General features: G+C 46.0%; 1 protein-coding gene across 1 annotated transcript; it reads right to left on the bottom strand.

Annotated features, from left to right (window-relative positions):
* Positions 1-5,244: 5,244 nt before the first annotated feature.
* On the bottom strand, positions 5,245-46,176 carry LOC146197761 (ubiquitin-conjugating enzyme E2 L3). Its single transcript, XM_084599675.1, has 4 exons — positions 46,027-46,176; positions 39,503-39,598; positions 17,611-17,797; positions 5,245-6,498 (listed from the first exon to the last, which is right to left on the bottom strand). Exons 1-4 carry the CDS (start codon positions 46,051-46,053, stop codon positions 6,344-6,346), a joined length of 465 nt encoding a protein of 154 aa, XP_084455801.1. The 5' UTR covers positions 46,054-46,176; the 3' UTR covers positions 5,245-6,343.
* Between the last annotated feature and the right edge of the window lie 25,913 nt (positions 46,177-72,089).

The raw sequence follows: 72,089 nt of genomic DNA on the forward strand, positions 1-72,089 counted from the left end.
TCGGCGTGGAACTCCTTCACTACACGTGATGGGTATATGATGTCATCACGGTCGAGTGGTGTTGTGGCTGATGCTTGTTTGAGGCCAGAGACATCCTTGAAAAAACTTGAGTTGCGCGTTATTACTCTTTTTCCTCTCGACGCCTTGATTTGTGATCCATGAATGCTTACAATGATATAAGGGTCTGGATCATAGTATGGAGTGAACTTGTCGCGTCTCTCTTGCTTGCACAGGACTCGTTGACCGATAGAGAAGCGATGTGGACGCGTAGAAGGCGTCCAGTGACTCACCAACGTTTTGCTGAGCTTGACGAAATTTATAGATAGCAAATGTGGAGTTCACTCGCGGCGCAAAATATGTATTCAGTTTCGCTCCAGCGGCATCGTATTCTGGTGTCGATGTACTCTGCGTGGTTTGGGTCGTGCTTGTAGCCGTCGCACCTTGCGCTGCACTCTAGGGGAGCGAGCGATATATGTCGTAGACTTCTTCACCGACGTAGTGCAGGAGGAGCGCTTTTTTGCGTGCGTCTGCCGAGATATCGCAAGCTAAAAGAAAGTTTTCGAACATTTCTATCCACTTCGTCCATTCGTGACCAATATTGTTGTCGTCGGTAGCGCGAAGGTCAAAACTTGGGAAGGCAGGGAGCACATGTGCCATGGCTACGATTGCCGGTAGCCGCTTGTTGCTGATGGGTGATTGGACGGACTAACTCTTGATGTAGTGGTACTCACATGAGATAAAATAGCACTTCTGACACCATCTTAGTGTTCCCGGAGACTGTGATGGGGTCCGATTGATTAGATTGGGCGAGACACTGATGAAGCGAGCCTGTTAGTTAAGCCGCCATGTTTTATTCCATAGTGGCCAAAAGAGTGGTAACATTCGGCTAGATGCCGATTACAAACACTACAACCACGTCCGTGTAGATACAAGTGAGCCTGGAAAGTTAAAGGCATCAAATAAAGAAGAGAAAATGCCCGACACAGAGAAGTTAGAGGAGCTATCTGCAGGTTTATTCGTCGCACCTACTTCAGAAGGACTTAACAGGTTGCTGAAAGTCATCAGGTCTGCTTTGATAGCCGACCAAAAAAAGGATCGCAGCCTTGAAAACATTCACCGCAATATAAAAGGTGTCGCAAAAAAAAAAAAATATATCCATTTTGAAGAAAGAAATGGGGTCCTGTACCGGAGGTATCCAGACCGTAGGGGAATGGAGTTCGATCAACTTATCGTGCCTCAATACTATCGCCAGGATCTGTTGCGCTTGTCGCATGGAGGTTCGTGGTCGGCGCATCATCATCAGCCGGACTATGCCCACTGTAGGGCGAATACCTTTCCCATTTTCTTCCTATATTTACCAGGTCCTGTGCTACATGCATCCACTTGACCCCATACAAATTTCTTAATCTCATCCATCCCCTGTTACGTTCCGAGTAGCTGGTGGCTGTGAACACTCGAACTCGTGGACATTGTGCTATGAGCGCGCCACCAGACCCTCCGCGCCACGGGGTGCCAGCGAGGGCGCGGTGCTCTCATTAGGAAGGAAACCGTATTTTTCCAACTCAGTCTGCACGCTTCCTAGCTCTTAACGTTACATCTACCATTATCCGTTCCATGGCCCTCTCCATTGTCCTCAACTTAAGTTGGACCCTTTCGTTAACCTCCATGTTTCAGCCCCATAGGTCAGTACCGGTAGGATTCAACTGTTGCACACTTTCCATTTGAGTGATACCGGTAAGCTGCTAGTCACAATGCTTGAGTGCCTTCCAAATGCGCTCAATCCCAATATTCTCCTAGTTATTTCCCCTTCGTGGTTCGGATCTACCGTCACTACCTGTCCTAAGTAGACATATTCGCCTACCACTTCCAACACTTCGCTACCTATTTTAAACCGCTGTTCCTTTCCCAGGTTGTTCAGCATTACCTTAGTCTTCTGCATATTAATCCTTTAGGCCTACCTTTCTGCTTCTCCTGTCTAGATCATTTATCATTAGTTGCAGTTGGTCCCCTGAGTCACTTAGCAAGACAAAGTCATCAGCGAATCGCAGATTACCGAGATATTCTCCATCGACCCTGACGCCTAACTGCGCCCATTCCATGCCTTTGAATACAATCATTATCACTTTCTTTATGCAGAACTATGGTTGCTGTGCAGCCATTATAGATATCTTCCATGCTTTCACATATGGCTCACCTACACCCTTATCTCGCAATTCCTGCATGACCGCTGAGGTGTTGACCCAATCAAATGCTTTCTCGTAGCCAATGAAAGCTATAGATAGGGGCTGGTTATATTCAGAGCACTTTTCTATCACCTGGTTTATAGTGTGGATATGATCAATGGTAGTGTAAGGACAAAGAACAGACAGCGCCGCGGCATCCCATCACTATCGCTTGTCTCCGGCGCCCATCTCTCGCGCTGAAGCTGTGCCCTGCGGCTGGCAATTCTATCCTGCTGTGCCCGAACTATTGGCAACGCTAGACGTTCTACCAAGCTATTACATACACATTTCACTTGGTGGAGGTGCTGGGTGCAATGAGGTCATGTGTCAGGGTGACCTACACTATAGAGAATATTTCTAGTGACCGGCTCCTTTGTGACGTCCACCCATAACGCATGAAGTATGCCTTTGTTGGCTTGACGCACTTGTTATTGATAAAGAGGCTTTATGACTATGTACCTACCTGGCTGCTTATTTTCACAGCAGAACCATTAGAAAGACCTCGTGTAGTTCTTTGCAGCAGGACAAGCTCCAAATAGCTCTTCGATGTTTGCGGTGCATGCTTCACGCACTGCTCTAATTTCCCTCGCCACCGGTGAATCCAATGCTGAGAGAAAGCAATATTCTATGTGCACAGAACATTTTTAACGCGAAAGCGTTAAGGAGCTCGTGTCGCAGAAAAGCCGGTGTCGTCGGCGTCGTTGGCCGTGAGCGATAAATCCCGGCATGCACTTCATAAATAAAAAGCAACTTCCAAGATGGGCTGGGTGGGAATCGAACCAGGGTCTCCGGAGTGTGAGACGGAGACGCTACCACTCAGCCACGAGTTGTTTATTTTTCTTTATTGCCGACTTGGACATTCAAAACAAGACGATGAACAATAAAACGTGCCAGCACACGAGTTCGATGCTTGAAAGCGGTACAAAAGCGCTTCTAGTGAATGCGGTGTTGCCTTAGAAACGTGCCGTAGAACGTTATACTGCGGTGTATATCGGTAATTATGAGCATGTTACTTACAGAAGTCGCAGTTACACGAGTAGCGAAGTAAGTTTCCGCTATATTTCTTCTGCGCACATGCAGAGCCATCTTGCGGCAGACACAGAAGAACCCCTCCTCGCAATGTGCGGCGCTGCCCCGACACGTGGCGCGCCACTCGCCCCTGACGTTTCGCCGTGCACCCTCACGGGTTGTAGAATCAAGCGTCTTTCCTTTCTTTAGATCACTATCTTCGCTCACCTGCTTCTCCCCTTCGGGCCGCGCTGGTACCAGTGCGAGGATACCCCAATACCCTTGCGTTTAATAAGTTTCGCTATCGCGTTCCACTCTTGAAGGCGAAGCTTAATAGTCCTCCAAATTTTCCTTTTTTTTTTCACAATTCCCTCCAATGCTTGTCGCATCTTAAATTTATTTGCGGACATCAGATTGGGTCACATTTTTTTTGTAGGCAATACCATTGATGGCCCATTATGCCATAAAGGTCGGCAAAATTTGATAGCAAAACGTCGATTAGATGGGCGCGGTTTTGGAGCAGGATAGAGCAGGGAAACCAGTTTGGAGCAGAATGGAGCAAATAGAGCAGCACTTCCACCCCTGCTAGTGCAGAGTAGATAGCCAAATTACGCACCTTGTAGCCAACTGAGTGCTAATATCTAGCAGCAGTTCGTGGAATGTGAACAGTTTTCATTTATCCCCAAGATGTGACAAGGCGTGTCTACCTATATCGCTAATGCGTCAAGTTACAATAATTTATTTCAAGCATAAATGCGACCCAGATAATGGCTTGTATGGTCCCGCAAATTATGACTATAGTTTCAGTGCTCATCACTATTAAATATTTTTTATTTGTGATTCGTTATGAAACTCTCTTTATGGACGTTTTGATCGGTAACAAAGTGCCCATATTAAGCACGAATGTATATCATGAGTATCATGCAATTGCTGCTGTTACCAGAAAACAAAAAAGCCAGATTTTGGAACAAGCAGTGTAGCTTGAAAACTAAGCAGTAGTTTTGTGCCCCTTTTTTCTAAAGTTGATTTGAAGCATGACCAGGACAGCTGGTCTCTGCAGGTTTTTCCTTTGAACGAATAATCAAACAATGTGCACAGTTGCACTAAAGCATCGCATTATTTGTGACATAAAAATCACCAGTGGAGTGTGCCAGTTTGTGCAAAATGGAACATGCAGCAACTGGATAGCAGCAGTAGCAGACGATAACTGCAGCATGAAATAAAGTTTGACTGCTGTGCTCTTGCAGCCATCACTCTCGCCAAACTGGTCAATGGGTGCACAATGGGATTTGTGAAATGTGCACGGTCTAAATGCGTTGGTAGTCACATTGTAAAATTAGTTATGTATTACACCAGTAAGGAAACTACTTGAAATCCACCTTTATGGCAATTTCCACTGGTCGCTTCGGAGCCCGCGTTCTTGTCCCGGGATGACAATTTCGAATTCCACTGGTCGACCACGATAGGTTGCGCGTATTCCGCTGGTCATCTGGAGCAACTCGAGGAACTCCAGCTCGATCCGCCAACAAGATTTAGATCTCTGTGCAATTTCTGGTCTGTAATGTCATCACTTCCGGAATTTTTTGGCTGTTTTTAGCGGTTTCAGAGATATTGGCAGAGGACACTGGGCATCACCGTTTTTTGTGCTAATATGTCGAAGTGCATTTATTGAAAAACGTCTACAGCGTTAAAATTGTGTTAAAGCACGTTGCAGAGGCCCGCACTTCTCCCTATTTATCAAAGGCAAGAATTTTGCTCTGGAATGCGACTTCAACTTCTGGAACAGACTCGGCAAGCATTGCTTCCACAGTGCGCTCTGCACGTTCCGCTGGTCGACCAAGGGTGATTCACTCAGTAGTGGTTTAGGTCGCTCTATTCCGGTTCAGGTGCCCAGCTTCAACTGACCAGTGGAAATCGCCATTAGTTCAAGGTATCTAGAGATCTACATCTTGATTGCTGTGTCCAAGTCATGTCAATGAGGCGCTATGCCAAAAAGCACTCAGGACGAGACAGCCACAGCAAAACAAATCAATGATTTATTCGTGTTTCTCTATTTTGAAATTATAAAAACAAAAATAATAAGCTCAGATTAACCATACGCATCACACAAAATACAAGAGAGGTCTACCTTATCACAACATACAAAACAGAACCTCAATCAAGAAATTATATCGATTTCATCAACATACAACACTACTTAAGAGTGGCTGTGTGGCAGGGGAGGTATGAAACACAGGTTCAATGCCTCGCTTTATCTGCACCTCCGTGTTGCAATTAACGTAAGCTATTTGTGCTGTTGTGTCTCCAAAGGTTTAAGGCCAAGAGTGCTGCACCACAGGCTACCTACCCACTCGGGTATCACGAAAGGCAAGCACAGAGTTTGCGACGTGCCAACACAGCATGAGTGGTGCAAGGAAAACAGAGGTAACGTCATCATTTCTGCATTTTCTTAGGTAAGCTAACAAAAGTTAAGCTAACATTGTAATTGTCTAGACGTGCATGAACCTCCACAGTACCCACTTTTCATATGGGGAAAAGAATTTGGGTGCCAAGAATGCTCGCCCACTTTTTTTTTTCTGTACACAAATAAAAATAAGGCAGAAAAAGAGGATATCAGGACCCACAAATGATTACTCTTGAACTTATTTCAGTTACAAATTCAAAATTGAACAGCTCTAAAATGTAGTGCTTGAGCTAAGCTAAGCATGGCATAATAGCAAAGCTGCTGTAGCGTTGCTTAGAGGAAGATCAAACAAGAGCGCGTCGCCATCAAGACACATGGCAGCATGCTCCACACTTGCAGTAAGTGAGGCTTTAGGAAAACAAAGAAGCAGGCCTATGTCTGGCCTCAAAGCTAGGGAGGCCCCGACAAACAATTCCCAACACAGAGGTGACCAGGTGCGGGAAATCAAAGCATTCGCACTTTCCACATGCACAAGGTGGTTCTTGAGAGATTTAGAATAGAGCAACAAGTACACCGTCGAATGAAACCAATGCTAAGCAATTTTTAAACACCCATGGTTCTTTTTGTGCCCCTGTTTTTCCGCTTCTCTTTCTGGCCATGAGCAGCACATTTTCAAAGGGTGGCTGGCATGCACACTAGGCGGCTGGACTTAGTCAGGTGGCCGCTTCTCGGAGTGCTTCTTGGTGAACTCCTCGGCATTTTTGAGGAACTTCTTCCGATCTTTGCTGTACTCCTCAGCAAGGTCTGCACGGAGCGGGTGCTCTGGTTCGGGGTCGTTGACTAGTGCAATCAGAGCTTGGATCACTGCGCAGAGAAATGTGAAAACAAAAGAAAAAGAATGATTAAGCAAAAGAGAAAAGTGTGCAAATAGCATGCTTTCCAAAGAGTGCATACTCAAAACTATTTGAAACAAGTTAATATTTTTGAATAGTTATGAAGCAACCTTTTGGAAGCTTTTGCCAGACTAAGACAAGTCCACTTGTTGAAACGGCTCGACCTGTGAACTGAGGCTCCCCCCCCCCCCCTCTAACCTTATTCAGTGCTCTTTCATGCTCTTTCCTCTCATTCTAACTATATCATTTAAAGCTTTTAAGCTATTCCAATATTTCCACCATTTAAGCTGTAAATAGTTCCAAGCTTATTCAGAAAACTGGTAGTGGGCGTGGGACAGCTGCGATGATGGTGCTAAAGCCTTTCTACTTGCTTATGCTGTTGCTCGTGATCGACTGCAACTTCCCTGCTTTTTGTCTGGATTTGCCTGGAGGACAACCCTTGCTGCCAAATGCTGCCCGTTTCCACGGACTCTTCTCAGCCAGTTATTGTCTTGCCACTTTGAACTTCGTGCCGTTGGACCACAAAAGCGTGCTGCCACCGCGCTACGACAAGCAAGACACACCGCCACCGCCACCGTCATCAACCAGCGTGCAGTGTATAAATAGTCGACCGATGCATCCGCTCGTCAGTGGGCGTGGGACAGCAGCTATGATGGTGCTAAAGCCTTTCTACTTGCTTACGCAGATCAGCTGCCCACTTTCACTATATTTTAAGCGTACTAGTAATAGCTGTTTACTGCTTGTCCCATGCCCACACACTTTGGGATGCACCGTTGCTGATTGTATTCATGTTGTGAAGTTGCTTTTGTTGTCAGAGGATGTAGAGTCGAACCCTGGTCCCAACAAGCAAGGCCTGAGTAACGAGGATATACAGTCGAACCCGGATATATCGAATTTTGGTTATATCGAACTCACGGAATATCCCCTTGAAAATCCCATGTAAAAGTATAGGAAAGCCGCGTCATATATAGAACTCAATTTCGCCGGTCATTCGATATATCGAACTCCGCACTACGTACTGGAAAGTGTGCCTTCCCCAAAGACATCGCATCACTCTTGGCCGTTTGCCGCGTGACGTTTTCAAGCCACGCGCGGAAGGAATGAGAGGGGACAGTTCTGGACAGCGCCGCGCCCATTCGCCAGAGGCGCGCGCATTTGCAGTTACCGTTTCCCGCGCGCCAACACATGACGTTTGCAAGCCATGTGCGTGGGTGTGCCCATTCTTTTGCCGAGCTCTCTCCTTCAGCACGCGCTACGCATGCGCCAAGCCAGCTCAGCCCGTTTTCAGACAGACGTGGGACGCTTTCTCCAGCGTGTGTTGCGAACCCTCTGCGCACGGCGGCTGACGTGGCTATGGCGGCTGCGGACGTTAAGAAGCGGCAGCCGTTTATCTTTGCATGTATGAATCAAGGGAAAGCACGCTGTCAGCTGCTGCGATCATGACGCCCGCCCCAAGCGCGGCGTGATAAATCGAACCAGACTTGTGCAATCAAGCCATCACGGGCACTCTGCCAAGTTCGCTCCCCGCCACCGGAGGAGCTATAAAAAGATAAACGCGCTCTGACATTATCGCTGCGCAACATCTTGTCACGTTGCCAAGAAATGAGCTGTGGATGCGACGACCGAAACGGAGTGACGCGCGCCATCGGCATGCCAGCGAAAACGCTCGCGATTTTCTGCCCCAGCGACACAGAAACCTTGTATTGAGCTGCCGCGGTGGCTCGAGCGGCGAGCGGGACGCAGTTCCAACAAGTTGGAAATTTTTCGCTCTGTCGCTGCCGCTCGTCGCTGAGATCGCTCAATCGCTTGCATGTGAGCAAGCTGGCCTTAAAGCTTTTTTTTTTCAAATTCTCGGGCGCAAAAGTAGAGAGAGGGTTTATTATGCGAGTGGGTTGATTACGCGGCAAATACGGTATCGTTTTTTCGCATCGTAAGTGCCATCACAAGCCAATTTCTGTATATCGAATTATCGATATATCGAACTTTCTCGCGACCCCCTTCGAATTCGACATATCCGGGTTCGACTGTATTAGTTGCAATTAATGACCTCAAAAAATTTATGGAATCGCGCCTTGGGAAGTAATGGCATCTTTAAGCGAGGTAAAGGCCAGTCAAAAACAGCTAGAGACCGGTCAAAAACAGCTAGAGGCCAGTCAAAAGCAGCTTGAAGACACAGTGTCAGACGCATTACATCGACTGGCAGCTCTCAAAGCAAAGGCAAGCGATTCTACAGCTCTTCTGGATGGGGCTGACGTGAAACACTTCGTAACTAAAGCTGTTCTTGATGAAAGCTATCTTCTGCGGACACGCCTTGATGAATTTAAAGATCAGTCTCGAAGAGATAATCTTATATTTTACGGTGTCGATGATGCAGCGGATGAAACATGGGCGGAATCTGGGCAGAAGATACGGAGACGCCTTCCGAGTTAATTTTCCCTGGAACTAATCAATGAAGGCATTGCAAGGGCAGATCGCCTCGGAGCTTTCGTTGAAAAGAAATGCCGACCGATCGTCGTGAAGTTCGCGTCATTCAAAGTTAAAGATGGCATTTGGGCTCGGGGAACAAAACTGAAGAATACAGGCGTGTCTATACAGGAGGACTTTTGCAAAGCAACTAGGCTTTCGCGGAAAAAGCTCATTGTAAGGTATCGCTAGGCGCCCCCGGATTAGCGGCTATGTACTCAGTGCCGCGTGGTAGTTTTGCTGGTAGCATGAATTGATGCTAGCTGCGTGCAGACAAGAAGGCGCCGCGAATCACCGGATGAAGCAGGGAAAGCCATTAGAGTGACGAGTGTCGCCGGGCGGCTGACAGGCAATCGAGTCCCCAAAGGGGGAGGTTAAGCTGCTTTGTGCGTACTTGCAGTATGCTTTTCATACAAGCCAACACGGCACCGCCGTTGCGGTTGAAACGTCTGTTCACAGACACGCCGCGTCCAGACAGAAGGGTGACATTCGGCGCCGGTGGAAGAGTGATAGGGAACGTTGAACAAAGGGGAAGACGTCCGCGGGAGGACCGATTGACTAAGCGTCGTTTCTTCGTGCCGCCGCTAAGCCAGAGGTCACGGGCTTTGCTTGTTCTAGGAAGAGTGGGGGTGCAAGATGGCGGCGGTCCGCTAACGACGCTGCTCATTTGCTTTGATGATCTTAACGCAAGAACGCGGCAAGGTGTACTGTAGAATGTGGGCACTATGTGACATTTTGCGTTTTGTGTTTTTTCTTTCGTTGTGCGGAAGGGGTTTCACTCACACTGCTGAAGTTGCACGTGGCCACAAACCAATCATGTTGAAGTTTGTGGCGATTGGACGTAATTGAAATGTGGGCTGGACACGGAGGGCTTAAAACCAAGCCCGAGAGACCAGTCTGATGTTCTGAGCTATGGCTTGATGTGTACATCTTCGGCTAGGCCGAGCTAGCCAGATCCGTTGATATTGTGTTCTCTTGTCCCGTTTATCGCGCTGTAGATATGGAACATCGTCACCAACTCGCCCAACAACTGACCTTATCGATGATGGCGTCGCAGTCGCCGGACAGCTGACTGAGGATGACATAATTCAGGAAGTTAAAAGTACCGGCAACGACGATTCATCAGAAGATGATTGTGAACAGCTGCCCCCGCCGTCAAAGCGCACGGTTAAAAAAGCCGCAGAAGCGCTGTCCGTTCTGGAAGAATTCTGCGAACAGATTACCGATGGTGCGCACGCCACGGAGCATCTGGCAGTGATTAGCGCTATTGTCGCCGGTCAAATTCACCCGAAAAAACACATGGTGATAACTAACTTCTTTACCAAATAAAGGTATGCCATCCAGGGGCTCATTCCGTGTTTTTTTTTTTTTCATTCGATAATTCGACAATTTTTCATGATCCCGTCGATATCGAATTAACGAGCTTTTACTGTATTACTAACGATGCCAACCGCATGCTCGGCTTCATCCATCGCAACTTTTCCCTTGCCCCTATCTCTGTGAAACTACTGCTCTACAAAACACTCATCCGCTGAAAAATTGAGTACGCTGCTCCAGTGCGCGACCCATACACTAACTCCCTCATTGTGTTGCTTGAATCCATCCAAAATCGCTCTGCAAGGTTCATAATGTCTAATTACTCCCGCCATGCCTGTGTTACAGAAATGAAAAGAACGCTTAATCTTCCAGATCTTGCCATACGGCGCCGCATTTCGTGCCTCTGCACATTTCATAAAATATATTACAGCAACAAAAACTTAAAGCGGTCCCTGTTTAATCCTCCCGTGCGCATATCGTCCCGCAGAGGTGCACCTAAAGGTGCACATCCCACAGTGCAGGACTGTCCAATATCTTAATTCCTTCGTCCTCAGAACTGCCTCGGACTGGAGTCACCTGCCTTTCACAGTCATCGTTATCAAGGATTCTGAAAAATTCAAGGATACTGTTAATGCTTATAAATTGTAACTGTTTATTTGTTTGTTTCTTTTTATTTCTTATTTTTTTTCCCACTCCTCTCTGTAACGCCTGACCGGCCTTGAGAGCAATAAAATGAAATGAAATCTGTTGTTGCTATTTTGCCACATTATCCAGTATGTTGCCTTAAGAAAAAAAAAAAACATGGTACAAGTAAACAGACTTGCAAGTGCCCTCTTTTTATACTTTCAAATCCACGTTGATGGGGTGATTATTAGGCCAGCAAAGTCATTTTCATGAGCACAATCCAACATCCTCTGCGACAGGCCTATCCCATAAGTAGCCTCTAGTTGAATGCTTGACAGGGGTACGATTGCAGTGCCAAGTGCTTTTTACAGAAGCACCTCTTTAAAGTAGATACTCCCGCTTCGGCAGCGAAAAGAACCAATTAAGCTGCTCATCTAGCTCTACATCTATCGTATTCGCAACCCACACCAAAATTTAAAAAATGTGTTTCAAAAGTGTGGGTGCAAGTCATTTGCAAATTTTTTCTGGGGGAGGTGGGGGGGAAGGTGTCTGCTTCACGGCAATGCAAGGACAACCCGTGTAGTCTGCCATCCCCATCGTCATGGGTACTTGTCAAGCCGATAAGGAGCCGACAAAAGGCACTGCCAAATCCAGATCCATAGCACACAGTGTGCTTATTGTCCATGCCACTGGTCACGCTTCATTCAGCCAGCCTTGTTGGGCCTTTTGCCAGGTGCTGTTTCAACACTCATTCAACCCAGTTAGCACTGTTGGCCTGCCTTTTTTCTGGCGCCATGAGTGCGATTGAGTGGCAGGCGTTCACAGCGCAAGAGAAGCTAAAGATTATATTGTCACTGCTGAAGAAACTGGCAACACAGCTGCAGAAAAACACATTCACAACTGGAGGAAGAAAAAAAGAGAGCCTTGAAATAATGAACTGAGACAGGCGAGCGTTTCGTGGTCCGAAGACTGGCTTGTACCCTCCCCCCCTCAAGACGCAGCTTGCCAAGCTCGCTAAAGAGCAGAGGAGTTGTGGCCACGCTGTTTCGACTGAGATGGCTCAAATGGAAGCCTTGAAGCTGGCCCGTGCAATGAACATACCACACGTGTTTTGTGCAAGCCGTGGATGGCTTCAGCGGTTTATGACATTACATGAATTTTCAATGCAACGGCGAACAACAATGTGCCAGCAGCTTCCTGATGCTTACGAGGAAGAATTGTTGAGCTTTCAACAATATGCCATTGGACTTCGGAAGGAGCACAGCTATTCACTGTCTCAGGCGGGAAATAATGATCAGACCCCAGTGCACTTCGAGATGCCGATGAACACTACTACAGAAAAAAAAAAGGATCTGAAATTGGTCAGTGTGCTGACTGGCGAAATGCCAAGCTGCACTACACAGTGCCGATGCTCGTGCTGGGTGCTGCTGGATGGGATGGTGTATGTTTACTGCGTTGACGTTGAAGCACTCACAAGGCACCATTTGGCTTGGGAGTCTGTCGCAGTCGCACCGTGCAGGAAGCGAGACGCGGAGACAGCGGCAGATGGGAAGCTCTTGTTCGGTGCAGGCAGTGAAGCGCATTTGAATCGCACTGGGTTTTACGATGATGGGACTGTAGTGGTGGTGGCGGTGCATGCTTTCTTGCACTGGCCGTGGCCAGACTAAAAATAGTTTTGCAATAAAGAAAAAGCTTTACCAGCCAGAAACAATTAAGGAGGGACGCGGCTTTCAACAGGCGAAAAATGGTTTAAAAATTGATTTTGTTGAAATTGTTATTTTCTGGTTCTACAACTCTTGTTTTATCTAATTAAAAATTTTTATCATCGAAAACCATCTAGAAATACTCCAAATCTCTACTTATATGATCAAAGGTAGCGAAAAACTTCTTCCAAATTGCAAAAAAACGGCATTTTTCAAGTCCCGATTTCTCGGCAACCGCAAAACGGAGCTCGACCATCTTGGTCTCTATGGAAAGTGCGTTCTTTTGGCTTCAAATTTCCCGCTTCAGCGGTCTCCTCCGAGCGGCACCAAACGCATAATAAGCAAAAGTTCCGGGGTCACTCGACGATTCCCGATTGGCGGCACGCATCACGTGAGAGCAGCGCGCTCTGCAATTGGTCTCCTCGCGCCGGTGGGCGCTCCCCGCAGCGGCGTCGTCTGCTACGCATGCCTCTCGAGTGCTCGGCACGCTGTTGCCGTACTAGTCATTTGCGCAGACTCATGAGCCTGTCCGAGTTTGTTATTTGCGTAGAGCATAGTTCTCGAAAAGGATTACGCGGCTGCCATGTTAGCACGTCCACGCGGAGCATAGTTTGGAAGCGCGCTTCACTGGTGGTCACGGGTCAACGACCGCTGAAGTACAACACGGCTCATGCCTACGGCACGCGTAAACAACAATCGTCGATGGTGAAGAAGTCGTCTGTTTGAAGAACTTCTGATGCTCAACACTCTACCAAAGTCACGGGCACGGATACGAGTGCTTCGTGCGCGGCTAGGAGGGTCGCCGAAGTTACGGGCGCGAATGTGAGTGCTTCCTGCACGGCTACGATTTTAACTGAAGTTACGGACAAATATGCGCGTGATTTTTGTGCAGCTACAAGTGTAACCAAAGTTACGGGCGCGGCTACGAGTGTCTGCGGCGCTGTTGAAGATCCGCTACCGAGCACTTCGTATACGCGAATGATACATTGTCTGAGAGCACTGGGGACACTGATGAACTTTACGCACTGCGCTCTAGATTGCTGGAAGCATCATCAGGTTATCGCACCGCTCATCTCTGAACTTTACGTGATGTCGCCATGCCGTCGACGAGCACCGGGCGCACTATCCAGGCACACCTGCAGCCGCGTTTTTTAATCGCCAGAAGCGTAGCAGGAAGCCGCCGCGAAAGTACAAGAAAAGCTGAGTTCCGTGCCTGCGATCGCGCGAAAAATGGGGCTGACGGGAAAGGGTCAAGCGCTCGCCAGTGCGGAGTCAGCGGACGAGTTCGTCGGTGTGCAAGTCTTCTGGAGAGTGCCAAGTGCAAGCAGTGCTCACAAGCTCGACTTTCAGTTCAGCTGAGAACAAAGCTTGGGTTAGCAGCGCAAATGATTCTGACATGCGCTTTCTGCGGCATCGTCGCAAAACAGTGGTCGTCGCCGCGGAAAGAAGGTCGTTGAATTTTCGATGTTCTTGAGGGTTATGCAAGCTGTCAAAAGCATGTGAAATGTGATAAAATCCGCTTTGAAAGCGTCACGGCAGCCACGAAATGAACCTCGAAAAGAGGAAATTTGTTCGAAGTTCCCGTGTGCGTTGCGACCGGCTGATCGCCACAATCTTGGGCTTGGTTTGAAGCTGTTTTCTTTGTGTGCAATTTATGCTATCTCAAAATGGCTTCACTCAAGCGGAGTGGCTACACGTGCCGGTTTTCCGAAGGCCATGTATGATTTCTGATTGGATCTCACGAGGCGCGCCACGCGCCATTTATTTTTCTTTCTGTTTTGCATCCGCCGCTGTGGCTGCCGCTGTGGCTGCCGCTTTGTGTGCATCTGCATTTGCGCTAGTATTTTTATTGCGAAAGCAATACTACTCTAGGTTTCGAGCCTTCAGTGTAGTGCAGCCGGTAGCCACGTCTTACCCACGTGACGCTGTGACGTCACACCTCACGCGACGCTAGGGTGAGAGCTGAGCTACCAACTCAAGCGGTCGGCGTAGCGCGGTCGCAGCTGCAGCGTTGTGGTCTGGCAGGAGCTGCCAATTTGGGTCTCTCGTTTCACATGGGACGGTTATGTCAGAATCAACCTACTAAGACCCTGGCATTCACGTTACCCCTATAGGCCACTAAGGAACGTTCATACGGCTTGGTTAAAGCGGGGCTTTATATGTGGACTGAGGAATAAGAAAAAGAGAAGTAGAGCCCATGTCTGACTTCTGCTTTACCACAAAGGGGAAACCAAAAGCCCCACCAAGGTCAACCACAAGCCGAACCTAAGCGTAGCCAAGGAATTGCTTTCGCAACCCTCTGGGCTTAACCATGCTAAGCCTCTGCCAATTTTTTTCTCGGCCCACCTCTTTGTGCCAAATTTTTCCTTGCGATCGAGATGTCGGAAAACAATAGATTGTAATAGTGCTTGCAGTGCTTGCAACGTGCCTTTGGAAGCCATAAGAAACGAGTGTGGAACAAAAACCAGAAGACACCGGCCACAAACGTGCAGTCTGGACCTGGGTTAAAGCCGGTGCTAGACTTGCTAAATGTGCAGGGAACATCAACCACGCTTTCGATGACACCGCGGGTTCAAATTACAGCACGAATAGCATCCCGAACCACTTCATGTTGACGCCGCTGCCATGTACAGTGCAGTCCACTTATAACGACATTGAAAAAAAAAAAAAAAAAAATCCGATCGTTATATCTGGACCGGCGAAAAAAAAAGAAGCAAACCCACGTATTTTACCATGCATGTAGCTTGCCTCCTTACGATGAGTAAATCGGGTTGAACAATGCTAATCATTGTAAATAGCACTAAACACTTGTTACCGTATACATAAATAGTCATAAAATACCTTAGGCACACTTGAAGAAGTCGGAAATTCGCGCTCGCTTCAGCAGCAGTTGAAGCTTGACAATCGCTGTGAACATCGCTTCCAGTAGCGTGTACGCTAGCAGCAGTCCTTTTCTCGTGCACGAAACCGATTAGCGACTGGATGAACTGAAGGACATCCCATGCCTTGATGATCGTTAAAATCGTAGAGTGCGAATGTCCGTTATTTTTTCACGAGGCTTCTAACCTTGAAACTCTGCCAAAATTCCCTATGAATCTGCCGCTTCATCTCGTGCGCTATCGCCATGCTATCGCTATCGCGCCCATGATCACGCCGTCCGTCGATGAGGTCGCCGCCATCTTCCACGAAAGCAGAATTGGCGATGATGATATGACCGCAGCAGCACCCTTTGCGCGATTGCAATGATGATAGTGCTCATTTTCTTCATTTTTCGCCGCATATGTCGAGTTTTTACGTCATTGTCTTCCTAATATTTTATCTTTTATTGAATATTCAATCAAATTGCCATGGTAAACACCTACCGGGCGGCGGTAAAGCTATCGTTGTATCCGATGTACCGCCGATAATCGATCGTTATATCTGGTTTATTTTTACATAAGGGCAATGGTAAAAATGATAAATCTGAAGAAATTGATCGTTATAAGCGATATATCGCTATATCTGGTATCGTTATAGTGAACTGCACTGTAATACTCTTCGGCGGAGCCGACGCACTGTGTTAAGCGGTTGTCACAAAGTGCGCTCTGTCAGGAAAGTCAGTGACCCAATGTGAGTTTCACCTCAGTGTCAGTGCGGAATGCGATGCCGGTACTGAGTCCGTGATTGTGGACATGAATGTGTTAAACAACTTTATAGTGCACACGAAGCGCGCAACCTGCAGCGAGATCCTGCAAAAAATAGCAATCAACCACTCGAGCGTCACAACGGACGTTTACAGGGCCACACAACTGTTTGTCATGGTGAGGCTCGGGCCTCCTTGGCTCCGGATCGCTAGTTCCGTCAAGAGACTGTTTTCAGGGCTCAAAATACTGTCCTTGCAGCTGGGCACACTAGCCCTACGTTCTCGCTGGCTAAAAAAAAAAAAATCAACCCATAACTTCATGAAAGTATTTTTTTTACGATACCATCATGTACACATGTTCAACATTTTTTTTTTAAACATCTCCTTCGATGGAATAGACACTTTTTTGTTTTGCAGGGGGTAGATAGGGAACATTCAAATAAAATCTGTAGTTAAGAATTCCTCTCAAAAATTTCTACAAACAGTATAGTATTGTATACCCTCCCTGTATTGACTCTCAAGCGACGGTTACAGTATCAATAAAAAAAAAACTTCAAATGAGATTTCTCAACTTCATATTTTTGCCAGCATGCCTTACTGAACCTCGCGTTATGTTGGTTGGTTTGTGGGGTTTAATGTCCTAAAGCAACTCAGGCTATGAGAGACGCCGTAGTGGAGGACTCCGAAAATTTCGACCACCTGGGGTTCTTTAAAGTGCACTGACATCGCACAGCACACGGGCGCCTTGCCTTTCACCTCCATCGAAAAGCTGCCGCCGAGGCCGGGATTTGATCACGCGTCCTTGGAAACAGTAGTCGAGCGCCGTAACCACTGCGCTACCCCGGCGGGGTTTTGCGTTATGTTTATGCCGTCTTATACCGTTGAATTCAAGAAGAGCTGTGGAGCTACGCTACTTTTATGTTGCTAGGATGAACATATCAAATTTTGGCTACAGTAATGTCAGTTAATTATATTTTAAAATTATAGGGCATCAACATAATTGGACATTTTTATATGATAATGCACCTCAATGACAATATAAACAGCTTAGCTCCACATTTCATATCTTTGGCTACAGCTACATTTTAATAGGAACCAAATAATATTGAGGGAAAGGGTCTTAACGACTTGCAATAAATTAACTAATTAGTCCTGAGTTATATTTCCACAGTATGAGAACTAATTGAGATATAATGAAAAAAATTGGTTTTAAGAACAGTGTCTCCCCTTAAGTTGTGACTGACATGAGGGTTACCAGGCTCCTTGACAACTTTCACACGAAAGTACAGTTGGCCTGCCCTTAATGTTTTGCCTAAATAAGAGTGACTGCAGCAAAGAAAGAAATGCCCCCCACCTTGGTCCGTTTTGGTGGCTGGCTTCCAGTTGTCAGCACTGATGATGGGCAGGCAAACTTGACCCTTCTCATCAATGTTGGGGTGGTAGATCTTGGTGCGGAAGGTGATCTTGGGCGGCTTGAATGGGTACTCAGCCGGGAAGTTGATCTCTATCCGGAACGCTCCCTTGTTGTATGGACTGTTCTCCTACAAAGAAGAACAGAGCTAACCCTAAAAGCATCCATGACTAAACAGCTGGGTGGAACACTAAAAGACAACCAGTTGCACGTCTGACCGCACCGCAAATGCCAGGTTCACTCCCAGGAGGTCTGGCCGCTAACAGTGCTTTTCTAAGCATCACTGGGAATTCATTTTCTTCTTTGTGCCGTTACCTAGCTTAGCAAAACCCACTTTCTGACCAGGTTCAAAATTTGTCTAGTTGATTGTTTAAACACAAGAGCCACTAGAGATACAGGGTAGCTGCTAGCTCCACATGGCCACGTGCCCAGTAGAACAGACGAAGACCACGGTTTGCTCTCATTTTACATCCTTCTATGATACCAATAACTGCAGCATTGCATATTTTTGTTGCACTTCGTGGCACTTTTCATGGGCCTTCAACAGAAGAGATTAGCCAGGTAAGCATGCGTGTCGCAAACGTGTTGCTTGTGTTGCATGGCACACAAGCAGCTAAGGTTATCATGCACGGGGTTAAAATTATTCAGCAGTACATATTGGATTATAGTTTTTCAAGGTATTTGCTCAAGATAGTTGTATAAGATGTTTGCAAAAATACAGGAGAAATCAACAAGAGTGTGTCCTGAAGCAAGCTGCTCCAAGGTATAGATGTAATTATCAAGCATATAACTTAATGCTTAGCAATGCATTCAATTTGTTGACGGCTGGCTGGCTGTGCAATGCGTTATTGACATGACTGCGTCCACGATGTACAATGAAGCATCGACTTTCCAGCAGAACTATGTTGGTTGTGGTGTGCATGTCGCATGTTAGGCCCGTTTCACATGCTGCAAAAATTTTTGGTGCCGTCGGTGACATCGCAGTGCAATTTTCGCACAGTGCTTTCACACGCAGTGAACCCACGTGCAAATTCGGTGATGGGTACCCTCAGGGTTGTTTGATGTTTTGTAGAAAACGCGTGCACAGAGCGTGCTTAATTTATATACCCGCAGGTATTTTTAGATGCTAAGCAATAATTCACAAGTATTTCTGAAAACGAGCAGTCTTTCAGCATACAAAAAGTGCATTGGTGCGCCGCGCCGCCGAATGAAACCAATCGGACATGATAATAGCACCGGCTGCCTAGGCATCGATATAGCTATGGTGGCTCCAAGGAGAGCGCGCGTGCTCTACTTCCGAGACGGGGCGTGGCTCTGCCGTGCCAGCTTGTTTCACGTCACCAGACGTCGCGACGCAATTAAATTCCAACTGGTTGAAAACTCCTCCGCGACTATACCGACAAGAACCGCAGCATTCGTGGCATGTGAAAAAGGTCTTATGCAGAGGTCACAAACTGACTGTCATTTCCGGCTTGTGACAAGCCCAGCTCATTCCGTATTTTGTGTGCTTCTGTATCCTTCTTGCAAAGGAGAAGGGCCTGTCCAAAACAAACTTTTGTTCAGCCAACAGATGGTGATAAGGGAAGTGAATGACCATTCTGGCTCAACTTTTATAAGAAAAAATTTCAGGGTTCTGTTACACCTCTGGATTTTACTGATATTTTCATGGTAGGTTCCCAGCAGTTTTCTTGTCCTTTCTGCCCAATTTCGCAGCAGTGTGGTGCTTTGTTGCAGCGCGAACAGATTTTAAACCTTCCCATTCATGGCCTCATTCAGGGATATTTTTACGGAAACCTTGTGCGCATGATGTCACGGCTATAGATATTCGCTCTGCTACCAGACAGAATTCTGCGCTTGGTTTCGGTTATTTCAGGCACATAATGGCCCAAGCTCTCAGCAACAGCCACTAGCTTAGTGAAACAACTCACACTGATTACGTTTAGCGGCAGTACCTGCGACATCATTGCTTCGTCGAAGCGAAGTATTAGTTTCGTGTCCCCCGGTTTTTGCTCTTCTTTTTTTCAACAACTTCTTGGTATTTTGAAAAACTGCTTATGCTAGATGCTCTAAAGAATGTGAAGGTGAATGGGCACAAAAATTTCCTGCTGTCCTTTCTTTTAAATGGTACTTTAAGCACTAGTATACATGGATTAACTTGTGGCATTCAGCTGATGAACTTGGTACAGCACTAAAAAAGAAAGTCAATCGTAAATTATTTAGCGGTCACAGGCGGTGATTATGTATCCCAATGCCGAACAGTGTGACAGACAGAGTAGAAGAAAGCAACTAAAATAATGTGGTATGTTCCCTTGTGTTTGGGACAAGTAGTGAGCCATGTCATCTACTGTGCAGGACAGAATTACTGGTTCACACAATGGAAAAGCAGGACACATTTTACTGCGATTGTGAAGACGTTAGGTTCAAGGTATATGGAATATACCTTGAACCTAACTTCCCCAGTACTATTCACAGCTTGCTTAGAGGAAGCATTCAGAAACTTGGAATGGGAGAAGATAGGGATAAGGGTAGATGGAGAATACCTCAGTAATCTGCGATTTGCTGATGACATTGCCTTGCTAAGTAACTCGGGGGATGAACTGCAAATAATGATTGATGACCTGGACAGGAAAAGTAGAAAGGTAGGCTTAAAAACCAATATGCAGAAGACTAAGGTAATATTCAACAGCCTCGGGAAGGAACAGCTGTTTACGTTAGGTAGCGAAGCACTGGAAGTAGTAGGCGAATATGTCTACTTAGGACAGGTAGTAACCGCAGATCCGAACCATGAAAAGGAAATAACAAGAAGAATAAGATTGAGATGGAGCGCATTTGGCAAGCACTCGCAGATTATGACTAGCAACTTGCCGGTATCGATCAAGAGGAAAGTATACAACAGTTGCATCTTACCTGTACTCACCTATGGGGTTGAAACATGGAGGTTAACGAAAGGGTCCTACTTAAGTTGAGGACAATGCAGAGGGCCATGGAACGGATAATGGTAGATGTAACGTTAAGAGATAGGAAGCGTGCAGACTGAGTTAGAAAAATAACTCAAGTTAGTTATTCTATTCGAAATTAAGAAGAAGAAATAGGCATGGGCAGGACATGTAGTGCAAAGAGAGGATAACCGATGGTCGCTTAGGGTAACAAACTGGATTCCAAGGGAAGGAAAGCATAGCAGGGGGCGGCAGAAAGTTAGGTGGGCGGATGAGGTTAAGAAGTTCGCAGGGGTCGAGTGGATGCAGCTAGCACAGAACCGGGTTAATTGGAGAAATATGGGAGAGGCCTTTGCCCTGCAGTGGGCATAGTCAGGCTGATGATGATATGGAATATTCTGTTAAGGGGAAGTACTCGAAGGTAGCTCAACAATTCACCGTCGGCGACACTCTGCCAAAACCACCTCAGCCTAGCTTCAACATAGTCTTTGTTCATCACATTACACCAGCACGCCTTCGTTGCCTTGATACTGCATATCGTAACCATATCCTTCCCCCTGTACAGTTCCAGGGTGCAGCAGAGCCTCCTTGCTTGAGTTCTCTTAGCCACAACGAAAGATCTGATACCTTTAGGAATAGTTCTTTGTACCGAGAGCCACACTACACTACATAGCTGAGCATTTCGCTGCGTTTGGGAGAGGCCACTAGTGCGCATGCGTGAAAACCGGAGAGGAGCAACAGGTGCACTGCATATGACGTCAAAGCTCGCGTGCCGAATTAGCGTGCACTTCTGCCGAGGACGTCTTTCTACAAGACCGCTTTCTTCTCTCGCGCTGCCTGGGTCAATCTCTTTGGTACCGTCTTCTGCGGTTTGACCAACGGCGGCCGGTGGCCCCTCGCGGAGTTGACGCGATAGCATCGATGCTAGCAGACGATGCTAGCATGCTAGATGGATGCTAGCAGACGATCGAGCGTGCTAGTTGCCCGCGTGCAAACATATGTCGTCGTTTTCAGTCCAGAGCTGCTTTCATTATGGTCGGCGAGAGGCATTTCTTGTGCATAACGAATGGAATGTATACGCGTATGTATCACCGACGAGAGCACGGACTGATGATCGCTATAGAGTTTGGATATCGGATGACTAGGTGAGCATGAATTATTCGGCCGCGAATCTTAAAATTGAGATTAACGAAAAGGATAGTGTAGTGTACTTTTGTTTTTTTTTGACGTCCTTTCGCACATCGTTTAGGAAGTGCCAATGCGTAGCATGCACGCGTGTTTATCTCATGTGTACGCATCGTCCGAGCCAGAATCGACGGCGCAAAACAGCAAGCAGCTCGGCAAATTCAGTTCGGCAGCGCAGGTTGTCATTGATTTTCGCAGCGACACGCAAGAATCGCGCACATGAGCATGCGAGCGGCTACACTAGAGACGCAGCGAAACAGGAGATTCCAAAACGCCGTCCGCCGTGGCTTCGACGCAAATAAACGAGGCCTAGCGACGACCAGGGAGCAGCGCACGATCGGAGTGCCGTCGGCCGCAGCGCCCGCGGACAGCATCTCTGCAGTAACCTGGCGACATCCGGTGCTGCACATAAGCGGTGCGAATTTGTGTACTTTCGCGATGAAGCTGAGGACAGACCTTTTTTGACACACGTTTTCATTTACGCGGAGGTTGATGCTGCCTTTTTAACCGGTACGGTGTTGAATAGGACCAGCTCGTGCTCTTTTCGCACTGCTGCACTGCCGCGCACTTTCAGTCGGACGCACATCGTTTAGGAAGTGCCAATGCGTAACGTGCATGCGTGTTTTATCTCATGTGTACGCATCGGCCGAGCCAGAAACAACGCCGCAAAACATGAGCAATGCAGCTCGCCACATGCAGTTTGGTAGCGCAGGTTGTCACCGCTTTCCGAAGCTACACGCAAGAATCGTGCACAGGAGCACGTGAGCGACTACACTAGAGACGCAGCGAAGCGGACGATTCTAAAACGTCGTCTGCCGTGGCTGCGATGCAAAAGAAACAAGGCCTAGCGACGAGCAGGGAGCAGCGCACGACCGGAGTGCCGTCAGCCGCAGCGCCCGCGCCTGGCGGCATCGGGTGCTGCACTTACGCTGCTTACGCAGTGCGAATTTGTGTACTTTTGTGATGAAGCTGAGGGTAGACCTTTTTTTTTTTGACTCACGTTCCATTCAATTATCAACACGCCACACAAATGGTCGATGCGGCAAAGACGAGACGGGACACGGGACTACAGTACGCTGCTGCGCCGTCGGTCGGTACATGAAGGTTGATGCTGCGTATTAATTCGGTACGGTGTTGAATCGGACCAGCTGGTGCTCGTTTCGCACTCCTGCAGCGAAGCGCACTTTTAGTCGGACGCCACCACCTTTTCGGTAAACATAGCGAACCGAAGCACCAAGCTTGGGTTCACGCATGCATTGCACATGTCATTGCAGCACTCGAGCAGACGACTTTCGCAGCTACCGGAAGTGTGTCCGTGACGTACTGGCCGTCGCGGCTGCAGCCAATGGCAGCCTGTCGTGGCCTGTCACTCTGTGACTTGTGACGTAGGTAATCACGGCAGAATAGTCCCGAATCTCGCCGCCACGCGGAAATGGCGCAGCCCGCGATTCAAAAAACGCTGTTTTTAAAACTTAATAATAATTCGCTGGATTTTTTCCGAGGAGTTTTACTTTGGACGACTGCTCGGAAGCATTTGTTCTACACATTGAAAACGTCAATCAGTGACCTTTCTAGCCGTTTCATGCCCCCGTTAAGTACATCTTGTGCAAATGCATATACATATATATATAAGCACCTTTTGCGGCAGCTGGCGATCGAAGTGCAGATAGTCATGAATGAAGTATACAATCAGCATGCATCACGCCGCATGCGTGTGTCTACTTCTTGTGAGTACGCATAGCCGTTACCTTGGCGAACTCGATTGTGTTCTCATTAACAAGAGCCGTTTATTACAACACACAGGCCAAAAGCATCACGGCTGGATAATGGCAAAACTTCATTGTCATGTGCTATTTGAAAATGCATCAAGTTAACCGGGACGTTGGCGTCGGTTGACGCGATGTTGAACACAACCGGCCGCACCTTGTTGGCGACGCCAAGGCTAACAGACGGCCCGGCCTGCACTCTACCATTCGTTTGGAAGCAGCTGGTGCCGATGCTGCACCTGAACTACTGGAACTGGCGCTGCACGCTTGCGGCACTGCCGAAGAACTTTACGGAACTGGTGCAAGGAGTGCAGCTGAATCGTACGGACCTTACATCCACAAGAGTGTGGTTAAAACTGCGTGCGGCCTGATAAACCATAGCGGAATATGTTGAAAACCCCTTACGCGCTTTCCTTGAAGGTGATATTTTGTTTTACTTTGAGTGTGAAAACTTTTTCCTTTTGCTACAATGGACAGCTGCATGAGTAAGCAGGACGGTTGCCCTCACAGTTTGATGCGGTTGAATTTTACAACGTTCAGCGGGGTGTTCATGAGTGGTACACTTGGCACAAATGAGCTGGCCTCGGCAGCTCTCTGCACCGTGACCAAACTTTTGCCAGTTAAAGCAGCTTTGTGGGTTGGGAATGAGGCATTAGCGGCATGTTCCTCTTTCAGCCCACCTGGCAGTTCTTCCTCGGTCATGTATTTCAAGTTATCATCGGAGAGGACACCATAACAGTGTTCAAAGATGAGTGTCAACCAATCACAATTGGTATGTCTCCAAAAGCATTAACTCCTGGGAGCTTTTCATATTCATGATACAAAACTTTCAAAAGCAAGTCTCAATCTGTAAGCTTCTTGATGTTATATCTATTGCCTATTGGCAACGGCCAGCATTGCATTTGGTGCCACTGGTGGCCACTTTTGTGTCCAGAGTGGAAAAGCGCCCTAAAGGAACACATGTACATAAAATTTTTGCCATAGAAGCTTTTTTTCTTATTTCACAGCGCAAGTACGACATCGGCCCTTCGTGAGTCCAGTACACCGTAAAATAGACTGAAAAATTATCTCGAAGGTGTTGTATTTTTATTACAGTGCATGCACATGGGAGTCACCCGGTGGCCAGCACAGGAGAGCAATGCAGAGAGATGCTCATTCAAACTATTTTCTGAACAGTTTTCCCTTTTCATGCACTAATATAGGCAGCTGTTTGTTCAGTTAGAATGTGTTTAGTTTAGCTTACGGGGTTTAACGACTAAAGCTATCTATGAGAGACGCTTTAGTGGAGCACTCCGGAAATTTCGACCACCTGGGGTTCTTTAAAGTGCACTAACACTGCACAGCACACGGGTGCATTGCTTTTCGCTTGCATCGAAAAGCGGCCGCCGCAGCTGGGATTCGATAACGCATCCTCGGGCACAGTAGTCGAGTGTGATAGCAACTGCCCGACCACGACGGGGCTACAGTTAAGATATGCAGGCATACCTCTAACACGTGCTCTGCCAAATGGTGTTTCTCCGAATTGCAAAAGCTTCTCCAGTAGTCCGACATGCTGTTATGGGCTTTCCACAGGTTCATAGCACGGTTGCTCAAAACTAGGCAGCCTAGACGCTTTATGCGAAAGGCAACTTTCGAACGGCATGACAAACGAAGAAAAATAAGCCGCTCCCTTTTGCAGACGATGGTGAAGATAATACACTGCCGTTGCAGTGGCTCTCACCGTGCAGACAACAGCTCAGACGATACCTTGGCTGCTTCCGCCGTCTGCATGCCAGCAACCTCAGCGGCCGGGGTATCGTCTGCACTGTCATCTGCAACAGTGTGTAATTTGTTCTCGTTTGTTGTGTCGTTTGAGAGCTGCCTTTTGCGTAGGGCATTTAGGCTGCCCAGTTTCATTACTATGAACCAGTAGAAAGCATGTAAAAGCATACTGAACTCCTGGAGAAGCGTTCGGAGACATATCAGCTCACGGAGCACCTGTCAAGGGCATGCCTAGCTTCACAGCACACACTTATCATGCAGTTTTAAAAATATCGCTTCTAAATGTCAGTGCATATTTTGTCACAATCCTTTTCAAAGTATGCACCAACTGTGAATGAATGGCTGCCTACACGGTGAAATGAGAAAAACAATGTTCTGTCTCTGTGAGGCACGCTCCTGTGCGGTACAGATGGTCAGCGGTAACTTAAAAATACATTGCTTTCGAAATGAGGTTTCATAATTTTGCAATATGTTTTAGGGTGTACTGGGCTTTTCTTCATGAAGGGCTGACATAGTACTGATACTATGCAATCATAAATTTGTTTAGTTGTGCTTTTATGTATAAACTTCATAAACTTCTGCTCAGATGTAGTCTTATGGGGCGCATTCCCGCTCTGGATGCCGAGGGTGCCATTAGTGGTGTGCACATCGCCCCGGAGTTAGATGTGCACGGAGCCTATAGCGCCAATCTTAGGATGAGTCAATAGCGAGACATGTCTCAGTATTTTCAGAATGCTCACTGTGGATTACATGAACACACGTGTGGGGAAGTGGTCTTCATTTTTTAAAAAGAAATGGTCGGTTTGGTCAGTGTGCCCCCATTTTGAAAGAGCACGACTGGATGAAGAAGCAGCCATAAAAGCTTTTTTTTCCGTCTGCACCCCGACTATGACCAAATATGGCATAATATGGTCACACCAGGTTAACCCTCACCGCAAGGAAAAAGAAAAACCAAGCAATGATAAAGAGAAAGCAAAGCGAAAGATTTCCCGCAGTCTATGGGCCAGAGTGGTCCAAACAATCAGTGCTGGCTCATCCATGACGATGCCAGGCACGGAGTCTGTGGTGTTGCTCAGTACATGCACGCATCTGCCCCTAGGCGGTGCATGGCTATTAGCGCAAGTCTGCATCTCACAGCCATTTTTCCCCCGAGGTTTTCACAAATGGACAAGAACAGATGTCATTTACTTGGTCCAAAAATTTGACTGCAGTGTGGAACACTGTGTAATGCACTGCTGCCATATCCACTTGTAGCGATGACGCAAGCCCTTTTCACAAGCCGCAGTGGTGGAACTGGCAACTGGCTTCTTGTAGCAGCTTTTGTAGAAGAAATTCCAGTTTGTAGCAGAAATTTCAAGTTTTGTAGCAGGAAAAATGGCATTTTGTAGCGAATAATTGAGCTTTTGTCGCAGGGAAAAAAAATGTTTTGTAGCAAAATTTCAAACCTCGAGACAGTTAAATAAAGAAGGCTTGTTTTATTTCTGGAACCCAATTGCTCAGATGTTTATAATGACAATAGCCATGCAAAAACAAGCTTCGAGCTCAAATGCAGTCTAAAGTGCTGTTATTTCCTTAAAAAGCCCAAATTACGAAAACAGGTGGTTTTGCTAAAAACAAAGCAGTTTTTACTTAGAGCAAAGGCGTAACGTGATACTCCACTACACTATAAACACTGTCGCCTTGGAAAGTAGGTAAGTAGCTGTCTTAATATAAAAACTCCCTCTAAAAATTCAGAACTGCCGCTTCTTAAAACTGCAACTTTAACTCCAGCTTGGACAATGCCGATGCGAGCCTTTCCTCTCCATTCTTCAAAAGTGCTTGTCCACTCTCAACGTTTGGAAAACTTTTAGACTTGACGCCTTTTCAGAAAAGCAGCTCTGCATTGGTGCTCACATTCCTGACCAGCCTGATCTTTTCCTACACTTTTTCCTGATTCTGACCTCTTTTCTGGGCATCTTTATCTTGTGCGTCAGGGTAACGTCGACGCGCCTTTTTCTTTCAAGACCCGTGCTGACTGGAGATATGGAGGGAAGAATATTTTTCCCTCGAGAGACTGCTGGCACACTGTCAAAACTGCGATAACCTCTAAAAGGCCCGTAAATGCTGACGCTTGGAATTAAGCTGTGAAATTATACAAGATGTTAAACATAAGGGGTTGAACTTAAGGTACAAAAGCAGCCAAAAGAGTCCAGTGCATGCGCACAGAAGCAGTAAAATCCTTAGCGCTCCCTCCGCTGCTACTCGGCCATCGCAGTCCATACCTCACTGGTACAATAAAAAAAAAAGGAGGAAGCAAGCGCGCATACTGCTCCAACTGTGCTTTGCTGAGGGCAGTTCCAAACCGTCACTCGTTTGATACCGCGCCATCTGCGTTGTCCCGCCTGCTTGCACATCCTTTACACACACACACACACACACACACACACACACACACACACACACACACACACACACACACACACACACACACACACACACACACACACACACACACACACACACACACACACACACACACACACACACACACACACACACACACACACACACACACACACACACACACACACACACACACACACACACACACACACACACACACACACACACACACACACACACACACACACACACACACACACACACACACACACACACACACACACACACACACACACACACACACACACACACACACACACACACACACACACACACACACACACACACACACACACACACACACACACACACACACACACACACACACACACACACACACACACACACACACACACACACACACACACACACACACACACACACACACACACACACACACACACACACACACACACACACAAATTAAGAGAGCTCCCAGGGCAGCTTGAAGCATTCACGCGTTTGAACGTGCTTCGACCCTTCGGCGGCCAGCCTGCCAGCCCCTCCTTTCACTCTTCCCACACACTGGACTTGAGAGATACCTTGCAGCCCCCTCTTACTTCCTCCGGGTAGATCGGAAAAAAAAAAAAAAAAAAAAAAAAGAAACAAACACCGGCCGGAGACACAGAAGTGATGTAGACAAACGACAATTTTGTCACGTGACTGTCCGCCCAGGACCTGCAAAAATATTCTTCCGCCTTGCACAGTGTTGCCAGCAGAGTTATTCAGAGACTTTGGCGCAGGCGTGGCACAAAACTAGGCAAAAAATTGATTTTGTAGCAGCATGTAGCAGGATTTCTGATTTGGCTCAGTTTGGCACAATTGGCGCAGCAGTTCCACCACTGCAAGCCGTCACTCATAAGCAATCAAAGACGACAGTTCTGGCAGATGCAATGTGCGAAAACTACTTCACTGCGAATCATACCCCTAAGCATTTAAACGCAAGCTTCGGCTGTTTGATCCGCATTAGGCATGAATGGCTGACCAGTCGGAATCACCTAGATGAAAGGCTGAGGCTAAAGATGGTCGTCGGTAAGCTCCATCTCGAAGCGTGTTGTCTGTGCTTTGTCAGAGACTGAAAAGGGCAGTGGCTTGAAAAAAGTGACAAAACTTTGCCTGACTGCAGCTGTCTGCACATTTGGTACAAGGAGTGCACGATGGAAGTTCACATTTCCAAATCAATCTTTAGTACATTTATCCAAAGCTTCATTTTAAACCAACCAAAAGACGAGACACAGGAAAGAGAACAAGACGAGGCTGGACTAACAACTGAATATTTATTGAAGGAAAAAAGACAACGAAGAAAATGAACCGTTACCAACTCGCCCAGTCGTCAACCTTGTTGAATCCAAAGCTTTCGGGCATAATTAGCATGACTGTCATGCTCGTTATAAGTATGCTTCAATAAACCTTGACACTTTGAAATGGTAGTGACAATTAATTTTGACCATTGGGGTACGTCACATCAGAAAGTACAACAGCACCCTGCATTCTGCTTCCATCGAAACGCAGCCACCACCACAGGAATAGAACGCCCGACTCAGCAGCTGAGTGCCGCAACTACTGAGGCACTGCAACTGACTCCAAATCCTCAGGCCACCCACATCATCCATGTAAATAATGCCCTTCAATTTAGACCTAGGCACTTGAAATGTAGCAGCCATTTTTACCTTTTACACAAGGCATTTTGCATATGTATAGTGGTAACACTGTCAATAGCCAAGAAGCAAGAGCAGACATAGCAATGCAATCGATATCACCCAAATTGTTGCCAGGGGGGTAAAGCGCAGCGAGGATGTTGTTCTACACTAGTGTAACGCCATGATGGTACTCCTATTATTTTTGCCTTACTCCCATAAAGAATTCCAAAATATAGACCTATAAAGCACTTGAGTCCATAAAAAATGTTTTCACATTTTATTTTCTTACAGTTGCAAAATTTAAGCGATAAAAAGGCGGATAAAAGCATACTTGCTATAGTTTCGTATCGTTTCGTTCTGCTGTGCCTAGAACTAGAGGGCGCTGGCTGTAAGCAGCTGTAGTATGCGAGAAGTACCATCATGGCGGCGGACACGATTAGTAAAGGAGTGGAGAGGGTTCACATGGGAATGTCGCAGTTGCTTTCGCTCTAGTCTTGTATTAACTCTATAATTGTTGCCAAGTGGTTACAAACTGCTTGCTTTTAAGGGGAGATGCGAAATCACAATTTTCACACAGAAAAAAAAAAAGTGTTTTGTAAATTTTTGCTGTTTCGAGTTGTGCATATATTAAAGAAAGTTTGGTCGTCATCTGCGCAGCAGAAAAATTACAATTTTTTTCTTCTTTGCGAGATGGGGTGCAGTCACCACCAAAAGCACCTATGAATGCTGATTTCAAGATCCACCTGCATAGTGGGCAAGATGCTGAATGCGGAGTGCATTCCAAATTAAGAATGCTTGCTTTTCGTGCTTTCTAGCCAAATAGGACCTGAGTGTACAGAAGATAGCTAAAATAAAAGCAGAAAGAAAAGGGCAAATTTCGGGCTGTGGCAACAGCGGATTGGCTGGTAATCCCAAATAAGAGCTTGAATTGGCTAAAACTCAGCATGTAACCTTCGAACACTGTTTCACACCACTGGGAGCCCGGCTAACCAAAGTGCTCGACAAGCTGGAGATAGAATATGGAGCCCAGACAAAGAGGCACACGCAGCAAGCGACCAAAGAAAGCATTTTACGAGCACAGACAAGGGCACTGAAGAGCTGCCGTAGTAGCTGCCGGGGATGTTTTCGGTGAATGGGCAAGTTAGGAAACAGCCATGTGAAGCTTCTCCAATACAAAAATGTGATGTTGAATCAGGTTTTGCCACTGCATTTCCATCATTCCCCTCACTAAAAATTTAAAAAAAAAAATGATGAGGCTCAACGCTGCTGAACCGAATGTCGAGCTTTAGCTCAAATGAGAGAAACCACTGTAATCAAGGGTTCGACGAAACGCAGTCTGATCAGGTAGTGGCATAAAAAAATATACAGGATCACTGACCAAGTCAAAGTTTCATGAAAACGTACTATCGTTTCGAAAGCCCTACAGCTTCGTTGTTCACAATGGAGAAACCAGACAAAAAGCATTCGTTTATATCTTCTTCAAATACTTTGACTTGATCAGTGGCCCTATATATATATATTTTTTTTTTATGAGGAAAACACTGCATTGGTTTCCCGTTTGATGCTTTTATTTGCGCTTATTTTATTTATTTTATACGTGCATGATGTCCTGTCCTCTTCCCAGCTAATTCCACTTCATGAAGGGGGATATACCGCGGATTGTCCGAAGCATTACGGCATCTACGGTAAACCGTTGATGCATTCGGCAGGGAAGCTGGTTCGGCGGTCATTTTGCTATAATGCTATACCTGCCTAGCCGGGGGCATGGAGTGTTCGGTCTAGTTTGCCCGGGCACAATAAGACTGTGATGTTGCTATGGTGATGGCACTGTTTACGATTCTTAGAAAAACGCGCCACTCACGCAAGTGAGCAACAGAGCTAACGCTCTAAAAGCCGTCGGTAGGCAGAGCGTTTCCAAAAGAATGGGGCTTTTATCTCGAGTAAGGTAGATACCGTGTTACCCAGGCGTCCACTCACCCGCCGTCTCAACACCCAATTTGTTGACTTTATATTTGAACCTTGTTTTGAAGCAACTCGACTTCCTGAGCTCTGAAAGGTGTCCGATCATGTTAGCAAAAGTGACATAGAAGCATGTGAGAATTTCGAAGCACACAAAGAATGTGCTTCCATTTGACCACATGAAGCAAAACCACTGTACTGCATTGGTATGGAAAAATTCACAAATTATAGCACATGCATGATGGAAAATAGCGCGAAAGTACACGAAGGACGGAAGGAAGTAAGACACGGACAAGCGCTGAAGATTATAGCACATGCCAAATCTGACAGAACGCGATCTGATCGATGCGTCTAATCGTTTGGCATTTGCAGGAAAACATTTGGTAAGCATGGGCGCTCTTGCATGGAGTAAAAATTGGGCTCTGATTATTATGTTGCAAATGTGTGAATGTACAAGTAAGTGCCCCATCACGAAATTATTTACTACCAACACATGAAGCCGAAAGGCGGGCTCAACACTAAAGTATACTTGTTGCATACGTGTGTGCGCCCTGTGAAATGAGTACAATAAAGTGGGCTCCAAGCTAATAATGAACAGTAGTCCACCCAATATATTTGTTCAGAAAGTGCATGCATCATCACGGGAAGCTGCAGCAGGATAGGTCAGCGTCTTCCATAACATGCTACTTTTCACATCAGATTTCAGTGTCGAATGAAATTCTGCAGGAGAAAAATGTTTCTAGGAGACTGATTGTTAAAATTTTATTCTAATTGCCTGAAAATACTGTGTTCCTTTAATTGCACGCACACACACACACATACACACAAACAAACACACACGTTCGCGCGAGCGAATAAATAAAATGAGGATTCTGTGGAGCATCCAATTGGGAGTGGGAAAGTGGCCGCCATAAGCGCCTACAAAACTGTCCCCATTAGGTCCTTTCTTCTGGCAACATTCCTTTACAATCCCCTCTCCCCTTCCCTCACTTCCCATATAGTTTAGTGTGAATGGGCCTCCTCAGTGCCGAAGAGAACATGAATACCGTATAAACCGGAATATAAGTCAAGATTTTTTCTTAAAAAAGCAAGCTAAGGTCTCCCCTCGTCTTATATAGCGGTCTTTAGCAGAATGTGAGTCACAGTCTGGCAACGTCTAGCGTGCCTGCACGCGAACGGACAGCCAAAGCCGTACCGACATCCAAACGTGGTTGCATCAGTTGCATTTTTGTTTTCAGTCACTGGCGCGTTAGTCTTCGCGTGTGCTGTTTCGTTCGACCACGTGCGTTAGCAATGAATAGCGGCACGCGGAAGCAGTTTACTGCGGCTTTCAAGAAGAAAGTTATAAAGTTCGCCGAAGCGAACGGCAACATGGCCGCTCAGCGCCAGTTTGGCGTCTCAGAAAAGAGCGTGCGGTATTGACGCGGACAAAAAGGTGAGCTGTTCGCGTGCAAACCGAGCAAAATGTCCTTTCGTGGACGTCGTGCAGTGCACCCACAACTTGAGGACGCACTTGCGGACTTTGTGCAGCAGCTTCGTGCGCGCTCACTACCCGTGACTGTGGATTCGATTCGCTGCAAAGCTCTGGAGCTCACGCGTGAAGCCGGACTGCATATAGAAGAGTTCAGCGCACCGAAGTCATGGGTGCGCCGTTCCATGAGGCGCAAGGGATTTTCCCTCCGCCGGCGCACATCAATATGCCAGAAGCTGCCGGAGGAGTTCGCTGATAAGCTCGTCAGCTTCCAGCGGTTTGTAATTCGGCTTCGAGAAGAGCACGGCTACACGCTGGGACAAATTGCAAACGCCGAAGAGACCCCAGTGTGGTTCGACATGCCTTCGTCTACAACGGTCAACGAACGCGGCGCCACAGAGGTGAAACTTCTGTCGACAGGAAGTGAGCACTCGCGCTTCACTGTCATGCTTGCATGCACAGCTGATGGCAGAAAGCTGCCGCCTTTTGTGATTTTCAAAAGGAAGACCATGCCAAAGGAAGCTTTCCCGTCAGGTGTTGTGGTGCGCGTTAATGAAAAAGGCTACATGGACGAGGCCATGATGGTTGATTGGATCCGTGTAGTGTGGAATCGCCGGCCCGGTGCACTGCTGAGTCGTCGCAGCATGCTGGTTCTGGACGCATTTCGCAGTCGCCTGACCGAATCAGTAAAGCGTGCGCTCAGCGAAGCTAGGATGGACCTCGTTGTCATTCAATGACGTCCACCCTTCAGCCACTCGACGTCATACTCAACAAGCCATTTAAGGACAGAGTGCGGCAGAAATACAATGGGTGGATGTCCGGCGTCAATCCGAAAACGGCGACAGGCAGCCTGCGAAGGCCTCCGCTTGCGACCGTCTGCAGCTGGGTGTTGTCGGCCTGGTCTTCTTTGCCAGACGCTATGGTCCAGAAAGCATTTAAGAAGTGCTGCTTAAGCAACAAGCTTGACGGAACTGAGGACGACGCACTGTGGGAGACGGCGAGCGACAAAGAGTCATCTTCCGACGCTGCTGAAATTTCGGAGTGAGACTGTAGCTCCGCTAATGCAGGGACGCAGCCGATGTTTTAAATAAATGCGTTTCGGCAATTTTTGGTTGTTTTCTCTTATTTTCTTTTTTCACTTCAAGGTAAGGGGGTCGACCTATACACGGTTTATACGGTACATGCCGGCCTCCTGCGCGATACATAGCCTCTTGGTGGATTTCACATCTATTTCGAAATATCGATTCATCTCAAAAGGACAAAATTGGCAATCATTCACTTATTTGCGCATTGTAACTTACCAGTTCTAGTTTCCAAGATTGGACAAGCACAAACAAAAAATAAACAAGGGCGACTGTTGACTAAGTTCAGCTAATTATAGCTACATTATCATATTTGTAATCACGTTTGATAAAGCAAATTTCTGTTGACCGCAAGAGCTGGCAGCTTCCACTCCAGTCAAGGAGTGTTGGGATCCCTACTATATCTATGGCAACAACAATAGGGAGGTTTAGAATATGGTACCCCTACTGCTTAGGGGCACAGGGTAATAGTGGGGGTGACAGTAGGAGCACAATTCTCTTAGTGCACAGGCTCAGCTATTACTCTATCCCACTTGCTACTCTATCCATAGGGCCCCTGTATTCTAAAGCTGGCTAATGATCACTCTGATTGCACAGATTGCACTACTAAGATTCCACTGTGCAATCATGTTGACACCCTATTTTGTGTTCAGTCAAGCTAGCCTACTGCAGTCCAGTCCAACCCCCTCATGCTAGGTGTGGGAAACTATACTTTACTACTTTATTTTGTCTCACAGGATATCTGCAGCATTGGGAAAGGCAGAGGAGCTCTTTCAATTGTGCTTCTAAGTGCCTCTTGCCCATGGGCACTATAATAGAGAATTGTGCTCCTACTGTCACCCCCACCAATTTGGGGGGTGAGAGGGAGGCCCTTAGGAGCACAATTGCCTATTGTACACATGATCTAGCTGGTGTGCCTCTGCCTTTTGCTGCTCTGCAAACATCTTGTGAGAGGAAGTATAGGCAAGAGAGGGAAGGCTCTTGTCCCATTGTCCGGGCTCAAAGTAGTGGTGTGGTGAGGTGAAGAAGGGAGTTCAGTGGGGCAGCCCATGCTGCTCAGGATGGGGACAAAAGCCCTCCCCTTCTCTGCCTGGACACTGCTGTGGAGCCACAGAAACCTTTGAAAGTCCAGGCAGCAACACAAGAAAAGCTTTCAGGCAGGGCAAGTCCAGAGGGCTGGGTGGCTGGGTACTCAATTCCTCAGTCATGGATTAGTGGCATAGCCTGGTGGCAGAATCTGAACTACTTCCAAGATGGCGACCATGGAACCGCCACCTAACCTCATTTTAATTGTAAGGGTGTCCAACTAGGTCTAAGGAATGTGATTCAGAGAAGTTAGATCTCAGTACCTAATGTAGGGCACTCCTCCTGAATAAACAATTTTAGTAATACTCTACTCGTGTGCCAGCACAAATTGATTATGATCGAAAATATGCTTTGTATAAAGTGGAGTCAAAATAATGGTTTGATTTGGTTTGTAGAGTTTAGCGTCCCAAAGAGACTCAGGCTATGAGAGATGCCGCAGTGGAGGGCTCCGGAAATTTCGACCACGTGGGGTTCTTCAACGTGCACCGACATCGCACAGCACACGGTAAAAAATGTCGACCAAATACAACGCCTATACCTCAAGATCATCGGAATCATTCTTTTAAGAAAGCTAACATTATTACGACCCAAAAGAAGGAGACGTCAAGGACTTGAGAAACGAGAGACCGATTTTCTACTCGGGTATTTGTTAAAAGAATCAGGACTACCTTTGGTTTTAGCCAACCAAAGACCAGGAAGGTTTTTGTAAAAGCTATTTGACAACAGACCATATCCTTACTATGATCCAGATGATAGAGAAATGTGCACAATATAACCAGCATTCATACATTACAAGAAAGCATTTAGGCTGGTTCACATGCAAGCGACTGAGCGAACCGAGCGGCGAGCGGCAGCGACAAGAGCGGAAAATTTCCAATGAGTTGGAACTAAATCGCTTGAGCCGGCGCGACAGCTCAGAACAGGTTTTTGCGCCGTCGCGGCAGAAATCGTTACCGTTTTCACTTGCATGTAAAACTGGCTTTTGACTCGGTCGAAACCTCAGCACTCATGCAGGCACTGGGGAACCAACGTGTAGAGTACTCCATAAAGAAAGTAATAAAATTGTGTTAGGCAGGGAGATTTCACTGCTATTCACAGCTTTCGCAGAAGAAGCATTGAGAGGCCTGAATCACAAACAATGAGGAAAGAGAGTGGATGAAAAATACCTTAGTAATTATTGCCTTGGTAAGTAACTAACGGGATGAAATGCCAGGCATGGTCATTGACCTATACTTGAAAGTTGATATGCAGAAAACTCAAGTAATGTTGAACAGCCTTGGAAAGCAACTGTAGTTCATGATAATTACAATGACTTTGGAAGTGATAAGGGATCATGTCCACTTAGGCCAGTTTATAATTGCAGATCTGGACCACGAGATAATAACTAGAAAAATTAGAATGGGACACACCGCATTTCTCCCATACTCTCATATCATCAACAGCAGTTTACCAGTATCCCTCAAGAAAGAGAAAGATAAATAATAGCTATATCTTATCCGCACTCACTTATGGGGATAAACATAACAAATAGTGTTCAAGTTAAAGTGAGGACAATGCAGTAAACAATGGAAGGAAAACCGACATTTTATGAGACAAGAAGTGAGCAGAGTTCATTCGCGAGAAGCGAATGACGTTACGTTGAAAGCAAGAGAAAATGGGCAGGGCATGAAATGAGAAAGTAAGATAACTGATCGTCACTAGGAGTGTCTGGATTCCAGGAGAAGGTAAGGGATGGCAGGGAGATGGTTAGGTGGAGAGATGAGATTAGGATATCAGCGGGGACTGGGGGGGTGCAAGTGACTGGGTTAATTGAAGAGAGATATACGGGTAAGACATTTGCTGTGCAGTGGGTGTAGTAAAGACAAAGATGGTGGTCTTAAGGTGGGAAAGATATTCCTGACCTGGTGGCACATGGAAACCGCACTCTGCATGAATTTTTTCTTTTCTTCTGACCGTGGCCACCTCTCAGCTATAATGCTTTGCTCTTCATCGTGAAGATAGTACAGTCAAACCCGGATATATCGAACACTGATAATTCGAATTCTGGTTATATCAAACTCACGTAACCTTGAAAATACCATGTAAAAGTATAAAAATGAAGCCGTGGTGTTCGGGAGAGGGGAAAAACACGATAGAGCGATGCGCAAGGGTGTGCCCACTCTTCTGCACAGTTTTATTCCTCCCCTTCTCTCCTTCCCGGTCTTCCTTCACAGCAGCACGCACTATGCATGCGCAGACAAGCCAGCTCAGCCCGTGGCAGACGCTTTCTCTAGTGTGCGTTGTAAACGCTCTGCGGGCAACGGCTGATCGCACGTCTCGTGTCGTCGTGCTGAACATGTGTAAGCTACGGCGGCTGCGGTCACTAAGAAGCCGCAGTTTTTAGTCTTTTTTTTTTTTTTTTGCGGGAGTCGTTCATACTTGCCGTCGTACTGAACATGCGGCGCAGCGTAAGCTATGGCGCCTGTGGACGTTAAGAAGCGGCAGGTCTTTTTTTTTTTCTTTCGAGAGTTGTTCATTCTCACATCTATATGCATCAACGAAAGCACGCAGTCAGCTGCAATCATGCCACTGACTTTAAGCCTTGTTCGCTTCAAACGGCATTTGCAGCTATGACGCTTTCTAATGATTTTGTGGCAGTGGACTACGCCCACCACAGGCGCGACGTGATAAATCGAACCAGGTTTGCACAATCAAGCCATCACGGGCACAAACCAAGTTCATTCTCTGCCAGTGCAGGAGCTTATAGTCAAAAGATAAACATCTTGGTGCGCTGCCAATAAATTAGCTGTGGATGCAATGGTTGAAACAAAGGACGTGCCACTGAACGCTTTTTTTTTCTTTTTTTTTTTCTTTCAAATTCTCGGGGAAGTGTGGGGGGGGGGGGGGGGGGTTCATTATTCGAGTGGGTTGATTACGCGACAAATACAGTATCATTTTTCACAATCGCAAGTGGCGTCTCAAGCTGATTTCTGTATATCGAATTATCGGTATATTGAACTATTTCGCGATCCCCTTCGAGTTCGATATATCCAGGTTCGACGAGCTACAGGTTAGTAGTGTCGCAGCAAGTCTGAACATAATGCACCAAAGCAAAGGTGCTTATTACCAAAGTTGGCGGTAACATATTACTTTTTTCGGTAATGTAGTAACATACTCGTTACAATTTCGGAACTGTAATGGGTAACATACGTTAACATTTTTCGGTAATGTAAGGTGTCACGTTACTAGTTATTTTTTACTGCGAACTGTCCCCCTCTCTACCCTCTTCTTTTAGAAAAAAAAGTGCAGAGCATCTAAAGTGATGCTGCAAACAAATAAAATGAACAGGTGCCAGTTTCTGGTGGCCACGAGTTTCAGACATTAGGTACAATACTTTCAAAAGGCTGTTTACCTACTCTGTTTTCAAAATAAATTTTGCTTCTTTCTACCGGCTACGTTTCTGGTTGTTGCATTCTTAAGCAAGTGAGGTTGGCCTTGAACACCTTCACATAAACAATCACATTTTTGCCATTTTAAGCGAACAAGTAAAACTGCGCGGAAAAAAAAAAAACGGGACGTAAGAAACACACAGGCACAAACAAGGCACTTATGAACCTACTAGCCCATCAGAGTGTATTACTTCACACATTTTAATCTTTTCTTTATTGCTACACACTTTGCACGTGTTTTGTAAAAAGAAGCGCACCGAGCATTTTGGAACACCATACTTTTTTCAGAATTACTGTATATTTGTTAGCAGTTTAGCAATGTTTTTTTTTCTTTGTAGAGTTAGAATTGATAGTGAAGTCATTTTGTTTTTGATGTCACAATCAGAAAATGGCTTCATCATGTGCCACATAGCCAGAAGCCATCACAGTTAACTATTCAGGCAACTTTAGGCCACAATAGCATTGCTGAATTCCTGCCCATTTGTGCAAAGTATTCTTGTTAAATCAGGGTTTCGGGTAAAATCTTTGTGCGAGAAGTTTTATGTGAAATATGAGTTTTATAAAATTGTTATCATGAGTTCTTAAATGCACTGATTATAATTTATGGCCATGAAGTAACGGCTGAGTAACATGCATTACTTTTTTTTTCGGTAACGGCTGAGTAATGTGCATTACTTTTTTTGGTAACGGCATCTACCTTTTTTTTGTAAGTAACGCAGGGCGGTAACGCACTCCTTTTTTAAAGTGAAATGGGTAACATACTTGTTACTTTTTTTTGGTAACGTCTACAACACTGCTTATTACTGCTACACTCAAGTACTCGTCTAAATCTCACAGAATAGTTAGACGTTAGTTCCCAGGTTGGTGAGATAGGATAAAATGCCATTGCATAACACATAATATTGCTGAAGTGCTTTCAGAATATCCATGTTTACTGTTTTGAAAGCATGTGATTGCATGTTGGACTGTGTGCGAGTGCACCAAATAAACTAATTCCAACGAATGGCTGCACTGCAACAGGAAGTACAAAGCTCCCCTTGGTGACAAAGAAATTCTGAAACTATACATTCAGTACTCACAGGCACAATCAGGCCCTGCCATGTAAGAATGTTGCTTTCATCCACTTGGATCTCTCGAAAGGCTTTTGTTCCAGATTTACGGATGTCTGCAAGTTCCTGAAAGACAAACAGCATGTGAAAAGCCAGCAGTGATGATATGCACAGATTATGCAAAAGAAAGAAAAGTGCAAACACAAAAATGCTAAGTGCACGGAAAAAAAAAAACTGTCGTGGTGTACTAGTATAATGTGCAAAAGCCCTAGTTTGGTACGGTTTATCTTGGTAGATGATAGATTACATAGCTGCGTCATCCACTGTTGTTCACACTGCACATATATCCTATCTCATTCCTCATGTTACATGAACACTTTCACACACTACTGAGTCGAAAGCGTTCGAGATTCTCAATTGCTATTGAATTCGGAGTTACGCTGTCAAAAGGCTCCATCATCTCACAGCAAGGTACTGTGCTATCAGCATACAAAGTTAACCTGAAAAAAGTTAAAAGTGAAATGGTTATTAGTTACACTAATGTCCCTCTAGAAAATAATGTTGTTTTGGAGAAGCTTTATGGCATTTAAGCACTTTTCAGGTAGCCGGCATTGGTTTTTGCATCACTGGCGAAATTTCACTTGCTGCAGTATTTAGAAGCCAAACCTGCACTTCTTTCTGCAAAATAAGTCTTATATTTTGAAGTTACACAATTTTTCAGTAATTACACTGATCTGCATGTTGCTGCCAGCACTGCGAATTTGAGGGTGCATGCCATCCCCGCTTGAAGGCCTTCGAAATCTCTATAGAATCCCACACTGCTCAATGGCCACTGAAGCTGCACATGTATCAGCGCTCAAAGGCCTTTGAGTTAACACGGTTATCAGCCTTCAACAGAAACCACTCACCAATTAGTGCTTCATGAGGAGGACCGTGATGTATGCTGCTCAAGTTGCCAGGAGCAACAGAAATAAAGCCCTATTTTTAAAAAGCTGTACAAATGTGCCTGCCTTGCATAGGAGCAACAAGTCTAATTCGGAATTCAAAGGTCCTGGAAAGCTGCATTTCGTTCTCATCCTCTCAGTAGCAAAGCTCGAGTTGGCCGAGGCTTCAGATGTACTTCGTTTTCTTTATTTACTCCATGAAGTGGCGCTTTCGCACTCGGGGGTGGAAGCAGGCTCGAGCCTTTTGGAGCAGCTTTAGGAGCAGTAGTAAAGAAATTTTGGAGCAGAGCAATGAAAACAAGAGTTTTGGAGCATTTGAATTATGTATTGGAGCACGTTTCTAAGGTCAAATGCCTTTGATAATTGCAGTTTTCTTTTTCTGAAATACAAAATCTGCAATCTGATTCCATTTTATGCAAGTTCAATGCCTCTCCAACTTCGCACTCATCTCTGACAAGACAAACAGACAAAGCATAATATAACACAGCCCGACCTTAGCAAATACGTTGAAAAGACTAGCAGCAAATGTAACGCTTGCTGGTGGACTCTATGAACATCTAGTCTGACCTAATGCGTTTACCTATTTTGACTTGATAGATTCAAATTTCGAGTCTACCACTTTGATGCGTTCTAGCAGCGATACTCCCTATCTTGTGCTTATCTGTTTTATTTATTTAGAATAGACTTCAAAGCCTCCAGATATGGAGTATTACATGATCGTTTTTGATCCCATGCCTGGGCTGATAAATTCCTCGGCATATGGATATTTTGTCTTCCAAAAAGGCGCTTTCAGACAATACCGCGCCTTGACAAGCTTGGCGCCAGTGCTTTTTGCCTACTGTGGGATCGCAGACAACTGCAGCCCTACAGGTCTACAGGGATGGAAGCAGGCTCGGGCATTTTGGAGCAGCTTTGGAATATAGATAGGTGGCATGGAAGGGTAGCCTTTCCATCCTACAGCTTTTTTACTTCACTGCCTCCTATCAATAGTTCATCATTCTTTGCTTGAGCAATGCTAGGGCTCATTTTATTGCGATAGCAATACTGCGCCAGGTTTCGAGCCGTCCCATGGTCCCTGCAGAGGCCACGGTTTACCTTGAACAGCCGAGGAGGAGAAAGAGCAGAAGACGACGACGAAGCAGACGACGAAGAAGACTGGTAACTTACGCTCTCGCGTCATACTCTTAAAGGATGAGCTTAAGTGTCCCCAATAATGTAGCACATTACACTGATAGGGTGTGAAAGGAGAATAATGTTGCAGGCAAAAGAAGCTTCCGCCGTTGCCATCGCAATCCAACTAGGGTTAACCAGAGTTAAACAAATAATTTTTTTTAAGGTTTTGGCGATAGACCCCATGTGCCATTTTAACACTCTTGAGAAGCTTCCTAGTGATTGACAGCTTTGGCATATCAACCCATAATGCTTCAAGTATGGTTTTGTCTGTCATAGGCCTGACAAGCTTGTCACTGACAAAGAGGCTCAATGACAAAGTGGCTCGGTTGTGAAGTACTTGCTTATATTTACAGCTGAACCATTAGAACAACTCATGCTGTTTTTGCAGTCGCACAAGTTTCCTTCCTAACCGCTCACAGCAGTTTGCACCACCTGCTTCGCTTGCTGATCTCGTTTCCCTCCACCAGCAATTCAAAGGCTGAGAGGAGGTGCTACATCCCATGCACAGTGCATTTTTTTTTCTCGCAATTATCTCCAATCACTGGTGGTTCGTATTAAATTTACTTGCAAACAAATATGTATCATGTTTTATGCTTCCTTCCCTTACAAAAATTTCATTTGTATTAAGCCCAGACAAGATGCATTATATCACTGCCCCTGGTGCTGTAACATTGTTCCTGTGTTCTGCTAAATTCGATGGCAAAACATTTAGGCACCCAGTTTGGAGCAGTTCTGGAACAAAATTGCATTTTGGAGCAGAATGGAGCGATTGGAGCAGCACTTCCACCCCTGCACAGTAATGAAGCTAGTTTCTTCTTTGCCTACTGCTTCTTCCTCTATGTATGCAGTGTACAGGTGAGTAAAATGACGGGCACACTAGTGATGGACAAATTGCATGCGAGTGCACTCTAGCAGCGGAAGTGCATGCAGACAGTCAGGGCACTCCATGATATATGGCACATATATCATGCAGTTCTGAGGCTCGCTTCATTAAAGGCATCTTGAATTTACTTCTCTGTGTTTGCTTACATTAAACTTGTGTGTCACGTTAGCAGTGGCGCATACGTCACATGGAGTATTCACATAAACTGCGTGATGCGCTGGGTGAGTTCGGTCAGCTTTGGAATGGATAGCAAGCCTAGTTCTTCTCAAACGCGATGAATGCTTCTTTCAGAGATTTATAACTGGCATGCATCGCGCCAAAGAAATTGATCTACGATATCCTGCATGCTCTACCTTGTTGTCAATTTAACACCTTCCAGAGTAGGTGCTCATGTGCTTGCCGTGGTTTGCACTACCCTTCACACCTTGCAGTTATTCTTAACATGCCTTGCAAATCCTTGCATAGCATAAAGCAATAAAAGTGCCTCTGATGAACACTGATGGAGGAAATGCCATTGCACCAATGCTTATCACCCATAATCCGCTCATAACTACAGGCCTAGCTAGAGGAGAGTTCTGAAATGCCTGTTCCTACATCTAGTAAGTCTAGTGTATCTGGTAAGTTGCCCAACTCCTAGACATACTGCTGTGTGCATGCATCATCTACTACACAGCTTTTGAAAAGCTTGTTACAGAACTAGTTACCTAACAAGCATGAAGATTCATTACGTTTAGTTTTTTGAAACTGCAATTACATTAAGAGGGATTGTAGACAAATTGAAATTTCGTTGCAGTAGGCATTTACCACCTGAAGAGACTCGGAACACGAGAGATGCCATAGTGGAGGAATCCAGATTAATTTAGGTCACTCGGGGGATCTGTAACATGCAATTATCCAATACACCACATAGAGCCCTTTTTATTTTGCCTCGGTTTAAATGTGGCAGTGTTCGGACAAAAATATTGGCCATATAGTCCTAGCCACAAACTATGCAGCACAGTTTGGCTATCAGACTTTCCTTACCTAGTCAAAATTAAGAACCATTTTAAGAAAATATTAGCACGTGCTGTTGGCACACTTGCATATGAATTCAATAAACAAGGACACCTTCTCAATGGAACCCTCGGAAAAAGAATGCTCTACAATATTATGGCTGCATCTGCACATTTCACTATCGTGAGCTGCAGAAATAATGAATGTGCTGTACCGACCAAAGTGACTCTTTTGCCTTCAGGGTCATGTCTAGACAGTTCATTACCATAAGATGGAAAAGTCAACATGCCTACCAACCCTGCATATTTTGGCTAAGGTCAGCTCCCCTACTTTTATCTAATGTTGCATTTTAATGATGGGCAGCATTCCAGTCAGCTTAACTGTACCTGCTGCCAGTCTTACTAGTATTGCTGCAGCAGCTGGTATGCCTGTCTTTCTGGCTGGTGTTACATAACCTCTTCTGGCCGCCTCTGCAGCTGCGAATTTTGGCTATGCGTACTCTGATATTACTTGCAATCTCTGGCTTTCCAGCTGGCGTTAAAACTCGCAGCCGCAGAGGCAGCCAAAGGCGCTGTGGAGGTTACGTAACACTAGCCAGAAAAAATTAGCTGTGGTTTAGCTTGTGGTTAAACCTGGTGTTACGCGAGAGCAATCTGCATGGCTACGCTTAGGTTCGGCTTGAAAGTAAAAACATGGCTTTTGCACATAGTAGTTTACTCTATGGCTTCAGCTTTATTTATGGCATAGGGGAATCCCTTCACGTATGAGCACCCCTTGCCTCTCGTCACTGACCATTCTCATTCAGGTGCAGAAGACTTCTAGTGGTATGACATCATCTCCATGTCGAACTCCGGGGCACACCGCAGTCACAACGTTCGAACAAACCTTCTGTCTTAGCAACTCGCTGTTGTCGTTCGCCTGTACCAACTACCGAGTTATCTGTCTTCTTTTTCTTCTTATGGACAGGCACGGTTAAATGGCTAGACTGTGGCCAATGTAGCTGTCGCTACAAAATAGGCGTGCCGCCTTATCAGCTGTGTTCAGCCAGAAATCACAAGTAATATCGGAGTATGCGCAGCCAGAATTCGCAGCTGCAGAGGTGGCCAGCAGTGGTGTGGAAGTTATGAAAAGACAGCATGCCACCTACTACAACAGAGTAAGAAAAGCCTGGCCACAGGTTATGTTATGCCAACTGGAATGCTGCCCAATGATGTACCAGGAAAATGTAAATTGATGACGTTTAAGATAATTTTTATGCCATTTACGCAGTTTTTTCTGGGAGTTAAACCTTGTTTTGTTGCATTTCATTTCCTCGGAAAGCCACTTTCAATGTATGCTGCTTTCAAAAAGAACTCGCACCCCACCCGAGGAAAAGATGACAGCAGGGCTCAACTGTACTGAATGAACTAGCTGAAATCACTCAACTTAAGTGCACATACCAACAGAAAATCAGGGTCAACCCAAGCAGGACACAGAGGTGCCTGAAAATAGCTTATATGTGAGTAAGTGAGAGACAAGAAAAGAAGACGAGACAAGCCAGGTCCAAGACCTCTGCTGCGAGTCAAGCCGGGCGGCGTATATATTTAGCCCAGGCTCAACGCCCCCCGAAAACGTCAGCCGCCGGCGATTACATATCGGACTGCAATGCGCGTAGTCACGAAACGGAAGAAATTCAACGGAAAATCCTGAACCATGATGAGGCTTTTTCTTTTTAGGAAAAAAAAAAAGAAGAAAAAAACGTCGCGCATCCGTTAGCTATGAGGGTGTCTCTGTAGCATCAAAAGCGATGCGCATCGAATGGCAGTAGAAGGCTCATACTTATTTATTTTTTATTTATTTCATACTGCAGATCATTGTACAGATCCAAGCAGAACAAATACAGAAGTAAATATTACAGATACAAAAGCACAAAGTAAAATGAACAAATAAACAAATAATCTAAGATCTAATATAACAATCATGCCAAAGCGGACCTTATGTATAACCAGAAAGGGCGCAGGCGCACGAATATATGCTCCCAGTAGCAAAGGTTTCAGCATACAATCCAATCATTGATTTATAGCGCCTGACAGGTAGAGCTTACGGTAGAGCTTACGGCCACTTAGTTTCTCAAAGCGGCAAAAAAAAAAGAAAGAAAGCGCACACCAAGGGAACTGCAGTTTAGATAAAACAATTTATGAGATTTCTTTATAAAGAGAGATGATGTTCAAAATCATGCACAAGGTAGAGGAGCATCAAGATTATTACTATGTGGCACCTATACTACTAGTGACATGCACAGATGTGACGCTTTTCGCGAAGACAAAGAGGATGGCATCTCAAAGCAGGTCCGAGAAACGTTTTGTTTCAGAGTAGCGGTGCGGCCCACAGTTGTGATAGCAGTCTAGGCCTACTTTTTGAGACACGGCGAAGAGGAAAGCGGCCAAATAGACGCAAGATTAAGTTAGGAACGAATATTTGCCATGCAAACATCCAGCACTCTATACAATTCTTATAAATAGACATGCTGTCGTGGCTTTACGACGCTCGAAAACGCAGTTGGATGGAGGAAAATGACTCACTTTTTGCAGCCGCCTAGTCGCTGCCATTTTCGAACGAGAACGACCCAGAAGCCAGTGACGCCTAGCGGCTAGTGCAGAAGAAAAATTCAAGAAGCGACGTCGCGACGCGCAGAGATGCTTTCTGGCAAATTATCTTCAGAAAGAAGGCCCGAAAGCTGATTACAATATAGCGGATAAAGCAATTACTCACGCGGACGAAATTGCTGAATGGCATTACTAGAATATGATCGCCTAAGCAAGAACTTGCAGCACCATGTGCGCTAAAGAGCGCGGCCTATACAAGAGTTATTAGCGTACTAATTCCACTGCGCATTTTCCGGTTGTTGAAAAAGAAGGAAATACATGGATATTATCTGGAGCCTTGTTTATGATATAAAAATGTTTTTGTTGTTGTTGCAACTCTAGGAAGGAGAGGGCCAAAAATAATGCACGGGCCTCGCTGCCTCGTGCGGACAGAGGAGAAATTACAGGAGAGAAAGTGTGTGTGTGTGTGTGTGTGTGTGTGTGTGTGTGTGTGTGTGTGTGTGTGTGTGTGTGTGTGTGTGTGTGTGTGTGTGTGTGTGTGTGTGTGTGTGTGTGTGTGTGTGTGTGTGTGTGTGTGTGTGTGTGTGTGTGTGTGTGTGTGTGTGTGTGTGTGTGTGTGTGTGTGTGTGTGTGTGTGTGTGTGTGTGTGTGTGTGTGTGTGTGTGTGTGTGTGTGCGTGCGTGCGTGCGTGCGTGCGTGCGTGCGTGCGTGCGCGCGCGCGCGCACGCGCCGGCAGTAGCCCCCCCCCCCCTTCTATGTAAGGATGTAATTGTAATCATAAGGATGCAACAATAATAATAATTTATTCACAGGGAAAGAAAGGCAGTGTCTGTCACGCTTTTTTTGTGGACATCTGGACCGCGACAAAGGGAGGAAGGTAGAAGTGAAAGTGGAAAAAGAGAAAGAGGAGCCGTAGTCGAGGGCTACGGAGTAATTTCAACCACGCTGGGGATTTTTAACGTGCACAGAAATTGCAGCATACAGACACATCTCCGTTTCGCCTCGATACAAATCAAATTTTAAAAATTAGAAGAGTTCAACGCTGCTGAACCGAGTATTGAGCGAAAAGAATAGCTGTGGGTGACCGAGCATTCTTCCAATTCTTCTTCTTTTCTTCCCCAGCCCACACATAGAGAGAGAGAAATAACATTTATTGCACCCGTCAAAGGTTGGCAAGGATCCGAGGCGAAGCTCTGTCCCAACCATATGTCCTCCCCCTCAGCCGTCGACCTGGATCCCTTGGATCTGAGCAGCGGCCAGAGCAAGACGGATGACTTCTCGTTGCCCTTTTTCGTCCTGCTTGAGAAGTAGTGCCTCCCAGAACTCATTTGTTCTGTCAAGTTCTCCAAATCTAGGACACGTCCATATCATATGAATCATGTCCGCTATGCCATCGCAACGTTTGCACCTGGGGCTAAAAATTTCCGGGTGCCGCATGCTGTAAAGCTGGGGGTTCGGGAATACTCCAGTCTGTAGCTTACGCCACATAACCTCCTCGCTTTTGGTGAGTTGCTTACACGCTTTTGGTAGTACTGATCTGCCTAATTTGTAATGATTTAGGATATCTTGGTAGGTGTTAAGGTCATCGTCGAACTGTAGGGGCTCCTCATCGCGCAAGGGGTACGGGGTTGCGCATAAGTCGTCACTGGGATCCCGGAATGTTGCTAATCCTCGGGCCAGTACGTGCGCTTTCTCGTTCCCCCTCAACCCCTGGTGCACCGGTGTCCAAATGAGCGCGACCTACTCTGCCGGTGGTGGACCACTGGCCAACACTCTTGCTGCTATGGTCGAAATGCGGCCCGCGTCAAAGTCTAATCGCTGATTTCGAGTCTGTAACTATTATTTTGACCTGTTGTTGTGTTAGAGCTAGCGCGATGGCCACCTTTTCCGCCTCCGTTGTGGTCGAATTTCGGGTGCTGCAGCAAACTACCGAGCCCCGAGTGGAAGCGTGGGCGAGTTGGTGATGGTTCGATTCGTGCATAGCGCTAAAATGTCATAGCACTAAAACGATGGGGCGATCGCATTGACGTGAGAGCGAGCGCTTCCGATTTCTCGGCCGAACATCTGAGCCCGATCGGTTCTAAGTATCTTTATATAACTTCGATTGCCCGCTGGAGTGTCTGTTCAATTTCACCGTCACTGCCCTGCACATCCACAGAGTCAGGTCATCTGCATATAATGTATGGTGTAGCCCTTGGATTTCCTCTAGTTTTTTGGGGAGACCAATCATGGCGATATTAAACAGCGTCGGGGACAACACCGATCCCTGTGGTGTGGCTTTGTTCTCCAGTCGAATACCTTCTACTGTGTGTCCCCTCATACTGATAGTTGCCGTTCTATCGCTGAGGAAGTCGCGTATGTAGTTGTACTTCACGTTGTCAAAAGACACCCTGGTGTCTACTGTTGAATTGTATATGATCTGTTCTTTTAGCTGCAGTATGACATCGCATGCGGCCAAATGCGGTCTAAACCCTATCATGGTGTTCGGATAGATATCGTTGTCCTCCAAAAACCGGTTCAGCCGTGCCTGAACAACATGCTCCATTAGTTTCCCCACGCATGACGTGAGCGAGATCGGACGCAAGTGTTCGAAACCCGGCCGCTTCCCCGGCTTCGGGAGGAATACGACGTTTGCGGCCTTCCATGTCGCCGGCAGCCGACCGGCCTCCCAACACTCCTGCATGAATGCTGCGAGGTGTCGGATCGACGCGTCGTCCAAGTTTCTTAGCATTCGATTGTTGACTCTGTCCGGACCTGCAGCAGTCTTTGTTCTCAGTCTATTTATTTCTGCCCGGACTTCGGCAACCGTTATCGGGCTATCACGCTCCGGGTTTTCCTGGCCCTTGTAATCAGGCATTTGTTGGCCTATACCCTCATCATCATCATCATCATCAGCCTGATTATACCCACTGCAGGGCGAAGGCCTCTCCCATATTTCTCCACTTAACCCGGTTCTGTGCAAGCTGCATCCACTTGACCCCTGCGAACTTCTTAATCTCATCCGCCCACCTAACTTTCTGCCGCCCCCTGCTACGCTACACTCGGCCACGACGAAGGAAAGCGTAGCCTATACCCTCTGCACAGTTCAAATACCGGTCTCGGACTTGGGCTATGAGAGTAGCCGCGGTCCCGTCAAAGGTATGTATTAGCCTGCGAATTTGCTGCCTGGCCTCTAGTTTAGATTTGTCGGGATCTAAAAGATGCCGAAGTAAGTGCCACGTACTTGCCTTCCCGATATTCCTGTCCAGTTTTTCAGAAATGCTGCCTCAGTTTTGCCTCGTTAAAACGAGCGCATATTCTTCAATTTCTTTGTTAAGCACTGCCAATTCTCTGCGCAAGTTCGTATTCCCTCTTTTCTGTGTGAGTCTCGTTTCTAGATCCTTCTTCTTACGCCAGAGACTGACCATGTGACGGTCTACTCCTTCAATGTCTTCATCAACCTCCACCTCCTCCGTTGCTTCGTTGACCGACTGAATGACCTTTTTATTCCAATCGTCAATGTTATGCCTTTCTCGTCACCTGTGCGGCCATTTCGGAAAGCCTCCCAGTTCACCAACGTTGCCTTTTTGGTGCGGACGGCCGGTGGGCCGTTATCTACTGCGATTTCTATAATTTTATGGTCGCTGCCTAAATTTTCATCTGTGTTGCACCACGTGAAGCCCCTCTTTAACCAAACCGTATGAACGTGCCTTATTGGGCTCTGGGAGTAACGTGAATGCCAGGGTCCTGGCAAGCTGATTCTGACATAACCGTCCCATATGTGAAACGAGAGACCCAAGTTGGCAGCTCCTGCCAGCTTGGGGTCGTCTAAAGATCAAAGGTCAATGGTGGTCACCGCCAGGCCACGCTGACGGCTCAAACTGCGAGCAGTATTGCTTTCGCAATAAAACTGGGACCGTCGGTTGCGCTATCACTCCCAAGTAATATTGTCTGTACTGTAGTATCAGGGTGCGCACTCATTCCACGCTGATTAACTTATTTGCATGTTTTGTTGCTTTTGCGAAATAATACCTTGAACTGTTCGCCCTTTCAGCTGGAGATAAAGAAAGCGTTCTCTTCTCCCGCGAAGATACCGGCGAGGTTGATTTCAGCACGCATGAGCGGGGTTCCCTTTGAGTAGTGCTGCCATCAAGGTGCCTCGCTAATTAAGCCAGCGTGCTACGATAAAGAAATAAAACGTCGGATAACTAAAAAAAGATGCGTTATGGCGCCAGATATCGAAATTATTTTCATGTTCCGATTTTAAGAGAGTAAAGCTCTTACTACTTTCGTTCACTCATTTCGCGTTCCGTTACTATGTGGCACGGGCAGAGCCTCTTTATTTTTCTTTCCTTTTCATGCCTCAACATAATATATGTCCGATACACCAAAGGATCAAATTGCCGCAACATTTTACTCTAAGTGCAGCCGTTGTAGCCACGTGACCACCTCACTTACAACGTTGTGACGTCGTTACGTAATTGATGTAGGTATGTATATCCACGGCCGGTCTCGGGGGAAAGCGCGCGCTCTTTCATACGGCCTTCTCAATCGCCGCGGGAACAATGGGAACGTTTCTCCTTGAGTTACGCTCTCCGCCGCCGCGAGTGGCGCGACCTGCTCACTGTTCGCACCGCGTCTGCTTCAGCGGCGGCGGGTGGCTTTTGCCTGGTTTCGCGCTGTCGCTCGCGAGTTTCGTGGTGAGTTCAGCCCCGAAATTAAAAAAACAAAAAACAAAAAAAAATACAGTAGGTAGATGCTGCTAAGAAGTGCTTGAGATTGAGCTAGTTGGAACATCTTCTCACAAATGCTGCGCTTATTAGTTTTACACGAACAAAGGAACTGGACAAACGCTGAGGTTAAGCGCTATCTACCAACTGAAGTTTTATTTCTTAGAAAAGGAAAAAGGAAACACAAGCGTCAATACACATAAATCATAACAGTGCACTGTAACAGCAAGAACAACTAAGGAATGAAACCATGAAAATGTGAAAAATAAACACCTTATCTAACCCCGGGATGAAATCGCACTCAGCCCCCCCTCCCCCCCCCCCCCCGCGCATCTAACAGACACGCGCGGGTGACCTCATGCAAGTCTTTTGTCCTTCTGAAAATATCTATTTCGGGGGGGGGGGGGTGCTATCATTATTTCTCACAGGCATAAATGCGGTTGAGTGCGAGAAGGGAAACTAATATAGGCTTTACTAGATTTGGTTTAACTCACTTTAAAGTAGTCATCTTCACAATAGGTAAATCTTGTGTTTCTATTTTATCAGAAATTTTCGTAATTAGCGTATACTGCAAAAAAAAAAAAAAGCTTCGCAGGAGCACACTAACACACTACGCAGACGAGCTAGGCAGGGAAGCAATTAGCATTGCAGTCCAGAAAGCACAGGTCTGCATATAACATTACTATTGCAGTATTGACGCTTAATAAACACATTGGTGCTGTCACTATCTTTTACAAGCCGCAAAGCAGCTGAATACTACGCAGCGATCGCCGGAAGGACAAAGCAAAGCTGGCCCTTACCAGTTGGTGCAATGCTGCATTCCTGCAGCACCCGAAAGCAGAGAAAAGTAGAAGCATGACCTTGCACACAGCAGAACAGTCCACGAAACAGCGAGACAGCGGCAGCGCGTGGCTATACGGACCGCTTTGCAACACGGCGCACCCGGCACTCGCCTGGCGAAGGTGACCCTACGTCGCTGTCGCCATCTCTCGACAGCCAGCGGCGTAACTTGTCAACGGAGGAGGAGCGGCGGCGACGGCTGCGGAGCGCGGAGTTGACAGGCACAGGGTGCATAAAGGAGGCTATGGTAGCGCAAAGTGTAACTTTGAAGGACATTTTTTATTGTTTGCCGCTCTTTTCGATTCTGCTTAACTGTTTATGCCCATTTCCTTGATTAAAAGTAGTTGCGAGATTACACACACATCTTCGGTCTTTCAACCGACTGATATGTTTTGAACGAAGCTAGAACAGTCCACTACACTAGACAAGTGAAATTTTTATGAGTAAAGTGTTGTTCTTTACTCTGAATCTAAGGCGCGCCATGAGTTTTCGCCGGTGCCTCTTTTGATCTAAACGGAAATGGTAGCGGTTGACAGAATCTCCACCCACCAGTTCACAATGCACTCACGTCAGGTCGCGCTACACCTGCTTACAACATTCAAAAGCACATTGCATAGCCTGGTAAATTTATTTTTGTACAAAACTTAGGGGTAAAAAATGTTGAAGTGTACGCGAAGCTTCATGCGACCGTGCACGGCCGCATTGACGAAGGAGCGCGCGCGCGAGCGGATTGTTGATTGTATTTTATTCCTCGTACAATATAAATGTTCGATGCCGATTGCGGCCTTTGTATAAACCATAAGGGGCGAAATGTCAGGACCTGCCGGTTACAACTGACACGGACAAAGCTAAAAGCGAGCGCGCGTTTCCCTTGCGTATTAACGGCTGTAGCGGAGGAGCAGCAGTGGGGCGGTGGCGACTCCACCGAGGCGCGGCGGGCGGTGGAAACAGACCCCATTGGAGAGGCCGTAAGAGAAGAGAAGCGCGCTCTCCCTCCCGGCCGTGGTATATCACACAACTAGGAAAGCCATGTTGTTACGTGCCATGGGCAGAGTGTCGAACCGGAATTTTTTTCGCGTTCGGTTCGGGTTCGGATTCACACCTTTCGGGGTCGGTTTCGGCTCCGGAGACAAATTTTGTTCTGATTCGAACCGGTTCGACCCTTCCCGAACCGGTTCAACCGGGTTCAGGAAAAAAAAAAAGAAAAAAAACTTCGGGTATATTTTTTACTCCACTTTCTAAATAACGAGTTTTCTTTCCTGTTCAAGTATATAATAAAAGCTGAAAATTCATGTAGTAGTCTGTCTATTGTTTCTGTCCTCAAATGTAACGGGCTACACTTAGTTGCACAGACCTGAACAAATTATTTATAATGAGTGATTGACGATTAGGGCAGGGTGGGCACACCTCGTCCCCGCGCAACCCGTAGATCAGAAGGGTGAACTGCTGGGCCAATTAGTTTATGTCTGCTAGGAAAAAAAAAAAACAGCGATAAAAGACGCAATACAGAGGAGAAGAAGCGCATATACGCACACATGGTCGCCGGACTTACAATTAACTGTTTTATTATTAGCACGACCACGCACTTATAGGCACCTGCCTGCTTAAGCACGCATGAAAGAAAAAACAGTGAGGTCGTAATTCAAACATCGATAGAGACCGGCGTTCTTTCTCAGTGATAGCCACAGACAGACCATTCTTTTTTTTTTTTTAAAGATACCTCGAGAATTTCGTGTTCGTATCTAGCCTTTCCCGTACTAATTATTCTGGTGCGGTAAAACAAAGGTGAATAGCCTGTTAATTCTTTCACATGCAAGGCCGGGTTACTTCCTGTACCTGATCGACAACAGTTGTATTCTCTCAGCCGTTTGTTTAGACCTTGGCGAGCTTTCCCGAAGTACACTTTTCCACAGGACTTGGAAATCTCTTTTGGTGCTTGGTTTTGTAAATTTGTGGTTTATCACCACTGCATATTTAGGCGCAAAGGCCAGGAAGCTTGAGGAGGGAAGAAAACATTATATTTACTCCAATCTTTGCAACACTCTTTTGAGACGTGAGAAACTTTATAGTGTTAAGGAATCATCTCAAAATTCCTTGTTTCTACAGGGCTTTTGGCCGACGACATTTTCAATTTTCTTGCCAAGCTTTCAGCATCCGCTACCAGCAGATAGGATGCAGAGCCAGAAGCTGTTAGTTGGTTCACCTGCTCAGAAAGGCTTTCGTGCATAACGTGCGGGTAACTCTCTTTATGCGCATTCGTGAAACATATAAGCTCGCAATGCTGCGTTTATACAGTAGGCAGATTCTTGTGAAAAACATGCCTTTTGAGACCACGGAGCACACTTCCAACACATCATACAAAAACTGAAGCTATAAATCAAGAGACCTAATAGTCTTACCAGATGGTAAATCCTTGGTGAAAACTATGTGCTTAGAACAGGTACTAAAAATATTTAAAATGTGGTCCGCCACATGGGTGAGCTGGCAAGTTAAGGATAAGATTAAAATGATAAAAAAAATCAACATCAACTAAAACTGTCTACAGTTACCCTAGGGCAAATTTCACTGCGTTCAATCAGGCTCTAGAAATTTTTCTGGACCACTTCATTCATAGATTTGAAGAGCGATCGGTAAATGAGAATTGGGTGCTGTTTAAAAGCAAACTTCATGAGTTAATTGCTTTGTACATTCCTCATAAAACCATTTTGACCAACTGACACGTACCGTGGTACAACTAGACACTAAAACGCCTCGCCAAAAAGAGAAGGCTATTTTCCAAAATGAAACACTCAAAAACACATGAGCTGTGCTCAACGCTAAAAATAACTGTTAGAGCTTATAAAAATGCCTTGAAAGAAGCGAAACAATTTTTTTTTTCATTTCACACTGCCATCGCTTCTGTTAAATAATCTGAAACAATTTTGGACCATTATACACGAGCCAGGCCAGTCAACAATATCGCTTGTTGATTCTAAGTCTAACCCCATTCCTGTGAGCAACTGCGCTAACGTTCTGAATTAGACCTTTTCTGAAGCATTTTCACGCGACCATAGTTCCATGCTTCCTGTTTACATTCTTCTTCTGAATTTCCAATGGATCCCATTAGATTTGACTATGATGGGTTATTTAGTGTAATTGAGCGTTTGAAACTGTCTTCTTCTTGTGGGCCCGATTACATCAATACCAAAGTACTAAAAAACACTAAAACTTATGCAGCGATTACATTCCCTAAGATATTCGAACAGTCACTACAACATGGGATTTTGCCTGACGACTGGAAAATAGGCAGCGTAGTTCCACTCCATAAATCAGGCGACAAGCATACGGCTAACAACTGTCGGCAAATATCTCTAACTTCTGTATCTTGCAAAATCATGGAACACGTCATTTTTTCACACCTAGCCACCTTTTTAGAATCTTCGTCATTTTTTTCGCCTCTTCAACATGGTTTTAGAAAACATTTTTCATGTGAAACACAGTTAGTGGCATTCGTAAATGATATGCATTCTTCACTTGACAGTGGGTATGAAATTGACTGCATATATTTAGATTTTTGTCGTGCTTTCGATAAAGTGTCTCACAGGCTACTTCAGAAGAGCGTGTTGTCGGGCTAGTTGGTTCTGCATAGTATATAAGAGAAATGCGCAACAACTGCGCTCGTGAACTGTTTTGTGTGTTTCTTCCTGTGTCCTGTTGAAGTTGTTGCACATTTCTCTTATATACTATTATATATACAGGCTACTTCTTTACAAACTGAGCATGCTTAATATTGACCACAACTTACTAAAATGGATTGAATGCTTTTTAACTAATCGCTTGCAGTTTGTTCGCGCTAATGGCTACCTCTCCTCATCAGGCCTTGTAACTTCAGGTGTCCTGTGCTTGGCCCTCTTTTATTTCTGATTTACATAAACGGCCTGCCTAACAGCATTAAATCAACAGTCAGACGATGGTGTCATATATCGCTCAGTAAAAACTACTAAGGATCTAAGTGTGCTTCAAGCTGACCTGGATCCTGTTTCTGCTTTGCATTGAATATGACACTTAACACGACTAAATGCAAAGTAATGCGCTTTTCTCGTCGCTGCATTTATTGTCCTATCTTATGTAACCTTAAAGGGGCATCATTAACGTCAGTAAAATCATATAAATATCCTGGCGTTATTGTAGCATCAAACCTAACTTGGAAAGTGCACATTATCTTCATTATCACAAATGCTAACCCCATGCTAGGCCATATTAAACGTAATTTTTCTATGGCACCATCATCTGTGAAACTACTTCTTTATCAATCCCTCGTCCGTTCAAAACTGGAGTATGCTGCGTCAGTGTGGGACCCCCACACAGATTTATAAACTAATGCTGTAGAGTCCCTTCAAAATCGCGCTGCACGCTTTATTCTCGGTGACTATGGGCGTTTATCAAGAGTAACACTCATGAAGCACATATTGTCATTAGAACCTATGTCGCGACGCAGAAAAGTCTCCCGCTTGTACCTTTTCTTTAAAATGTATCACAATAATCTAACGCTGAAAAATTCACTTATAACATCACCGGCATACGTCTCATTACGCATCGATAACTCTTGTAAAGTAGGAATACCTCATTTTCGAACTTTATCTTATCAATATTCATTTTTACCCAAAACAGCAACGGTGTGGAACTGCCTGCCTGAAACGCTGGTGCTTGCTGGCAATGTCGATGAATTTAAAAGAAAGCTGTGTGCACTGTGCAGCAACGATTGATAGTAATATTTATTTTAGTTCCATAGTTTTATTTGGCCTTCCAGCGATAATGTTGCACGTTGTACGCGACTTCTTATCTGCTTCCCTTTTTTTATCGAGTGCTGCTGTTTGTATGCGATATCGTGTGCGTCACTGTTTTTTTTTCACCCTATCCTGTATTTATGCATTCAATAATTTGCAACCTGTATAATTTGTTTTGTTTGCTGTTATTATTTTATTGTGTGAATTCTGCATTGTAAACATCATTTGCCTTCATAACCTACAACGCCATGTACCCATGTTCTTTCCTCCCCTCTTTCTTTTTTTTGCCAAGTCCCACTCCCCTCTATAATGCCCACCGGGCCAAGAGGGTAACTGAAATAAATAAATAAATAAATAAATAAATAAATAAATAAATAAATAAATAAATAAATAAATAAATAAATAAATAAATAAATAAATAAATAAATAAATAAATAAATAAATAAATAAATATCTGAAAATTTTGATAAAACGCGTATCATTCAGTGCTTCCCGAAGCAATGAACCAATCAAACTTTTCTTCTCCTGTGTCCTGCTTCTTTTTTGCTGCTTTTTATCCCTAACAAACCCTTCAGGTTACTCACCAGTTACGTTTTCTCTCAATAGTGTACTTCTATAGCTTTAGGTGCCTCGTTTCTAGACTGTCTTAGGTATCCTCATCGGTCATGGTGGAAAAAGCGATGAAACGCATTCTTTTCTTCGACAGCGATAGCTACATGGGCCGAAACGATAGCACATGAAATAGAGTGTGCGATTAAATACCCTTACCTGTAGGGCCGGATTATCCAGGGTTCAAAGGGTGTAAATGAACTGGGCCCTCCGTTCTCAGGGAACCCCTGGGAGCTGGAAAAATAATGGCGGATCTCGAGGTTCGGTTCGAAAAATAGTCAATCATCTCCTTTCCTGATTTCGCATGATTAAAAGTAGAGCTTATGTATTGCAATCTCGGATGCTTCAAAAGCTGTTCGTCACATCGCATGCTCAATCCCAAAGCCAGCCTCAGAGTTCACCCGTCAAAGTGCAAAACTTAGTACTCGTCCAAACAGATAAAACAAAAATCCAAATGGCCAGGTGGTACTGAACAGGAACTAACTGGTTTCAATAAGTTTACCAGTTAGAACTAAGCGGGTTCTAGCTTGTTTTCAATTGGCAGTCAGCTCGTGGAAAATCTACTGAAATTACTGTTGTTGAAGTCAGCTGTGTGTTTTATTGATACGAGAGCAAGCAGTGTAAGTTGTGACAAAAGAAATTATTGGATATTACGATTTATGACTGCTCATAGGTGACAGCCGCCTTAGCAATTTGTCGCTCCGGAGAGTGGAGACGGAGATTATCAGGGGGCTCAATGTTCAAGATCTCATTGAGAAACTTTTCCAGCAGAAGGCTAGAAAACGTTTGCAGAAATATAGTTTTCTTCACTCGCCTAAAGCGGAGTGAAAAAAGCAGATATACGAATCCACGCCCCATTTAAATGTTGAATTAGAGTAAAATATTATTTATATTTTACTCTTCGGGTGAACATGCAATTTTTCTACAAAACAGTCAGCAGGACGCTTAAGCTTTGTCTTGCAGACGCGATAAAACGGCGTAAGTCTGCAGCCTATTTTAAAGAAAAGGGCAAACAGGAGCCATTAACGATGTCCCATTTAAAGGCGGAGCTTATCCTATTTTAAGTGTTAACTTTATATTTTTTCGATCGCTGCGTTTACGGCGGCTTCTTGGCACAAAGAGCTGCATACGCTGTAAATTTATTTTGCCAATCGGAAGACGGTGTCCGATAGATGCAAACGTGCTTCCTTCAGTTTTAAATGTGGAAATTACCTGAAAAATGTAAATACTTTGTCCTTGCAAATGCGGACAATCGGTATAAATGGGAATATATATTACTAAATATTTTTAAAACATATTTTGGCCAGTTGAGTAAAGATGTCCTTTCCTACAGACGCTACCATTTCGAAAAAGATTTAACTCCCCGCATTAAGAACGTTTGGAGCAATGAACATTACCTGTTGTGCTTCAAACAGCATATAGAACGCAATGTCGGTGTCTCTGTACAAACACTGCCTTAAGCAAGCTTCATTTCTCTCGCTGGATAAAATCAAAAAGCTGATTGGCCGCGTATTTACGGTAAGAATTTACGATCAGCTTATGAACAAGATCCGTCTCTACTTCCTCCGTCCTCACACGCAGCCAATCGCCCTGCCTGCCGCGAGAAATTTATTTTGCACTGATGTGAGTTCTGATTTTTATTGGAGGCTGTTGTGTGTCCTGTCACGCAAGAGCTGTATATGTAGGCTTTCGCCTCAAAAAATAAAAGAACATGCGCAGCTTGCTACGTCAACGACGCAGCTGCTATCATAATTTCCGTGATGTGAAATCTTTACAAGGGGCGCGCCATACACACTGTGCAGCAGCAACATTCAGGCTTACGCATTTCGCTACTGGAGATTCTGCAGTGCTCTTAGAAAGCTTTTCGACTACAAATTCAATTTGAAAACTAAAATCAATTTGAAACTGCACACTTAGGGATGCGAAAATCATGGAAGACTGAAAGCTTAAACACAATTAAGGAAGACGTATGGTTTCGGTTACGCGCACTAAGTAGATCCCTTGTATGGCATGAATATGGTATGGTATAGTATGCTATGGTATAAATGTTTACGGTAATAGTGAGAAAACTCCTCCCGTTATTTCTCGTGTCAAATGTTCATCACCGAGTTTTTTTCCAAGCCCCAGGCAATTAATGTAACTAGAAAGGCCTGTCAGCACTTTTGTTTGCGGTGTTTATTGCCTCAGGGCATAAAAATTGCTATGACAGATGACTGAAGGGTGTGGTCAAATAAATGAAGAAAGCTTGGCTGATGCAATGAAGTCGAGGAGTGAACCATGATGTGGTTCCCGCGCCCGAGCGGCATATGACTGCGGATTATGGGGGGGAGAAGCCAGCTGCCCCCAGGTGCCGGATCCGCGTTGGCTTCAGCGCTGGACATTCCCACAGCAGGTGATGGATGTCAGCTTCTGTATTTCTGAATTTTCAGACGGGGCACACAGGATGTGCAAGCCAATGTCGAAATTGAGGCTACTTTCTAATCAATGCCGGTGTTAGGGCCACCCCAACTCCAATCCTCCGAACCGCCACCTCCTCTGCACGGGTTAGACCAAGGGGGAGGCTTACCGTACACGGAGGTATAAGAGCATGTGTACAGCGTCGGAGGTGTTGCTTTCTTGTTAAAAATAGGGTTGCATTGTCCAATTTTATAAGGTTCGGTGATGTAGAGGTTGAGGGTGAAAGGCGGGTCGCAGAATCAGCCTGGCTTTGAGCACTTAAAAGGTCACGCGGAGTCCATTCAATACGAATTGACTGTGCTATGCGTGCCGCTAGACTGTATGTTTTGCAGATTTCTGTGCTACCACTAACGCGTCCAAGTAGCTTTGTCACCTAGAGGGAATCAGTGCGTATGACAATACGTTCGGTGGGAGGCATGGGAATGACGGTCACAGAGCGAATTGCCTCTTGCACTGCAAGCAATTCCGCACAAAAAGAAGATGGAAGTTCCGGTGTTTGAAACGTTGATGTCTTGTTCAGTGAAGACTTGCTAGGGCAGTAAACTGCAGTTATCACTTCGCAAGTTTGGATGCTCGCGTCGACATAAATTATAAAGGATCCTTGCGGCAATCAGGCGTCTTGTTTCATATTTCGCTCGCGAAGTGACGACACCGTTTCCTGTGTTCTAGGCCGTCGTAAATCAGTTGGCTTGTTATCCCTCAGCTGTAAAAAAAGCCAAAGAGGAAGAACTAGCAGTGGTGGTGGTAGAAGTGAATTTGACGAAGCATAAGCCCTCAGAGCGCACGTGGTGTGAGAGAGGGTGCCCTTAAGCCTGCGTGCATCACGTTGTTGCTACACCAGTTCATCTATTGTGTTTAGCTGCGCGTTTTCTTGGAATGCTACGATCGGTGTGATGCGAAGGAGGCAGGCGATGACCCTCATTGCCTCTCGGTTTATAGCTTCAAGACGACTTCATTGTGTCCGTGTCAAATGCTAGAATTGGGCTTGATAAACAAGGCGTGGTTGCTCAACTGCCCGCACCAACTGTCTTGCAACGCGTGAGCGAGCGCCACCCGTTTTTGGAGCAATGCGTCTGATCAGACCCAGAGTCTGTAACGCCTGTTGTCATTTTTGCCTGAGACAGCCATGAAGTTCCAGTTCCATGACTCATGAATCGTTAAACCCAATATTTTACTGTTGAACTTTCCTGAAGTGGGGTTCCGGACAGATGTGGACGAATAGGTGTTGCCGCTAGTTTATGGCGCCCCCAGCGGTTGGCGACTGATATGAACAGAGATAGATAGATAGATAGATAGATAGATAGATAGATAGATAGATAGATAGATAGATAGATAGATAGATAGATAGATAGATAGATAGATAGATAGATAGATAGATAGATAGATAGATAGATAGATAGATAGATAGATAGATAGATAGATAGATAGATAGATAGATAGATAGATAGATAGATAGATAGATAGATAGATAGATAGATAGATAGATAGATAGATAGATAGATAGATAGATAGATAGATAGATAGATAGATAGATAGATAGATAGATAGATAGATAGATAGATAGATAGATAGATAGATAGATAGATAGATAGATAGATAGATAGATAGATAGATAGATAGATAGATAGATAGATAGATAGATAGATAGATAGATAGATAGATAGATAGATAGATAGATAGATAGATAGATAGATAGATAGATAGATAGATAGATAGATAGATAGATAGATAGATAGATAGATAGATAGATAGATAGATAGATAGATAGATAGATAGATAGATAGATAGATAGATAGATAGATAGATAGATAGATAGATAGATAGATAGATAGATAGATAGATAGATAGATAGATAGATAGATAGATAGATAGATAGATAGATAGATAGATAGATAGATAGATAGATAGATAGATAGATAGATAGATAGATAGATAGATAGATAGATAGATAGATAGATAGATAGATAGATAGATAGATAGATAGATAGATAGATAGATAGATAGATAGATAGATAGATAGATAGATAGATAGATAGATAGATAGATAGATAGATAGATTTATTTATTGAAAGGAAAAGGCAGAGAGGTTGACCGGAATAATTGAAATCTGGCCTGCTACTCTGCACTGGGGAAGGGGAAGGAGAGAAGAAAGAAGATCGTGATGGGTGACGATGTGGGAGAAGGCATATGAAATACATATATACAGGCACAGTGGCTTGCTTTACAAGCGCGAATCAAGTCCGCTGGCGCATAAAAAACGGCAAAGAGCACGCACTGCCTGGACACCCTTCCCTTTGTCCTGCCAAGCGCCCAACAGCAGTTCTTCCGACAGAGGCCTCTTGTCCAAACGCTTCAAGGAAGCGGCTAGCACACTTCTTTCGCACGCATATGCAGGGCACACCGATAATATATGGTCCACACTCTCTGGGATGCCACAAGTTGAGCATTCCGGCGAGTCCACCTGTCCAATTAAAAGTAAGTACTTGCGCGTGAAAGCCACATTTAAACGAAGTCTATGTAGCAAACATGCCTGATGGCACGGAATATCACGCGGAGCATAAAATTTCAATGTTCGATCTAGCCTTCTTAGACGAATGTGTCGGGCGTCTGGCTGGGCGCTGCTGTAGCATTCTTCATACAACTCGCAAGAAGGCAAGTTGTACCTGCTCTTGAAAAAGGCACGTATGTTTGGAGGCTATTGATGAGTGCGGTTTTCGCTTCATAATCGGCTTGCTTATTCCCATGGAGCCTGCAGTGGGCAGGGACCTATTGAAACGTTATCCTGTGGCCTTGCCGCTGGGCAGATGTTAGGAGCTCCATAATGTTTAGGGCCAGGGACTGGTAGGCAGTGTGGCGTAAGAAGTTTTCCAAAATTTGTAATGCTGTCTCTGAGTCCGTGAATGTACACCATTTTTGAGGTGGTTCCCCACATATATAGCGAATAGATTCCCGAATGACTATAAGTTCAGCAGCGGTTGATGTAGAAGTATGTCCCAAAAGGAAATGTAGAGTCGTTTTCTGAGTTGGTATGACCACAGCTGCAGCGGATGTCCGTGCTGACACAGATCCATCGGTGTATACGTGTATATAATTAGGATATTCTCACCAGATGTGCTCCAGAGTGAGTTGTTTGAGTCCACTAATTGGCACCATTGATTTCTTTAGTATTCCGGGAACACGAAGGTGCACCAAAGGTTTATCCATCGTCCATGGTAGTTGGGCGGGACGATATGGGAGGGCATATCCTGTCGGTACTTGCGACTGATGGCAGCGGATGTGCCCTTGTAAAACTGCAGTCCGGCCGCTCATTCAAACTCTTGCTGAGTGGGTGACAACGGTGTCTTATAAGTGCTCGCAAATATACACGAAGTGGTTCGTGCGACAAGTATATGAATATTGGGCGAGCATGTGCCTCTTCAATTGTGCCTTTGTTAGAGGTGCATCTGGGCAGTCCAAGGCATATTTTCAGTGCCTGCGCTTGCACGCTCTCTAAAGTTCGCAAGCAGGAAATGCTCATACTAGAGAGTACTGGGAGACTGTATCGGATGTAGCCAACAAACAGTCTCGTAAAGTCGCATTAAGGTGCGCTCACCTGGACCCCATTTGATGCCAGCTATGAAACGAAGTACATGGCAAAAATTAATTAGCTTTTTCTTCACCATAGTAATATGTTTCGACCAAGATAGTCGGTGGTCAATAATTACTCCCAAGAATCTGTGCCTGGAGACGTATGGTATTGCGACTCCATGAAGAGTAATCGGTTAGCGGCTGACACATTTTCCCGTAAATGCGATCACTGCACACTTTTCTGCCGCTAAAAATAAACCTTGACGCCGTTAGTACATCGATGTCGATGACACAGTTCGTTGTAATCTCGCACGTAGTTGTGGGCGCGTCGAACTAGAGGCCCAGATGCAGATGTCGTCAGCATATGCACTTATGTGGATGTTGGCAGTTCACTCACCATGCCAATTAGCGCAACGTTAAATAAAGTTGGGCTGAGGACTCCTCCCTGTGGAACTCCACGACCGACCTGAAAGCGGGTAGTATCTCCTTCAGGCGTAGTCATGTAAACAGAGCGGCCATTGAGATAGCTCATAATCCACAAGTACAGCCGGCCACCAACTCCCACATCGTCAAGTCCATCAAGAATAGCATCATGGAGGATGTTGTCGTAAGCTCCCTTTATATCTAAAAAGACAGCAGCTACTAGTCGACGGTGACGCTTTTCGTGTTCTACGGTCGCCACAAGGTCGATGACGCTATCAATGGAAGAGCGTCCACGGCGAAATCCAGTCCTTATATTCGGATAAAGATCATTACTCTCTAGAAACCACTCAAGTCTTGCGAGCACCATTCACTCCATAACGTTTTCAGCACAGCTTGCTAGGGGAACTGGCCGGTATGAGGTAAGTTCGAGAGGGGGATTTCCAGGCTTCAAAAGAGCAACCAGGCGGCTAATATTCCAGTGTTCAGGAACAATACTGGAAGCCCATATATTATTGAAATAATTCAGCAGTGCAGTTCTTCCATCATTGCCTAGGTTTGATAAGGTTGAATAAGTAATCCCGTCAGGACCAGGTGCAGATGAATGCCAGCAAGAGCGGCGTCTAATTCAGCTATTGTAAAGGACACATCGTATTGATCATTCGGCGAAGGTGGCACATAAACCTCTGAAATTGATAACTGTGCCTGGGTAGTGCCCACAACCATTTTACAAAAATCTTCAGCTACGTCAACTTCATTGCGGCGCTGATAGATGGCCAGGGTAAGAAAAGGGTGTCTTTCTTGCGGAGGTGTGCGCAAGCTTCTTTCAACATGCCAGATATGCGCCTGGGGCTTACGGGGATCTAGTGATGAGCAGAACTGCCTCCAACATTGTCGCCCTAACCTCTCCAGGTGGCGCAAAACCTTTCGTTTAGCTCGGCGAGAAAGCTCGAGATTTTGCGCCGATTTCGTTCTCATGTACTTCCTTTCAGCCCGCCGACGAATCGCGCTAAGCAGCTCGAATTCCACGTCGATGCTGGACACTGACGCCGGCACACAAACATAGCGAGTGTTCTCATTGAGAGAGGAAGTAATGAGGTCCTCTATTTGAGATGGGGACTGGAGGTCCATGCTGCAAGTCTCCACCGATGCCCTAAAGGTGGGCCAGTCTGTGTATTGCACACGAGGCGAAGTGGCAGGTGCGAACCACTTGATGCATACGTACGTTGGTATGTGATCACTCCCATGTGTTCCACATCACTACACCAAGAAACAGAGGGAAGGAGGCTTCTGGAAACAAACGCCACATCTAAGCAGCTGCTGTAGGTTGTTCCGCGTAGAAACGTCGGTGAGCCGTCGTTTATATTGACGAGATCTTGCGTATGCATAAAGTCTGCCAGGTCTCTTCCTCGATTGCTCATTATGGCACTACCCCACTGAGGGTTGTGAGCATTAAAGTCCCCCACAATAATACGAGGAGGTGCACAACACTGGATTGTTGAAAATAGGTATGACTTGTCCAAGCCATCCCTCGGTGGAATATAAGTGCCAATTACAGAACATACTCGTCCTTTCAGGTTTAATGTCAAACAAATGTAGTGATTCGTGTTGTCGGGCTGTAGAGCGTGGCGGACGTGCGCAATGTCTTGGCGTATACACACCAGCACTTTGCTTGTTTAGTCTGCTTCTCGATACCATAGCAGAACGTATCCAGAAAGGCGGAAAGTAGCCGGCATGTTGGACTCACAGATCACTATCACAGAAAGCGGTACTTCTGTACCCGCTGTCTGAAGTCACTCAGCCGACCACGCAACCTCGGGCATTCCATTGCATCATTACACTGCGGCGCAAGTGCATCGTCACAGAGCTGGCGTTAGTTTGTTGCGCCATTGTGAATCATTGCAATTCCGCCAAGAGCGGCTCAAATGCGTCCAGAAACTGAACAGCAAACTTTGCTGTTTGCGTGCTGATGCTAGAGAGCAGCACCCGCATTGGAGCGAACAAGCTGTTTCAGCATTTCTTTCACCTGTTGGCTGTCGGGGTTGTCGGAATTTTCAGCACGTGTGGCAACCAAACTTGGATGAGGCCTGGCGATGTCCTTTGATGATAGAGCAGGCCACTCAGCATCAGAGGCGGCATGTAATACAACAACTTCTGTATGATCCTTGGCTTGTGACATTGCCTGTGACATTACAGCCAGAGTATTCTTGACGGGATTGGGTTCAGTCTGTTGTGGCACCTGAGCTGACGTTAACTGTAAAGTTGTCTTATCCAGGCTAGGCTTGCCTTCCGATTCCTTTGTCGGCGTCGGGAAGGGTGCTTGCGACGACGAATAGACGCAGCCGCTTCTTGATGAGTCGAATTGTCTTGCACCATCTTCTTTAGTATACGTCTTTCGTTCCGAATTTTAGGACAGTCCTTAGCCTTCGCTTCATGGGCACCCAAGCAGTTCGCACACTTGACAGTCTGTCTGGCATCTGTCATGAGGGTGCGTACCGCCGCATCGACGGCAGGATACCTCGTTTCGACATACGGCACTCACATGTCCGATCTTGTTGCATTTGTGGCATTGAACAGGTCTTGGAACATACATCCTCACTGGATGTCTCACATAGCCCACTTTAACGTGGGATGGGAGGGATTCAGTTTCAAAGACTAGTTTAACGCACTTTGAGCGGCCGAAGCGATGAACATCCACAATACATAGTTTTACTAGCGGAAAGTTCGAGGCCAATGGAAGATGCGAACGTGGACATATCTAAAGCTGATTGCAGGGCAGCGGATTGAGTGTGTAGGTCGTTGTGTGTGCTCCACGCCGTGATGTCATCAGCGTACATTAAGAATCTAACATGTTGAAACGCGTATTCCTCATGTGCGCCTTTCTCTCGAAAACTGGTGCACATCATACCAAGAGGTAGTAGTAGTTTCTGTGAAATTCCTGAAAGGAACCGTTGTTCTTGTTTCATATTACGTTCGACCAGCTGGAGGCGCCTCTTTCCGTATTAATCTTGGCTGGTTATGAAGTGTTCGTCGGCAATACCCCGGATGTCCAATTTTAGTCGGAGGCGACTTTAACGCTCCTCATCCGGATTGGGGGTATCCGACTGCAAGCCCTCGTGGTAGGCGTGTGCGGGACGCCTTCACTGATGCCCTGCTTGTTCTGCTTAATCACCCTGGGACAGTAACACGGCCTGCGCGTCATACGTAGTGCTGCCTATGCTCCAGACTTGACGTGGTGGTTGGGCGCGGGAACTCGCTCATGGCACATGAAGCCAGACTGCTGGGGAAGTGATCGCCACCCTATAATCATCGGTCTCCGTCCCTCCCGTCTCCGCCCTTTACGCCGCAAATGTTCTGTGATCAACTGGGACAGCTTTCGCTCATGTCTCAACAGTATGTCTTCAGATTCGCCGCAACTCCTTGTTGACCGTATACAAAGAGCACTAAACAGCGCAAAACTATTACTTGGATCGATGTAGGTCGACCGGCACCAGATCTCGGCCTGCTTAACTTGTGGGCAGCCCGCCGTCAAGCTGAGCTGGCTGCTACGCGAGACCCTACTTCGGGGCAAGCACGTACACGACTGAATTATCTTACTGCGAAGGCTCGGAGATATGAACGCGATCTCTTGCGACGCCAGTGGCATGCATGGTGTGAACAATCTTTTGATAAATCATCGAATGCCTTACTCTGGCGAACGTTTCGGGCAATGAAACACAGTCGTCGTTTTACTGACGCAGCAGCAACAGCATGCTTTGCGGCTAATCTGTCGCCGGGCGATTTCGCCAAAGAAGCTGCTCGAAAATTTTTCCCAAAATACGATATGCTGCCTCCTTCAGCCGCAAATCTTAATTTGGCAGGTATCCCTGCAGATGCATGGAAACTACCATCTGCTGCCGACGCAGATGGAATTGCGAGCCCCTTTCCGATGTCTAAGCTGCTGGCTGCAATTGGCGATGCGAAGCGGAAAACAGCGCCCGGCCTGGACAAAATTCAGGATGAGGTTTACAAGAACCTCAGTACTGCTCCTCTTCCTCAACTACTAGACACCATAAACAAAGTGTGGCTTGATGGTGTCGCACCCGAGAGCTGGAAAACCGCTGTCGTGATCCCTATTCCCAAACCTGGGAAGCCTCCAACAGACCTCGCCAACTTACGACCAATCTCCTTAACATCAACGCTTTGCAAGCTTGCAGAGAAAATGCTAGCCACACGGCTTTCTTGGTGGCTTGAACAGCACGATTTTTATCACCCTGCTCAAATTGGATTTCGTCCATACATAGGTACAGAGGACGGGTTGGCTGTCTTGGCATCAGCAGTTCTATCATCAACCAGCGTGCAGCAATGTATAGTCTGTCAAAAATATACAGCCCGACGGTTTTGCTTCTAAGCCGCGTAACGGGGCTCAGTACGTATCTGCACCGTTCGAAATATAGTAGACGACAAATCTAGTCCCGTTCTTCTCTGTGCTTACTTATATATTCCAGTATTGCTTCCAAGGGCTTAGTTAGAGTGCTTAGAAGCGAACCCCTCGGGCCGTATATTTTTAACAAAGGCTGTACGTACCATATTAGCAATGGACGTTGAAAAGGCATATGACAACATCAGTCATGCTGCAATCCTGAATGCCATTGACATGCTTCATCTCCCTCTGAGAGTACGCACTTTTGTCGCATCATTTTTGGACGGAAGAAAATTTGCAATTCGCCTCAGTGGTGACACAGTTGGTTAATTCGTTTCACTACGTGGCGTGCCCCAGGGATCAGTATTGTCTCCAACGTTGTTTAATATTACTTTCATCCCATTGGCGTGGCGCTTACATGATGTCCCTGAAATCAAGTTTTTGCAATACGCAGATGATATCACGGTATGGAGCACTCACCATGATCTTCTCACTAGAGAGGCCGCCCTTCAGTCAGCATTAGACGTAACCTCTGATTACGCATCCTCCATTGGCCTTCAACTTTCTGTGTGTAAAACTTCATACACGTCAGTCGCCAACCTGGGGACGCCGTAAACTTACCTCAAATCCAATCCGTCTCACTCTATCAGGCACCCCAATACAAGAAAGTTCGAGCCTGAAAATTCTGGGCTTAACAATTCACCAATCAGGATCAGCGACTGCATGGCTTTCTCAGGCAAAAAAGCAAGCACTTCAAACTATGAGTTTAATAAGAATTGCACCTAAAACGGGTGGCGCTGGCTCGTCTGTTGCACGCCAGTTAGTGAGGGCGGTTATGCAGCCACGTATTGTTTATCAGGCCCAGTTCCAGCATCTTACAAGAGCACAATGGTATCGCCTTGAAGCCGTAAATCGAGTAGTTATGAGGACCATAACATGCCTTCCCCGGCTCACACCGGTCGTAGCGTTACAGGAGAATGCGCAGCTCAACACGACCGATGAACTGGTGCAGCAGCGCCGTGATGCTCGCACACTCAAGGCCACTTTGTCACATTCCACGCAAGCACTGAGGGCGTATGCAACGTCACACATTATTCTTCAGCCACCTGCGCCAGTTCTCCATCCCTGGAAATTTGTACAGTTTGGAGACAACAAGCCAACTGATATCCGCAGACCAACGTCTGCCAACTCGGCATCGTTGCTTCGCCAGAAATTTGAAGAGCAAGATACTCACCTGCCTCAAGATCCCATAGTAGTGTACGTGGATGGAAGCCTGCAAGGCTGTGAAGCCAAAACAGCAATCTACTGTCCACGGAGACCTAGCCTGAATCAGACCACTACGTTTCAGCTTTCGGATCCACTTACATCTTTCTGCGTTGAGCTCGTGGCAGTTCAGGAGGCACTCTGCTCCGTGGCTTCCATAACCATGCTCCCTACAGCCCACGTTGTCATCCGCACTGACGCACTTCAAGCAGTATGTCTACTCCGACGTGTCAGCCGCTGCCTTAAAATTTTCCCAGACATCCGCCAGCTTGCGGCGCGCATCCCACAGTCAATACGCATTGAGTGGGTCCCACGGGATCTGCTGCTTTCCCAAAGTCAAGCTGATTTAGCAACCCGTCTCGTGAACCAAGACGCATCAATCTCAAGGCTCCTCGAAGTGGACGACGCTACCCTCCTTTTGTCAAGAAAGGAACACCTCCGGCGCCGCACACGTGCACTCATCCTTCCGTGTGCGATATCCCTTCCCCGCGGTCTCACCCGTGCAGAGGAGGTTGCGCTTAGGAGGATCCGGGTCGGTGTTGCCGTAACCAACTGTCACTAGGACGTGGTCATACTTTCAACACTTATATCCCCGCCCAGGGTGCCCGATCTGTAAAAACAAAGATGTTGAGGCCGACATCCACCACTTGCTGTGGGACTGCCCAGCACTCAAACCAACACGAATCCGGCACCTGAGCATAGCTGGCCTTTCAGCAACCAATCCTGCCTGATATGCCACTTGGACAAAGGGACCTCCTCATCGCTCACTTCTGGACTTCATAAAATCAGCCAACCTTTTTCCATTCATTTAAGCATTTATTCATCCTTCATCTCATGCCCTACTGATGCCCTGAGGCAATAAATATCGATTAAAAAAGAATCTAACATCAGTAATTTCATGTAACCGCCATGCAAGGGAGATAAATGCAATATTAAATAATGTTAGTGACAGCACTGATCCCTGGGGTACGCCGCGAAGAGGGAAAATGATCCTACGGTATCGCCCCTGAGGCGTATTGCAAACTATCTACCTTCAGGGAAAGATTTTACAAAGTTGCGTATGCTATACGGTAAACGGAGCATGTCAATTGAATCCAGAATGACAGCATGACTGATATTATCATACGCCTTTTCGACATCCATGGCGAGGACGGTGCGTACATTGTGGCTCCGGGTAGATGATAATAATGAGGACGCCAATACAGCCAACCCGTCTTCTGTGCCTATAGATGGTCTAAAGCCAATTTGGGCCGGGTGGTAGAAACCGTGATGTTCAAGCCACCGCGAGATTCGTGTGGCGAGCGTGTTCTCAGCAAGCTTGTAAATTGTTGGCGTTAAGGATATAGGTCGAAAGTTGCTAAGGTCTGTTGGCGTTTTCCCCGGCTTTGGAATAAGAATCAAATTGCTATCTAGCCATACCTTGTTTTTGATATCAAGGAGTTCAGGAAGGGCATCACCACTGAGGTTCTTGTAAACCTCGTGCGTAATGGAGTCCCGACCGGGTGTCGTCTTTCGGTTGGCGTCATCTATAGCTACAATCAATTCGGGCATCGAGAATGGGCTCGCGATTCCCTCGGCGTTCGCGGCAGATGGCAGCTTATCGACATCGGCTGGCATGCCCCACAAAAAAGTTCTGGTAACTGGTGCAGGCAACACGTTATACTTGGGCAAAACCTTTCGCGCTACTTGTCTTGCGAAATCATCCGGAGACAAGTTTGCTGCAAAGCATGCTGTGGGCGCCGCATCAGGATGACGACAACCATGCTCCATAGCATGGAAAGTTCGCCAGAGGTAAGCAATCGATGAATGTGTGGAGAACTGCTTGCACCACTGATGCCATTGCCATCGTGAGAGATCACGCTCATACGTTCGCTACTGGAGATTCTGCAGTGCTCTTAGAAAGCTTTTCGACTACAAATTCAATTTGAAAACTAAAATCAATTTGAAACTGCACACTTAGGGATGCGAAAATCATGGAAGACTGAAAGCTTAAAAACAATTAAGGAAGACGTATGGTTTCGGTTACGCGCACTAAGTAGATCCCTTGTATGGCATGAATATGGTATGGTATAGTATGCTATGGTATAAATGTTTACGGTAATAGTGAGAAAACTCCTCCCGTTATTTCTCGTGTCAAATGTTCATCACCGAGTTTTTTTCCAAGCCCCAGGCAATTAATGTAACTAGAAAGGCCTGTCAGCACTTTTGTTTGCGGTGTTTATTGCCTCAGGGCATAAAAATTGCTATGACAGATGACTGAAGGGTGTGGTCAAATAAATGAAGAAAGCTTGGCTGATGCAATGAAGTCGAGGAGTGAACGATGATGTGGTTCCTGCGCCCGAGCGGCATATGACTGCGGATTATGGGGGGGGGGGGGAAAGCCAGCTGCCCCCAGGTGCCGGATCCGCGTTGGCTTCAGCGCTGGACATTCCCACAGCAGGTGATGGATGTCAGCTTCTGTATTTCTGAATTTTCAGACGGGGCACACAGGATGTGGAAGCCAATGTCGAAATTGAGGCTACTTTCTAATCAATGCCGGTGTTAGGGCCACCCCAACTCCAATCCTCCGAACCGCCACCTCCTCTGCACGAGTTAGACCAAGGGGGAGGCTTACCGTACACGGAGGTATAAGAGCACGTGTACGGCGCCGGATAGGATAGGATAGGATAGGAAATACGTTAGTTGCTCTAGGAAGGTCTTCTGCTAGTAGCAGAAGAGGTCCATCTTCCGTCTTCTCACAGGGTCGGTGCCCCTATTCCAGGGCTCCGCTGAGCTTCGCTGCTCGCTGGGCGTGCTGGATTAGACCTATAGTTGGCAATCCAAATCGCCGCTGGAGAGCCGGCTCTCCCACTGTTCCGCACTCGGGTCTTTACGAAAGCTATCGCTATTTCTACATTGCCACGTGATGTGGTATAACGAAGGTGTGCTACCACACCATGGGCAGGTGTCCCGATATTGTGACGGGTAAATTTTGCTTAGGATATGCAGGTTAGGGAATGTGCCTGT

This window comes from Amblyomma maculatum, chromosome 3 (assembly GCF_055883805.1).
Source record: "Amblyomma maculatum isolate TAMU_Amacu chromosome 3, ASM5588380v1, whole genome shotgun sequence".
Classification (NCBI taxonomy): Eukaryota; Metazoa; Arthropoda; class Arachnida; order Ixodida; family Ixodidae; genus Amblyomma; species Amblyomma maculatum.

Excerpts from the sequence above, each read along its gene's own strand:
- LOC146197761 (XM_084599675.1), bottom strand. The coding sequence starts at position 46,053 with ATGGCAGCGACTAGGCGGCTGCAAAAA. Across the intron at positions 39,599-46,026 it reads CGACTAGGCGGCTGCAAAAA|GAACTTGCAGACATCCGTAA; the intron begins GTGAGTCATTTT and ends TTTGTCTTTCAG. Across the intron at positions 6,499-17,610 it reads AGCCACCAAAACGGACCAAG|TGATCCAAGCTCTGATTGCA; the intron begins GTGGGGGGCATT and ends TTCTCTGCGCAG.